The 72,089-nt window shown below is 41.6% G+C and overlaps 1 protein-coding gene across 1 annotated transcript; it reads left to right on the top strand.

The window, feature by feature from the left end:
• Nucleotides 1-11,613: 11,613 nt before the first annotated feature.
• LOC106578369 (RPE-retinal G protein-coupled receptor) lies at nucleotides 11,614-48,029 on the top strand. Its single transcript, XM_014157088.3, has 7 exons — nucleotides 11,614-11,960; nucleotides 12,298-12,454; nucleotides 13,886-14,007; nucleotides 22,211-22,364; nucleotides 31,591-31,708; nucleotides 45,729-45,842; nucleotides 47,788-48,029. The coding sequence occupies exons 1-7, from the start codon at nucleotides 11,882-11,884 to the stop codon at nucleotides 47,929-47,931; spliced, it is 888 nt and encodes a 295-aa protein (XP_014012563.1). The 5' UTR covers nucleotides 11,614-11,881; the 3' UTR covers nucleotides 47,932-48,029.
• The last annotated feature ends 24,060 nt before the right edge of the window (nucleotides 48,030-72,089 follow it).

The raw sequence follows: 72,089 nt of genomic DNA, 5'->3' as shown, positions 1-72,089 counted from the left end.
ATAAGAAAAATTGGATTACCTTTGCTGTTCTTCGTCAGAATGCACTCCCAGGACTTCTACTTCAACACCCAATGTTGTTTTGGTTCCAAATAATCCATAGTTATATCCAAATACCTCCGTTTTGTTCATGCGTTCAAGTCACTATCCGAAGGGTGACGCGCCGGCGCGTTTCGTGACAAAAAAATTCAAAATATTCCATTACCGTACTTCGGAGCATGTCAAACGCTGTTTAAAATCAATTTTTATGCAATTTTTCTCGTAAAATAGCGATAATATTCCAACCGGGAGACGTTGTATCTGTTCAAACACTGAAAGTAAAACATGGAGTCGTCACATGCACACACGTGCCAGTGCCATTGTTCTCAGAAGTACCACTCTCCAAAACCAGTACTGTTTTTCGCCCAGAGACTGCAGAGTTATCATTCAACGTTCTGGCGCCTTCTGAGAGCCAATGAAAGCCTTAGAAAATGTCACGTTACAGCAGAGATCCTGTATTTTCGATAAAGAGGCTACAGAAGGCCAAGAAATGGTCAGACAGGGCACTTCCCATATAGAATCTTCTCAGGTTTTGGCCTGCCATATGAGTTCTGTTATACTCACAGACACCATTCAAACAGTTTTAGAAACTTTAGGGTGTTTTCTATCCAAATAATTATATGCATATTCTAGTTTCAGGGCAGGAGTAATAACCAGATTAAATCTGGTACGTTTTTTATCCGTCCGTGAAAATACTGCCCCCTATCCCTAACAGGTTAAAGTAAAGGAATGGAATTAAGAACATATAAATATAAATATTTGGACTAGCAATGGCGGAGCGGCATAGACTAAAATACAGTAATGCAAAATATGTAAACATTATTAAAGTGACTAGTGTTCCGATTATTAAAGTGGCCAGTGATTTCAAGTCTTTATGCTATTAAGTAAGTTACGCTAAAACAGCTACAGTAAATAGGACTCTAGGGGCCTACAGCTCCATGTCATTTCAATAACTTAGCTTCTCAAAGATGCCCTCTAGTGGTCAAACTAGCATTAATGGCAACAATGGCTGACAGTAAAATATTATGACGTCATGCACTACTAAGGACATCTAGCCAACTTGACACAACTGTGGGCTCAGCATCCCCGTGGAACGCTTTCAAGACCTTGTAGAGTCAATGGCCTGACAAATTGAGACTTTTCTATCAAGTGTGCCTTAAAATTGTACCTTATTCAAGCTCAATGACAAACATTTGAAAATCTAAATTAGCCAGATACAATTTGACATATTTTGGGCAGATACAATTTACAGTCCAGAGACATTTGGCATATGTTTTTATATATATACATGGAAAATATCAAAATGTTAAGTGCCCAACAAAATTGCATAGGTTAAAAATGATCAGTGATATATTTTGACAGAGTCAAATGTTGGAAATACATTTTATTTGTGGGTCAGATATAATTAGAGGAAAATATTGTTGGAAAATATTTTTGTTTTTTCATGAAAAATATGTTTTTCATGACTGCCAAAAAAACCCATGTGCAGATGGCAATTTCTCTGTACACCTAAAGCCAGCCATACTGAGGTCAACAACGGACAGATGGATTTGTGAGCTTGGCTTTAATATTAGAGACAACTAAAAGCTATGCTATAAACAGATCAGTTCATAATAACACAAATCTGTGTCAGACAAGTCATATTAGAGACTCATACATAGCCTAGTTTTTATCACAAATTCCATAGCCTCAGATCTGAATAAACATGCATTAAAACATGTAGTGTATTTATTTTGGTCACAGACCAAAACAGACACCGAAAGCACACATCTAAATCAGTTAATTAAAATACACAATACGTGAAACATTACAGAATCCTAATTGACCTCATTTAGTAATGATGATTTGTGTGGTCATATGCAGCCATTTTTATCTCAATATCAAATCCGTTCTGGGTAAAAATGACGTATCTTACTTTGATTGTTTTCTATTAAAATTGTCAAATTAAAAAAAAATAACTTCTTAGCAAAGAGCAATTTCTCAAGCAAGAATTTTGCTAGGACTGGTCTAACTGGGGACGGGAAAACTTAAAATTAGCTTTTATTGGCAGAGAGGTTTGAAACTCTCTTTCTAATTTATCGCCTGGCGGTGTCACCGGGCAGGCCAAAACTCCATCCCACCAAAACAGGCTTAAATTTCAGGCAGTCTTTTCAAACAGCTCTTACACTAAAAGGGCATTATCATCATTTTCACAATTTCACAGTATTATTCCAACCTCATAGTGTGGAAATAAATATATATAAAACACAGGAAAATCATGTTTTTGGCTGCACTGGGCTTCATGTTTTTAATGACATTTCCCAAGGTTTCCCAATCTGATAATCCAGTTTTGTAGACAAACAATATGACCATTGTTCTCCCCTCTAGCCCTATGGTATGAAAAGCTGCCAATTAGGATGTTGCAATTATAGCATGTTCCACTAAAGAATAGATGGTATAATTTATGGCAAGTTGTGGCTTTTGTATCTCTCACACCTTTGTCAGAAAGCATCTCGTCATCTCGCTCAACTAAGCCTCCTTTTGTATTACGGAACTATAGCAACATTTACAGAGTTGACTTTCCAATTAAATTTGTTTATTCATGAAGTTATGAACATGGATCTCATAACGTTAAATTTTTTTGCAGTTATCTGATTCTCCTGCTTTCTTACAGTCAAATCTAAGAATAGTTAATTGTCTTTCAGTTTCGCAGTGAGGTCAGTGTCTCACTGAGATGAGTGTCTGAAATGTGTATGTGTGTGTGTGTGTGTGTGTGCACATGTCAGTTACCATTTTAAAACGTAAGGGAAAAAATGAATTACTTATTAACTTGTTATGGATAGGGGGCAGTATTTTCACGGCCGGGATAAAAACGTACCCGATTTAATCAGATTATTACTCCTGCCCAGAAACTAGAATATGCATATAATTATTAGCTTTGGATAGAAAACACCCTAAAGTTTCTAAAACTGTTTGAATGGTGTCTGTGAGTATAACAGAACTCATTTGGCAGGCCAAAACCTGAGAAGATTCCAAACAGGAAGCGCCCTCTCTGACCATTTCTTGGCCTTCTTGATCATCTCTATCCAAAACAGGGGATCTCTGCTGTAACGTGACATTTTCTAACGCTCCCATAGGCTCTCAGAAGGCGCCAGAACGTTGAATGATGACTTTGCAGGCCATGGCTAAAAAACAGTAGCGCACTTGGTAAGTGGTCGATCTGAGAACAATGAGACTGGTGCGCGCGTGCATGAAAACAACGACTCCCGGTCGGAATATTATCGCTTTTTTACGAGAAAAATCGCATAAAAATTTATTTTAAACAGCGTTTGACACGCTTCGAAGTACGGTAATGGAATATTTTGAATTTTTTTGTCACGAAACGCGCCGGGCGCGTCACCCTTCGTTACCTTCGGATAGTGTCTTGAACGCACAACAAAACGCCGCTATTTGGATATAACTATGGATTATTTGGAACCAAACCAACATTTGTTATTGAAGTAGAAGTCCTGGGAGTGCATTCTGACAAAGAACAGCAAAGGTAATCCAATTTTTCTTATAGTAAATCTGAGTTTAGTGAGTACCAAACTTGGTGGGTGTCAAAATAGCTAGCCCGTGATGGCGAGCTATCTACTCAGAATATTGCAAAATGTGCTTTCACCGAAAAGCTATTTTAAAATCGGACACCGCGATTGCATAAAGGAGTGCTGTATCTATAATTCTTAAAATAATTGTTATGTTTTTTGTGAACGTTTATCGTGAGTAATTTAGTAAATTCACCGGAAGTGTTCGGTGGGAATGCTAGTTCTGAACGTCACATGCTAATGTAAAAAGCTGGTTTTTGATATAAATATGAACTAGATTGAACAAAACATGCATGTATTGTATAACATAATGTCCTAGGAGTGTCATCTGATGAAGATCATCAAAGGTTAGTGCTGCATTTAGCTGTGGTTTTGTTTTTTGTGACATTATATGCTAGCTTGAAAAATGGGTGTGTGATTATTTCTGGCTGGGTACTCTGCTGACATAATCTAATGTTTTGCTTTCGCTGTAAAGCCTTTTTGAAATCGGACAGTGTGGTTAGATAAAGGAGAGTCTTGTAGAAACTTTAGAGTGTTTTCTATCTAAATCTAATTATATGCATATTCTCATTTCTGGGCAAGAGTAGTAACCAGTTTAAATCGGGAACGTTTTTTATCCGGCCGTGCAAATACTGCCCCCTAGCCCCAACAGGTTAAACATGTGGCCTATTTTAGCTTGCTAGCTAGTCTACTAGCTACGGCTAACACATTGACGCCCTCTGCACCCTAGACCCACTTCAATTTGCTTACCGCCCCAATAGATTTGCACTGTACACTGCCCTATCCCTTCTGGACAAGAGGAATACATATTTAAGAATGCCGTTCATTGACTATAGCTCAGCATTCAACACCATAGTACCCTCCAAGCTCATCATTAAACTTGGGGCCCTGGGTTTGAACCCTGCCCTGTGCAACTGGGTCCTGGACTTCCTGATGGGCCGCCCCCCAGGTGGTGAAGGTAGGAAAGAACACCTCCACTTCGCTGATCCTCAACACAGGGGCCCACAAAGGTGCATTCTCAGCCCCCTCCTCTACTCCCTGTTCACCCATGACTGCGTGGCCACACATGCCTCCAACTCAAACATCAAGTTTGCAGATGACACAATAGTAGTAAGCCTGATTACCAACAATGACGAGTCAGCCTACAGGGAGGAGGTGAGGGCCCTGGGAGTGTGGTGCCAGGTAAATAATCTCCCACTCAATGTCAACAAAACAATAGAGCTGATCATGGACTTCAGGAAACAGCAGAGGGAGCACCCCCCTATCCACATCGACGGGACCGCCTTGGAGTAGGTGGAAAGCTTCAAGTTCCACTCAGCGTACACGTCACTGACAAACTGAAATGGTACACCCACAGAGACGGTGTGGTGAAGAAGGCACAACAGTGCCTCTTCAACCTCAGGAGGCTGAGGAAATTTGGCTTGGAACCTAAATGCCTCACAAACTTTTACAGATGCACAATTGAGAGCATCCTGTTGGGCTGTATCAGCGCTTGGTACGGCAACTGCACCGCCTGCAACCGCAGGGCTCTCCAGAGGGTGGTGCGGTCTGCCCAACACATCACCGGGGACAAACTATCTGCTCTCCAGGACACCTACAGCACACGATGTCACAGGAAGGCCAAAAAGATCATCAAGGACAACAACCACCCGAGCCACTGCCTGTTCACCCCGACCTCCAGAAGGCGAGGTCAGTACAGGTGCATCAAAGCTGGGACCGAGAAACTGAAAAACAGCTTCTATTTCAAGGCCATAAAACTGTTAAGTAGCCATCAGTAGCACCTTAGCGACTGCTACCCTATATACATAGTCTTGAAATCACTGGCCACTTTAGTAATGTAACACTAGTCACTTTAATAATGTTTACCAACAATTACATATTTTGCATTACTCATCTCATATGCATTCCAGGTGACTACGTCATGAAGCTGGATGAGAGAATTCCAAGTGTGCAAAGCTGTCATCAAAGCAAAGGATGGCTACTTTGAAGAATCTCAAAAAATATATCTATTTTGATTTGTTTAACCTCTTAGTGATCCCTTCACGCACCAATCCCTTTAGCAGGATCGATTTGACAACATTCGGTGAAATTGCAGAGCGCCAAATTCAAACTACAGAAATATCAATATTCAACATTCATGAAAATATAAGTGTAATACATCAAAATAAAGCTTAACTTCATGTTAATCCTGCCCTGTGTCAGATTTCAAAAAGGCTTTACGGCAAAAGCACACCATGCGATTATCTGAGGACAGCGCCCCGCATATAAACACATGAAAATCCTTTTTCAACCAGGCAGGTGCAACTCAAAAGTCAGAAATAACGATATAATAAATGCCTTACCTTTGAAGATCTTCTTTTTGCAGTCCCAAATGTCTCAGTGACACAATGAATGGTCGTTTTGTTCAATAAATTCCTTCTTTATATCCCCAAAATGTCAATTTATTTGGTGCGTTTGATTCAGAAATACACAGGTTCCAACTCGCCCAACATGACTACGAAGTATCTAATAAGTTACCTGTAAACTTGGTCCAAACATTTCAAACAACATTCCTAATCCAACCTCAGGTATCCTAAAATGTAAATAATTGATACAATTTAAGACGGAATAATCTGTTTCCGATACAGAAGACAAATAACAATGGGCACGCTCCTGTTCACGCGCAACAAAAGATGGGGGACCTTCAGAGTGACACGTACAAAGAACAGCACTACTTCATTTCTCAAAAGAAAAACATTGACCAATTTCTAAAGACTGTTGTTTTGCCTGCCAAATCAGTTCTGTTATACTCACAGACATTATTCTAACAGTTTTAGAAACTTTAGAGTGTTTTCTGTCCAAATCTACCAACTATATGCATATCCTAGCTTCTGGGCCTGAGTAACAGGCAGTTTACTTTGGGCATGCTTTTCATCCGGACGTCAAAATACTGCCCCCTACACTTTTTTGGTTACTACATGATTCCATATGGGTTATTTCATAGTTTTGATGTCTTCACTATTATTCTACAATGTAGAAAATATAAAAAATTAAGAAAAACCCTTGAATGAGAGGTGTGTCAAAACGTTTGACTGATGTATTCTATTCTACTGTGTCTTAGTCTATGCCGCTCCGACATTGCTCGTCCAAAGATTTATATATTCTTAATTTCATTCCTTTACTTTAGATTTGTGTGTATTGTGTGTATTGATGTGACATTGTTAGATATTACTGCACTGTTGGAGCTAGAAACACAAACATTTCGCTACACCCGGAATAACATCTGCTAAACACATATATGTGACCAATAAAATTTGATTTGATTTGTAGCTGCATTTTCGTTTGTTAAAGCTGTTTTCTATTGACCATTATTTAGATGGATCCATAACAATGAGCTGATGATACCCAATTTTTCCTGGTATAGTGCATTCTCGTCAGGACACTCGTCGACACTGTTCATTATGAGGAGATCACATTGCATATCAAACAATAGGCTACAAGCTTGCTAAATTGTTTGTTGTTAGCAAACCTGCCAATATGACAATATAATTAAAAAATATCAGTTGATGAAAACAGCTGGTCAAGCTAGACATTTCATGTCAGAGAATTTATGTAAAGTGCCACTTGCGCCATGATTACAGTAGGAACCAGAGAACTCCATGTTCATCACTCACCACTCACCACATTAGGTCATCAGATGCTCCAAAAATAAGTATTTCTTTATTGGACCTGCGTTTATCCAATTTCGGTTTGTGTGATTGTTGCTTTTTGTAACTTTGTTGCGAGTACGGTCTACACATGTTGGCACATATTGCGTCATGATTACAGGGTGTCCTGATACCTTTTCCAACTTTCCCCATATATTTTTGAACGGTCCGTTATCTGGTTTTAATGTCCATTCTAGAAACGAGTATTCAACAATGCTGTGGTATAATATTACTTATTCCATCTGTAGCCTAATAAACTGCATGCTTTACCAGGTTGTAGTGGGAGGACCACACACCATATCATCACGTGACTTCAATATGATGGTTATTATATTTTACTCTCTGTTCCAAACGAGCTAGACGGCCAGTTCGCATAGCCTTTAGCCATACCCTTATCCTATTTCTCCTCTGTTCCTCTGGTGATGTGGAGGTTAATCCAGGTCCTGCAGTGCCTGGCTCCACTCCCACTCCCCAGGTGCTCTCATTTGTTGACTTCTGTAACCGTAAAAGCCTTGGTTTCATGCATGTTAATATTAGAAGCCTCCTCCCTAAGTTTGTTTTACTCACTGGTTTAGCACACTCTGCCAACCCGGATGTCTTAGCTGTGTCTGAATCCTGGCTTAGGAAAACCACCAAAAACCCTAAAAATCTCCATCCCTAGCTATAACATTTTCCGCCAAGATAGAACTGCCAAAGGGGGCGGTGTTGCAATCTACTGCAAAGATAGCCTGCAGAGTTCTGTACTACCATCCAAGTCTGTACACAAACAATTCGAGCTTCTACTAAAAATTCACCTTTCCAGAAACAAGTCTCACTGTTGCCGCTTGCTATAGACCACCCTCTGCCCCCAGCTGTGCCCTCGATACCATATGTGAATTGATTGCCCCCATCTATCTTCTGAGCTCGTGCTACTAGGTGAACTAAACTGGGACATGTTTAACACCCCGGCCATCCTACAATCTAAGCTTGATGCCCTCAATCTCACACAAATTGTCAATGAACCTACCAGGTACAACCCCAAATCCGTAAACACGGGCACCCTCATAGATGTCATCCTAACTAACTCGCCCTCCAAATACACTTCCGCAATGAGGCAGTGATCTCAGTGATCACTGCCTCATTGCCTGCATCCGTAATGGGTCTGTGACCAAACGACCACCCCGTCACTGTCAAACACTCCCTAAAACACTTCTGCGAGCAGGCCTTTCTAATCGACCTGGCCGGGGTATCCTGGAATGACATTGACCTCATCCCGTCAGTAGATGATGCCTGGCTATTCTTTAAAAGTGCCTTCCTCACCATCTTAAATAGCATGCCCCACTCAAAAAATGTAGAACTAGGAATAGATATAGTCCTTGGTTAACTCCAGACCTTTCTGCCCTTGACCAGCACAAAAACATCCTGTGGCGTTCTGCATTAGCATCGAATAGCCCCCGTGATATGCAACCTTTCAGGGAAGTTAGGAACAAATATATACAGGCAGTTAGAAAAGCTAAGGCTAGCTTTTTCAAACAGAAATGTGCATCCTGTAGTACTAACTCAAAAAAGTTCTGGGACACTGTAAAGTCCATGGAGAACAAGAGCACCTCCTCCCAGCTGCACACTGCTCGGAGGCTAGGAAACACTGTTACCACCAATAAATCCACTATAATTGAGAATTTCAATAAGCATTTCTCTACGGCTGGCCATGCTTTCCACCTGGCTACCCCTACCCCCGTCAACTGCCCGGCACCCTCCACAGCAACCCGCCAAAGCCCCCACCATTTCTCCTTCACCCAAATCCAGATAGCTGATGTTCTGAAAGAGCTGCAAAATCTGGACCCAAACAAATCAGCCGGGCTAGACAATCTGGACCCTCTCTTCCTAAAATGATCTGCCGAAATTGTTGCAACCCCTGTTCAACCTCTTTCATATCGTCTGAGATTCCCAAAGATTGGAACGCTGCCACAGTCATCCCCCTCTTCAAAGGGGGTGACACTCTAGACCCAAACTGCTGCAGACCTATATCTATCCTACCCTGTCTTTCTAAGGTCTTCGAAAGCCAAGTTAACAAACAGATTACCGAACATTTCGAATCCCACCGTACCTTCTCTGCTATGCAATCTGGTTTCAGAGCTGGTCATGGGTGCACCTCAGCCATGCTCAAGGTCCTAAACGACATCATAACCGCCATCGATAAGAGACATTACTGTGCAGCCATATTCATCGACCTGGCCAAGGCTTTCGACTCTGTCAATCACCACATTCTTATTGGCAGACTCGACAGCCTTGGTTTCTCAAATGATTGCCTCGCCTGGTTCACCAACTACTTCTCTGATAGAGTTCAGTGTGTCAAATCGGAGGGCCTGTTGTCCGGACCTCTGGCAGTCTCTATGGGTGTGCCACTAGGTTCAATTCTCGGGCCGACTCTCTTCTCTGTATACATCAATGATGTTGCTCTTGCTGCTGGTGATTCTCTGATCCACCTCTACGCAGACGACACCATTTTGTATACTTCTGGCCCCTCTTTGGACACTGTTAACTAACCTCCAGACGAGCTTCAATGCCATACAACTCTCCTTCCGTGGCCTCCAACTGCTCTTAAACGCAGGTAAAACTAAATGCATGCTATTCAATTGATCACTGCCCGCACCGGCTCGCCCGTCCAGCATCACTACTCTGGACGGCTCTGACTTGGAATACGTGGACAACTACAAATACCTGGGTGTCTGGTTAGATTGTAAACTTTCCTTCCAGACTCACATTAAGCATCTCCAATCCAAAATTAAATCTAGAATCGGCTTCCTATATCGCAACAAAGCATCCTTCACTCGTGCTGCCAAACACACCCTCGTAAAACTGACCATCCTACCGATCCTCGACTTCGGTGATGTCATCTATAAAATATCCTCCAACACTCTACTCAACAATCTGGATGCAGTCTATCACAGTGCCATCCGTTTTGTCACCAAAGCCCCATACACTACCCACCATTGCGACCTGTACGCTCTCGTTGGTTGGCCCTCGCTTCATACTCATCGACAAACACACTGGCTACAGGTTATCTACAAGTCTCTGCTAGGTAAAGCCCCGCCTTATCTCAGCTCACTGGTCACCATAGCAGCACCCACTCGTAGCATGCGCTCCAGCAGGTATATCTCACTGGTCACCCCCAAAGCCAATTCCTCCGTGGCCGCCTTTCCTTCCAGTTCTCTGCTGCCAATGACTGGAACGAACTGCAAAAATCTCTGAAACTGGAGACTCATATCTCCCTCACTAGCTTTAAGCACCAGCTGTCAGAGCAGCTCACAGATCACTGCACCTGTACATAGCCCATCTGGAAACAGCCCATCTATCTACCTACCTCATCCCCATACTGTATTTATTTATTTATTTATCTTGCTCCTTTGCACCCCAGTATCCCTACTTGCACATTCATCTTCTGCACATCTACCATTCCAGTGTTTAATTGCTATATTGTAATTACTTCGCCACCATGGCCTATTTATTGTCTTAACTTACCTCATTTGCACTCACTGTATATAGACTTTTTGTTTTCTTTTGTTCTATTGTATTATTGACTGTATGTTTTGTTTATTCCATGTGTAACTCTGTGTTGTTGTATGTGTCGAATTGCTACGCTTTATCTTGGCCAGGTCGCAGTTGCAAATGAGAACTTGTTCTCAACTAGCCTACCTGTTTAAATAAAGGTGAAATAAAAAATAAAAAAATAAATATCAATATTTGCCAATAAAGACATTTCCACTGCCATAATACATTTTACAGACACAAAAATATCCCACCATATGGAACAAATAAATTATGATTTTTATACAGTATGACTTTACAAACACAACTGTGGATGGAAACCTGAGTGAGTCTGACCACCAGTCAGAGACCACTATGATGACACACCAAATGTGTTTGACGGATCCTTTTTGTCTTCTTCTAATGCCTCTTAAGGGGAAAGTAATCCAATAGTAACTGAAAGTAATCCGATTATGTTCGGCTAATCCAAAAGTTACGTTATTTTGGACAGGTAACTAGTAACTATAACAGATTACATTTAGAAAGTAACCTACCCAACCCTGCCTAGGTTATACTGTTTATAGGCCTATACATGTTATGTAGCCTATATATCTGTAAAGGGTGCTGTATATTACTGCCATGCAAACACTTCAGTAGCCTACAAAAAGCCTACAAAAAGCATGAATGAATGGATGTATATGGCTGGGTGCTGAACATCTTTCAACAGAGTTGTAACAGAGTTGCACCAAACATGTGCATTTGACATTAAGGTCATCCTTCTCCAGACGGTGGTCTTACACAGACAGAAAGGCTTGTTGTGTAACTAGTAGAGAGCTTTAGAGTAGCGGTGTGTAAATACGTATTAGGGGACAGCGGGTTGTGTTGTTACGTTCATTAAGACATTCTTGTGCGGATTGGGGCAAGAGAGTGAGAGAGCTTTACATAATTGCATGCATGCTTTTTCATGTGAAATGCCCCTTTAAAAGTGGGATCAGTTAGGTTAGAGGCACATTGTAAAGCAAGCGGACAGTGAAGAGTAAGTAGATCTGTGATTTCTGCACTTTACTGGTGTGAAAAATCGCATTGAAGATGGTGTCTTCCTACCCTTTACCGGATGGTTTCTCAGACTTCGATGTATTCTCTTTGGGATCTTGTCTGCTAGTGGAGGGTGAGTGATGGAATTCATCCATAAATGCGGTAGCTATGCTTCAATATGCTATGTTAGACCTGATGCTCCGTGTTCAGGTTTGGTGGCCTGTTCACGCACTCTTTAACAAGGAGTGGTAGCAGTGCAGTTATGTGACCTGATGCAATATGGATGAAATGCTGATTATGTCCAGAAAATTGCATGATATATCCTATAATTTCACATTCAATAGCCTGGAATAACACATTATTATTGTTTAAACAGGCTTCCAAAAGAAAACTTCTCATCATGGAATATGTGCTCTGCCATGCACACTGCCACTGTGTTTATAACCTATTCTGTGTTATGTCCCTTAAAGGTCTTCTGGGATTCTTCCTGAATGCTGTGACAGTCGCTGCTTTCCTCAAAATAAGAGAACTGAGAACCCCCAGCAATTTCCTAGTCTTGAGTTTGGCATTGGCCGATATGGGCATCTCTGCGAACGCAACCATTGCCGCTTTCTCCAGTTTTCTGAGGTGAGTGACATAGCATACTAATCCTCTCCATCACCTTATTCACTTTTTACTCAAACTGACTCATTGTTGCAACGTTTTGCCACTGCAAAATACCATGAATTGAATATGGAATATTATATACTGGGGGTTCTCAATACCATAGCGGACCAACTCAAAGGAGAATATGTGTCTCTCTCTCTCTCTGACATATTCCAATCAATAGCCTAATCAATATCTCTGGTTTTAGAGTAGTAGATTGATAATTCCGGGGCAAAGGCCAACGGGGTAGGGTCATAACAGACCTCCCGGGGACTGTGCTGTGATGCATAAAGGCGGAGGATTTAGAACTCTTTAATCGGGGGGATGAACGATGATGCTCTGGGTTGGCGTCTAGGTGGTTTAGGATTAAAACAGGCACCAGATTCACTTCAAATTCAAATGGTTATTAATAGATGACCATGGCCAATGCAAAATATCATAAACAGACACTGGCCTTCCCTGCAGTCTAGTTCTATGCACTGTAAAGTGTTTGCCATTAATCTGACAGTATCTTACAGGCATCTCGGTGGTGAGTAAAATTCTGTATTTCATATTGCTGTACACCTACTGTAATATAAATACAGTATCAAAGCAAGTACTGTGTAATGACACACAGTACACTACCACAAATTGACTGTACACTTGACCATATTATACTATAAAAAAGTAACTGCTACTGTAATCGGAATGAATTAATTAATGGATGAATGAATGAAATTCATTGAGGGGAGGAGTTTGTATTTCACTGTAATTACAAGTGATTAGTGCAAGCAGGTTGGCTGCTATTATATTACAGTATATGAATTTATATTTCATGTTTTATATCACTTGCACTTCTAGAGGCCTTCTCAAAGGCTTCCAAACTGACAGAGACTGCAGGGTAAAACAGACCAAAAGGACATGACATAATGCTCAACACTTAAAGCTTTGAGACTTGCTGCCATTTCAATCTGTCGACTACACATTTTAAATTGGTGGAGCACTATAACCACATACGAGTTAAATTGGTACAGCATTCTCACTCATGGCTGCAACAAATATAGCTTCTTACAAGGTACGCCTCAAAATATGTTCATGAGCCAGAAACAAACATACCATGCATCCCTTAGTGGTCAAAAGGTTTTTAGGGCTCAAACAATACAATACGGTATGGTACTGCATTCTGTGGGGTGGAATTACAGTACCATTTGAAATATGCCAATTTTCCCACAATGCACCATCATTTACAGCATGCTGCAGTAAAATGTTTTAAAGTTTATTTTTGTTGATAATACTAAAAATGGCCATATAAATGACAGTTTTCTGTTACATTGTGCTCTACCAGTCTATCAATTCACTGTTGAACACAATAAAAAGAATAACAATGTTAAGGCCTAATGTATTGTCTTTCCCCCTCTTTACGCTCTTCTCCAGGTACTGGCCTTATGGCTCTGATGGCTGCCAGACTCACGGCTTCCAGGGTTTCGTGACAGCTCTCGCCAGCATCCACTTCATTGCTGCCATTGCATGGGACAGATACCACCAGTACTGCACAAGTAAGTGGCATGAGTCTCATCGGTCTCTTAGGTCTCATACATCTCCATAGACACACGCACACACAGATACACACACACATCCATCCCCAACAACAAATGCACACTAAACTGGACTAATCTTTGTGTACAGCTGTTCTTGGGGCCTCACAGCATCCTAAAAGGCCATCTGGCCTAAGAGTCTACTGGTCTGTGATGAGGTCACTCATCTACATGGTTATAATGACCTCTCACAAAGACATAATCTGCAGATTACACCCACACTGACACACTTTCTATTGTGTTATGACCTTGTCAAACTATACATTGAGTGTACAAAACATTAAGGACACCTGCTCTTTCCATGACATAGACTGACCAGGTGAATCCAGGTGAAAGCTATGATCCCTTATTGATGTCACTTGTTAAATCCACTTCAATTAGTGTAGATGAAGGGGAGGAGACAGGATAAAGAATGATTTTTAAGTCTTAAGAATATTGAGACGTGGATTGTGTGTGTACCATTCAGAGGGTGAATGGGCAAGACAAAATATTTAAGTGGATTTGAACGGGGTATGGTAGTAGGTGCCAGGTGCACCAGTTTGTATCAAGAACTGCAACGCTGCTGGGTTTTTCACGCTCAACAGATTCCTGTGTGTATCAAGAATGTTCCACCACCCAAAGGACATCACAACTGTGGGAAGCATTGGAGTCAACATGGGCCAGCATCCCTGGGGAACGTTTTTGATATATACAGTTGAAGTCAGAAGTTTACATACACTTAGGTTGGAGTCATTAAAACTTGTTTTTCAACCACTCCACACATTTTTTGTTAACAAACTGTAGTTTTGACAAGTTGGTAAGGACATCTACTTTGTGCATAATTTTTCCAACAACTGTTTACAGACAGATTATTTCACTTATAATTCACTGTATCACAATTCCAGTGGGTCAGAAATGTACATACACTAAGTAGACTGTGCCTTTTAACAGCTTGGAAAATTCCAGAAAATGATGTCATGGCTTTGGAAGCTTCTGATAGGCTAATTGACATCATTTGTCACACCCTGACCATAGAGAGCCCTTGGAGAGCCCTTGGAGAGCCCAGAGCGTGACTATGGGGGTGTTCTAGTCATTCTATTTCTATGTTGGTGAGTTGTATGGTTCCCAATTAGAGGCAGCTGGTAATCGTTGCCTCTAATTGGGGATCATATTTAGGAAGCCCTTTCTCCCACCTGCTTTGTGGGATATTGTTTTGTGTTGTGCATGTTGCAGCACGTAGTTCACTTTGCATTAATGCACGTAGTTTCACTTTGCATTAAATATGTGGAACTCAACTCACGCTGCGCCTTGGTCCGTCTTTCATCACGAGCGTGACATCATTTGAGTCAATTGGAGGTGTACCTGTGGATGAATTTCAAGGCCTACCTTCAAACTCAGTGCCTCTTTGCTTGAAATCATGGGAAAATCAAAAGAAATCAGCCAAGACCTCATAAAAACAATTGTAGACCTCCACAAGTCTGGTTCATTCTTGGGAGAAATTTCCAAATGCCTGAAGGTACCACGCTCATCTGTACAAATAATAGTATGCAAGTATAAACACCATGGGACAACGCAGCCGTCATACCGCTCAGGAAGGAGACGCATTCTGTCTCCTAGAGATGAATGTACTTTGGTGCAAAAAGTGCAAATCAATCCCAGAACAACAGCTTAGGACCTTGTGAAGATGCTGGAGGAAACAGGTACAAAAATATCTATATCCACAGTAAAACAAGTCCTATATCGACATAACCTGAAAGCCCGCTCAGCAAGGAAGAAGCCACTGCTCCAAAACCGCCATAAAAAAGCCAGAATATGGTTTGCAACTGCACATGGGAACAAAGATGAAACAAAAATAGAACTGTTTGGCCATTTTGAACATCGTTAGGTTTGGAGGAAAAAGGGGGAGGATTGCAAGCTGAAGAAAACCATCCCAACCGTGAAGCACGGGGGTGGCGGCATCATGTTGTGGGGGTGCTTTGCTGCAGGAGGGACTGGTGCACTTCACAAAATAGATGGCATCATGAGGGAGGAAAATTATGTGGATATATTGAAGCAACATCTCAAGACATCAGTCAGGAAGTTAAAGCTTGGTCGCAAATGGGTCTTCCAAATGTACAATGACCCCAAGCATACTTCCAAAGTTGTGGTAAAATGGCTTAAGGACAACGAAGTCAATGTATTGGAGTGGCTATCAAAAAGCCCTGACCTCAATCCCATAGAAAATGTGTGGGCAGAACTGAAAAAGTGTGAGCAAGCAAGGAGGCATACACACCTGACTCAGTTACACCAGCTCTGTCAGGAGGAATGGGCCAAAATTCACCCAACTTATTGCGGGAAGCTTATGGAAGGCTAACCGAAACGTTTGATCCAAGTTAAACAATTTAAAGGCAATGCTACCAAATACTAATTGAGTGTATGTAAACTTCTGACCCGCTTGGAATGTGATGAAAGAAATAAAAACTGAAATAAATCACTCTACTATTATTCTGACATTTCACATGCTTAAAATAAAGTGGTGATCCTAACTGACCTAAGACAGGGAATTTTTACTTGGATTAAATGTCAGGAATTGTATATAAAAAAATATTTTAAAAAATATTTTAAATGTATTTGGCTATGGTGTATGTAAACTTCCGATTTCAACTATATATATATATATATATATATATATATTTTTTTTTGAGGCAAAGATGGGGGTCGAGTGATAAATGGCAGATATGTGAGGGCAGAACTAATAAACGGGCTCTGCCCGATCACTAAAATGGCCACCCCGATCAGAACTACAGATCACAAAATGGCCAACTGCCAAAACTACAATTCCCAGAAGCAAGGGGAACCCTCAGAAGGTGGAGCCGACCCACAGATAAAGGGTCAAGAAAAACCAGGAAGAGCGAGAGAGGGCGGGAAGGTTCTATGAACCATAGAGAAAGAGACAATCTACATTGGCTGGATTTACCGTGTATGAGCTGGACTGTTTTGGACTTACCTGTTGGCGTTTAGACCTGGACCTACCGAGAACCAGATTTGTGTACCGAACCCTGCTATCCTTGACCTTACCTGCGGCCTGGGTGGACCAGGACAACGAAACAAACACACAGGTACTGTCATGTTCGAAAGAACTTTCATTCTGGGCTGACTTTGGTGACAGTTTCCCACTTAATTTGTGACAAACGCTCCTAACTTTGAAAAGGTTTGCCACAATCTATCTATCTATCTATCTATCTATCTATCTATCTATCTATCTATCTATCTATCTATCTATCTATCTATCTATCTATCTATCTATCTATCTATCTATCTATCTATCTATCTATCTATCTATCTATCTATCGACAAGGTAGAGAGGGTATAAAAAAATATAGTATACAGAAGACCAAGTCCATATTATAGCAAGGATAGCTCAAATAAGTAAAGAGAAATGACAGTCCATCATTACTTTAAGACATGAAGGTCAGTCAATATTGAAAAGTTCAAGAACTTTGAAAGTTTCTTCAAGTGCAGTTGCAAAAACCATCAAGCGCTATGATTAAACTGGCTCTCATGCGAATTGCCACAGGAATGTAAGACCCAGAGTTACCTCTGCTGCAGAGGATAACAATCTGGACCCTCTCTTTCTAAAACTATCCACCGCCATTATTGCAACCCCTATTACCAGCCTGTTCAACCTCTTTCGTATCGTCCGCGATCCCTAAAGATTGGAAAGCTGCCGCGGTCATCCCCCTCTTCAAAGGGGGTGACACCCTAGACACAAACTGTTACAGACCTATTTCCATCCTGCCCTGCCTTTCTAAAGTCTTTGAAAGCAAAGTTAATAAACAGATCACTGACCATTTCGAATCCCACCGTACCTTCTCCGCTGTGCAATCCGGATTCCGAGCCGGTCACGGGTGCACCTCAGCCATGCTCAAGGTTCTAAACGATATCATAACCACCATCGATAAAAGACAGTACTGTGCAGCCATCTTCATCAACCTGGCCAAGGCTTTCGACTCTGTCAATCACCGTATTCTTATCGGCAGACTCAATAGCCTTGGTTTTTCTGACTGCCTCGCCTGGTTCACCAACTACTTTGCAGACAGAGTTCAATGTGTCAAATCGGAGGGCATGTTGTCCGGACCTCTGGCAGTCTCTATGGGAGTACCACAGGGTTCAATTCTCGGGCCACAGGGTTCATTTCTCGGGCTGACTCTTTTCTCTGTATATATCAATGATGTCGCTCTTGCTGCGGGCGATTCCATGATCCACCTCAATGCAGATGACGCCATTCTGTATACTTCTGGCCCTTCCTTCGACACTGTGCTGACAAACCTCCAAATGAGCTTCAATGCCATACAACACTCCTTCTGTGGCCACCAACTGCTCTTAAACTCTAGTAAAACCAAATGCATGCTTTTCAACCGTTCGCTGCCCGCACCTGCCCCCCCCGGCTAGCATCACCACCCTGGACGGTTCCGACCTAGAATATGTGGACAACTATAAATACCTAGGTGTCTGGTTAGACTGAAAACTCTCCTTCCAGACTCATATTAAACATCTCCAAACCAAAATCAAATCTAGAATTGGATTTCTATTTCGCAACAAAGCCTACTTCACTCACGCCGCCAAACTTACCCTAGTAAAACTGACTATCCTACTGATCCTCGACTTCGGCGATGTCATCTACAAAATAGCTTCCATTACTCTACTCAGCAAACTGGATGCAGTCTATCACAATGCCATCCGTTTTGTTACCAAATCACCTTATACCACCCACCACTGCGACCTGTATGCTTTAGTCGGCTGGCCCTCGCTACATATTCGTCGCCAGACCCACTGGCTCCAGGTCATCTATAAGTCTATGCTAGCTTAAGCTTCGCCTTATCTCAGTTCACTGGTCACGATAACAACACCCACCTGTAGCACACGTTCCAGCAGGTATATCTCACTGATCATCCCCAAAGCCAACACCTCATTTGGCCGCCTTTCCTTCCAGTTCTCTGCTGCCAGTGACTGGAAGGAATTGCAAAAATGGCTGAAGTTGGAGACTTATTTCCCTCACCAACTTTAAACATCAGCTACCTCTGCTGCTAACCGATCGCTGCAGCTATACATAGTCCATCTGTAAATTGCCCACCCAATCTACCTACCTCATCCCCATACTGTTTTTTATTTTATTTACTTTGCTGCTCCTTTGCACACCAGTATTTCTACTTGCACATCATCATATGCTCATTTATCACTCCAGTGTTAATCTGCTAAATTGTAATTATTCGCTCCTATGGCCTATTTATTGCCTACCTCCTCATGCCTGTTGCACACACCGTATATAGACTTTATTTTTTTCTACTGTGTCATTGACTTGTTTATTGTGTTATTGGCTTGTTTATTGTTTACGCCATGTGTAACTCTGTGTTGTTGTCTGTGTCACACTGCTTTGCTTTATCTTGGCCAGGTCGCAGTTGTAAATGAGAACCTGTTCTCAACTAGCCTACCTGGTTAAATAAAGGTGAAATAAAAAACATTTAAAAATAAGTTCATTAGAGTTACCAGCCTCAGAAATTGCAGCCCAATTAAATGATTTACAGAGTTCAAGTAACAGACACGTCTCAACATGAATTGTTCAGAGGAAACTGTGTGAATCAGGCCTTCATGATTGTATTGCTGCAAAGAAACCACTACCAAAGGACACCAATAAGAAGAAGAAACTTGCTTGGGCCAAGAAACACAAGCAATGGACATTAGATCTGTGGAAATTTGTCCTTTGGTCTGGAGTCAAAATTTTTGGTTCCAACTGCCCTGTCTTTGTGAGATGCGGTGTGGGTGAACGGATATATTTCCCTCCATAAAGCATGGAGGAGGTGGTATTACGGTGTGGGGGTGCTTTGCTGGTGACACTGCTATTTTACCAAGAAGGAGAGTGATGGAGTGCTGCATCAGACTACCTGGCCTCCACAACCCCTCGACCTCAACCAAATTAAGATAGTTTGGGATGAGTCGGACCACAGAGTGAAGCAAAAACAGCCAACAAGTGCTCAGCATATGTGAGAACTCCTTCAAGACCGTTGGAAAAGCATTCCAGGTGAAGCTGGTTGAGAGAATGCCAAAGCTGTCATCAAGGCAAAGGGTGGCTATTTGAAGAATCTCACATGTAGAATATAATTTGATTTGTTTAACAGTTTTTTTTGGTTACTACATGATTCCATATGTGTTATTTCATAGTTTTGAATGCACTATATATACACATACACACACTACCATTGAAAAGTTTGGGGTCACTTAGACATTTCCTTGTTTCTGAAAGAAAAGCACATTTTATGTCCAATAAAAAACATAATTGATCAGAAATACAGTGTAGACATTGTTAATGTTGTAAATTACTATTGTAGCTGGAAACTGCTGATTTTTAATGGAATATCTACATGGGCGTACAGAGGCCCATTATCAGCAACCATCACTCCTTTGTTCCAATGGCACGTTGTGTTAGCTAATCTGTCACGAGCGTCGTAAGGAGTGGACCAAAATGCAGCGGGTATATTTATCATCTTCTTATTTATTGAAGGAAAAACACTTAAACAAAACAAACGATGAAAACACTCCCGTTAGTTGCACAGACTATACAGGAAACAACCACCCACAAAACACAAGTGAAACAAACCCCAACTAAATATGGCCTCCAATTAGAGGCAACGACAACCAGCTGACTGAAATTGGAGGTCCTACCAAAATCCCAACACAGAAATAGAAAATGTAGAACATAAACCAAAAAAACCGAACCACACAAAACAAATACCCCCTGCCACGCCCTGACCAAACTACAATAACCAATAACCCCTTTTACTGGTCAGGACGTGACATAATCCAAGTTTATCATTTTAAAAGGCTAATTGATCATTAGAAAACCCTTTTGCAATTATGTTTGCACAGCTGAAAACTGTTGTTTCTGATTAAAGAAGCAACAAACTGGCCTTCTTTAGACTAGTTGAGTATCTGGAGCGTCAGCATTTGTGGGTTTGATTACAGGTTCAAAATGGCCAGAAACAAAGAACATTCTTCTGAAACTCGTCAGTCTACATTTACATCATTTAGCAGACGCTCTTATCCAGAGCAACTTACAAATTGGTCTAGTCTTGTTCTGAGAAATGAAGGCTATTCCATGCGAGGAATTGCCAAGAAACTGAAGATCTCGTACAACGCTGTTTACTACTCCCTTCACAGAACAACGCAAACTGGCTCTAACCAGAATAGAAAGAGGAGTGGGAGGCCCCGGTGCACAACTGAGCAAGAGGACAAGTACATTAAAGTGTCTAGTTTGAGAAACAGACGCCTCACAAGTCCTCAACTGGCAGCGTCATTAAATAGTACCCGCAAAACACCAGTCTCAGTCAACATTGAAGAGGTGACTCCGGGATGCTGGCCTTCTAGTCAGAGTTCCTCTGTCCAGTGTCCTTTTGCCCATCTTAATCTTTTCTTTTTATTGTCCTGTCTGAGATATGCCTTTTTCTTTGCGACTCTCGTGGGGCCTCCCACTCCTCTTTCTATTCTGGTTAGAGACAGTTTTCAACTGTGCTAACATAATTTCAAATGGGTTTTCTAATGATCAATTAGCCTTTTAAAATGATAAACTTGGATTAGCTAACACAACGTGCCATTGGAATGCAGGAGTGATGGTTGCTGATAATGGGCCTCTGTACGCCTAATGTAGATATTCCATAAAAAAAATCTGCCGTTTACAGCTACAATAGTCATTTACAATATTAACAATGTCTATACTGTACATCTAATCAATTTGATGTTATTTTAATGGACAAAAAATGTCCTTTTCTTTCAAAAACAAGGACATTTCTAAGTGACCCCAAACATTTGAATGGTAATGTATTTTTAATCAATTTTAGAGTAAGGCTGTAAAGTAACAAAATATGGAAAAAGTCAAGGGGTATGAATAATTTCTGAATGCACTGTACATATGTCTAGTCCTGGAAAGCCATATGCCTGATGGAATATTTCATTTTTCCATTGGCATGATGGAGAGTAACTGTGTTTGTTTCTAATAGCATAGCACACACTTTTACTCTCCCTCTCCATTTCAATTGGAAATAGAAATTCCCAAAATATAATCTATTCTAATCGTTCCACTTCCATGGCTTCTATAGATTATTGAAATAGTCTATCATAATCATTGTATTTCTATGGTTGTGCTTTTCATCAGGGACAAAGCTACAGTGGAGCAGTGCCATCACTCTGGCTATTTTCATCTGGCTGTTCACCACCTTCTGGTCTGCCATGCCCCTCATCGGCTGGGGAGAGTATGACTACGAACCCCTCAGGACATGCTGTACCCTGGACTACAGCAAAGGAGACAGGTGACAAACACACCCACGTTTCAAGTTTCAGGTTTCAAGTTTTAAATGTCACATGCATAAGAACAGTTAAATGCCTTTCTTGCAATCTCTAAACTCAACTTTGCAGTAATCAATAACAATATAATACTACAAATAACAAGGTAGAACAAAAACACACGAGATATAAAAATAATAAAATTAATAATAACACAAAGTAAGTAAGCATATTATATACATGGTCAGTTCCAGAACCATATTTATAATGTGCAGGGATACTGGAGTGATAGAGGTAGATATGTATAGGGGTAAGGTGACTAGGCATCAGGATATATGTAGAGTAGTAGCAGTGCATATGATGATTGTATGTGAGTGGGTGTGTGTAGATTCAGTACAAGTGTATGAGCAAATTATGTAGTGAGTGTTGAAGTATCAGTGTGCGAAGTGTATAGGGCCCTGTGAGTGTGCATAGAGACAGTGCAAGAGTAAAATACAAAGGTAGACTCAGTCTGTGTAGCCATTTTGTTGGCTACTTCGTTAGCTATGTAGCTGTCTTATGGAATGGGAATAGAAGCTCTTCAGGAGCCTGTTGGTGTCACTCACTCACATGCACACAAACCCATTCTGGTGGGAAGCTGCTATAGACCACCAAGTGCTAACAGTCAGTATCTGGATAACATGTGTGAAATGGTTGGTAGTGTGTGTGAAATCAATAGAGTTATATTTTCTGGGTGATTTTCTGGCTACCCACTCCAGAGAAAGCTTCAAACTGCAACCTGGTTCAGGTTATCATTCAACCAACCAGGGTAGTTACAAACAGCACAGGAATGAAATCATCAACATGTATTGATAACATCTTTATTAATGCTGCAGAAATTTGTTTGAAAGCAGTATTCAAATCCATTGGATGTAGTGATCACAATATAGTGGCCATATCTAGGAAAACCAAAGTTCCAAAGACTGGGCCTAATATAGTGTATAAGAGGTCATATTTCGGGTGGCAGGTAGCCTAGTGGTTAGAGCGTTGGACTTGTAACCGAAAGGTTGCAAGATCAAATCCCTGAGCTGACAAGGTAAAAATCTGTCGTTCTGCCCCTGAACAAGGCAGTTAAACCACTGTTCCTAGGCCGTCATTGAAAATAAGAATTTGTTAAAGTGACTTGCCTAGTTAAATAAAGGTCGTATTTATTTATATATATATAAAATTAGGTTTTGTAGCTATTCCTATGTTTTTGAAAGGCAAACCCCACTCCATTATTCATTGAATCAAATGATTCAATCATTACAAAACCCACTGATATTGCCAAATACGTTAATGATGTTTTCATTGGCCAGATTAGCAAATTTAGGCATGACATGCAAGCAACAAATGCTGACACTTCACATCCAAATATACGGTATCTGACCAATTAATAAAAGACAAACATTGTGTTTTTGAATTCTGTGAAGTATGAAGAGGTAAAAAAATGATTGTTGTCTATCAACAATGACAAGCCACATCTTCGATGGAAAATTACTGACGATAATAGCAGATTATATTGCCACTACTATTTGCCATATCTTCCATTTAAGCCTACTAGAAAGTGTGTGCCCTCAGGCCTGGAGGAAAGAAAAAGTTATTCCCCTACCTAAGGATAGTAAAGTCCCATTTACTGGCTCAAATAGCCGACCAGTGAGTCTGTTACCAACCCTTCGTAAACCTTAGGAAAAAATTGTGTTTGACCAGATACATTGCCATTTTACAGTAACAGACTTTTTGCATGAAGGACATTCAACAAGCACGGCACTTACACAAATGACGGCTGAGAGAAATTGATGATAAAAAGATTGTCGGGTTGTTTTGTTAGACTTAAGTGCGGTTTATGACATTATCGATCATAGTCTACTGCTGGAAAAATGAATGCGTTATGGCTGTACACCAACTGCTATTTTGTGGATAAAGAGTTACCTGTCTAACAGAACACAGAGGGTGTTATTTAATGGAAGCCTCTCCAACAAAATCCAGGTAGATTCAGGAATTCCCCAGGGTAGCTGTCTAGGCCCCTTACTTTTCTCAGTCTTTACTAACGACATGCCACTGGCTTTCAGAATGGGTGGCAAGGAATAAGTTTGTCCTAAATATTTCATAAACTAAAAGCATTGTATTTGGGACAAATCATTCACAAAACCCTAAACCTCAACTAAATACTGTTATGAACAGTCCCTTCTGGATTTATCAACATTTTGTGATTTCTGCAGCCAAAAATGCTTGATTTTGCGGCAGCTTTTCTGAAATTCTGTGATACATTTCACAATGTTTTTTTTATATAAAGCAATAAAAGTCAAATGTGCTCAATTTTAGGATGATTTTAAGCAGAATACATAATATTAAAAGTGCAAAAAGGCAAGTGTTTATGTTTCTGAATAACAATGAGCAACAGCTAAATGTGCATTTTAAAGTGAGGCATGGGGAGGGGCTCTATGCAGGGTTTTCCAGCACAGATAGTCTATGATGTTTTGAGTGTGAGGATTTGGGGCATAAGAGCTTTGCGTGCCCACATAAAGGCCGTAGACAAGGTGAGGGCACAAGCGCCAGTGGGGGAAATCTAGGTCAATGGGCAGGGGGTAATGAGATGCAGACAGCAGAGGCTGGGCCTAGTCATGCCAGGGATGATGGTGTAGATGAGGCTGGGCCTAGTCATGCCAGGGATGATGGTGTAGATGAGGCTGGGCCTAGTCATGCCAGGGATGATGGTGTAGATGAGGCTGGGCCTAGTCATGCCAGGGATGATGGTGTAGATGAGGCTGGGCCTAGTCATGCCAGGGATGATGGTGTAGATGAGGCTGGGCCTAGTCATGCTATGGATGGTGGTGTAGATGATGCTGGGCCTAGTCATGCTATGGAGGGTGGTGTAGATTAGGCTTGGTCTAGTCAGGTTATGCTAGTGGACAAGGAGAGTATAGTGGGGAAGTGTAAGAGACTAGGGGGAGGAGGGGGGTGTCAAGCGTAAAAGGAAAAAGGGTGTGGTCAAAGGCACCATGGAACCTTTTGCCTGGTGCTGGCGGGAAGGCCCTGACCAGAGAGGAAGGGCAGGTGGCCAGGATGGGAGATGGAGATGAGGAGGAAAGTGAGTCTGAGGAAGAGGAGTTATTTTTTTTCAGACTCCTCTTCAATGGGTCCGGAGCTGACAGCCAGTCAAGCAGAGGGTTCAAAGTACATGTTGAGAGAATTGACAAGGTTCCTGAATGAGACCAAGGGGAAAAAAGTTAATCTTGAGGCTTTTTTTCTGATCCGGGAAAGTTTGTAAGATCAGTACAACATGCTATAAAAAATCAGGGGCATGATGTCCTCTCACCCAGGAAACGGTTTAGGTTGAGGAAGTGGGTCACAACAGTGCGTAACGGTCTACCTTCAGAGACTGTTTAGATGTATAGTTTCTTTCTGACACTGGGGCTTTTTGAGCTTTGCTATTGGTCTCTTTCTTTGCTGGCTTTTCTCCCACTTCTTATGGAGACTCTTTGGGTAGGCTCGCTTAATATAAATGGCGCCAGAGATGCGGGAAAGAGTGTTGGGTGAATATGTAAAACAAAAAAAAGTACTGGTGTTGTTTCTGCAGGAGACGCATGGGGGGGATAGGGCCCCTCTGCTTCCTGGGGGTTTGCAGTGGGGTTGTGAAGGGTTTAATGTGTTGGGGGTGTACCTGGGCTTGGAGAGGTGGGTCAGGAAGAACTGGGAGGGGCTGTCACAGGCAGTGGTGTCAAGACTGGCCAGGTGGAGTTGGCTCCTTTCCCAAGTGTCATATAGAAGGAGGGTGCTGATAATCAACAACCTGGTGGCATCTTCACTGTGGCATAAACTGTCTGTCTGCTCGCAGACCTGCAACACAAGCTGGTGGACTTTTTCTGGTCGGGCCTTCACGGGCTGAGGACGGCAGTGTTGTACATGACCGTCCACGAAGGAGGACAGGGCCCAGTGGAACTGGAGAGCAGGGTGGCTGCTTTCTGACTAAAGGCGGCGCATAGACTGCTGTACCATACTGATGTTGACTGGAGGAATCCAGCATGCGCACTGCTGAGGAGAGCTGGCGGATAAGGGTTGGACCGGCAGCTGTTCCTCATGAAGCTGGAGAGGCTGAGAACAGCAGGTCTCTCAGATTTTTTCTCTGCAGTGCTGAGGGCCTGGCAGCTGCTAAGGCCCACACGAGAAGGGGGTGTGGAGCCTGGGGTGTGGGAGGAGCCTATTTTCCACAATCCAGCCATCCCTTTGAGATCGGTTCAGTCGGCCACCCTGCAGAGGCAACTGATGACCTGCGACTGCTGGGAGAGGAGGGGTGGAAAACCCCGGAAGTCCTGGCAAACAAACAGGAATAACGTCTCTTAGGCTGCTGGAGAGATTCCTGGAGAAGGTCCAGGAGGCACTGTCTGAGCCGGTAAGGGGGGGGGGGGGGGTGTTTGAGCGGCCAAAGGGGGAGGGGCCACCAATGTTTCCGCCACTGCAGGTGACGGCAGATACTGGAGACTGGCAAGGGGGTCTGGAGGACTTGTTAGATTTTTACACTCCGAACCTGTGGGAGTTTGAAGGGGTGGGAGGTAAAGCCCTCTACAACCTCTGTGTTAAGGTAAGGAACATTAGGAGCCTAACAGGGGTGAAGGCACATCATTGGCAGGGGGTATGTGGGACGGAGAGTATGGTGGGTTTTAGATGGAGGGGGCTTTACAAGTACCAAAGTGGTCAGGGGACCTCCAGTGGAGGGTTCTTCATGGAACCCTGGCCACTAACAGCTGGTTGGTACAGGTTGAACTGGGAATCAGGCAGGGGTGTCCTTTCCGTGTTATGAAAGAAACTGTGACTCATTTTTCTGTGTGCGCCAGGTAAAGCCCTTGACGGTTGCCTAGGATACGGGGCGCTACAGCGATTAAAATAAAATAAAAATAAAAATAAAAAAAAATAAAAGTGCCCATTTTAAATGGCCTCCTACTCAAACTCAGAAGCTAGGATATGCATATAATTAATACTTGTGGATAGAAAACACCCTAAAGTTTCTAAAACTGTTTGAATGGTGTCTGTGAGTATAACAGAACTCATATGGCAGTCAAAACCCCGAGACAGATCGTAACAGGAAGTGGAATTCTGAATTGCGGACTCAACTTCATCACTTTGCCTATAAATCACACCATGAGCAATGGTTCATTGAGCACTTCCTATTGCTTCCACTACATGTCCCCAGTCTTTACAAAGTGGTTTGAGCCTTCTACTGTGAAAACTGACACAATGAGTCTGTGGAACGTGGTCACATGAGGAGGGCCATCACCATTATGATGCCGGCGCCCCTGGCTACCCTCCCCTTTCGAAACGTTTTGAAAGACAATGCAACCGTCCCCCTTGAATGTTATTGGAGCTCTGGTTGAAAAAGGCCCTAAAGATTTATGTTATACAACGTTTGACATGTTTGAACGAACCTAAATTTAAAAAAAAATGCATTTTGTTGAAAGAGGAGTCCTGCGCACGACGGAGCTTTTGGAGCAGCCTTCAGAACGCGCTAGCAAGAACAAGCTATTGGAACATAAAGGATTAACTTTTTCAAACGAAAATACATTTGTTGTGGACCTGGGATACCTGGAAGTGCCTTCTGATGAAGATAATCAAAGGTAAGGGATTATTGACAATAGTATACAAGAGTAGATTTGATATGCGATTGTTCCAAGATGGCGCTGACCTGTAACGGTAGCCTATTTTTCTGAGTATCGCATCCCCTTTTATCGCAAAGTGTGATTACCCAGTAAAGTTATTTTTAAATCTGGTATTGCAGGTGCTTTCAAGAGATATTCATCTATAAATCTTAGAATAACAATATTACATTTTAAAAATGTTTTCGAATAGTAATTTAGTAAATTGTAGCGCTGTTTCACCGGATGCATTTGAGGGAAAATAGTTAGTCAACGTCACGCGCCAATGTAAAATGCTGTTTTTATATATAAATATGAACTTTATCGAACAAAAGAATGCATGTATTGTGTAACATGATGTCCTAGGAGTGTCATCTGATGAAGATTGTCAAAGGTTAGTGCTGCATTTAGCTGTTTTTTGGTTATTTGTGATGCATGTGGTTGGTCGGAAAATGGCTATGTGGCTACTTTTACGATATACTCCTCTAACATAATCTAATGTTTTGCTTTTGCTGTAAAGCCTTTTTGAAATCGGACAACGTGGTTCGATTCAGGAGAGGTGTATCTATAAAACGATATAACATAGTCCTATATATGAAAAAAATATATATATTACATTTCGTTATGCTAATGGCGATAGGATTTTTCGCATATGGGACGGAGCCCGTCCTGAGGTTAATGCCATTAATGTCTCTGTTGGAATGTCTGTGTGAGAGGTTGGGGGTAGTTTTTAACTGTTGGGATGTTTATAATGGGGTACAGGTATTCGAATAAGGAGAAGGCCAAATGTCTTTTGTTGAATTTTCTGTTTACTCATGCGAAGTTGGCTATTTGGCTAACAAGGAGGAACAGGGTCAAAGGTGGGGGGATAACAGACCCTTTACTATTATTTAATGGGATGGTCTCTGCGCGCCTTCGGGTAGAATTTGAGTTCTATAGAATGATAAAAAGTTTGGAGATGTTTCAGGAGATATGGTGTGTTGGGGGGGCTGTCTGTATAGCTGGGGAAGATGTATTGGACATCTTGTACAGTTGTAAAAGTGGCAAGGTTTTTTGGTTATTGTGATGTGTGGTGTTGTTTTGTATCGTGTGGTAGAGGGAAAGGTGAGTATGGTACATGTATGCAGTACAGGATATATTTGTGTTTTATTTTTAAGGGGGGGGGGGGGAGTTTTTTATGAAATGAGAATGTTTCATTAAAGAAAGACAAAAAGTCTCTCTCTTAAAAAAACAGATTCAAAGCTGATGAATCACTTTCAATTTGAGGATCGATATTCCTTTCTAATAAATTGTCTTCAAAATTCTTGATTGTGATTTTTTTTTTTCTGAAAGGGTTGTAAGGGAGATAAAGAACAGAACACGGAAAAATAGAGTTGTGGTTGATTATTTTTTTTTAAAATCCAGAAAGATTGTGCTTTCGTGATCTGTGTTAAATTTTACAGAGTTCAAAACGGCAATGCTGACAAATTGCACTCTGTGATTTGAGCAGCGCTCTCCATAGTCAGAATGGGGAGAGCAGAATGCAGACCACCCTTCTTAAGCCAAGGTTAGCAGAGTAAAAGTTTGAGTAAAACGCCACTCCAAAAAAAAACGGATAAAAAAATACACCTTATGGAACAGTGGGGATTGTGAAGCAACACAAACATAGGCACAAACAAACGATAACATACACATGGATTTTGTGTTGTAGATATGTGGTAGTAGGGTAGGGGCCTGAGGGAACACACTTAATATGTTGTGAAATCTGTTATGAATGTAGTATAATGTTTTTTTTAAATGCATAACTGCCTTAGTTTTGCTGGACCCCAGGAAAAACACACACACACCTTCACATATTGCAAAAAGACTGACTGATGGACACACACACACACACACACACACCATTGCCAAAACCTTCAGCCCTGCCATGTCTAGCCAAACATCAACCTTAGTACAGTACCTGGTTTTACAGATACATATCAGACATACAGTGCCTTGCAAAAGTATTCATCCCCCTTGGCGTTTTTCCTATTTTGTTGCATTACAACCTGTAATTCAAATGGATTTTTATTTGTATTTCATGTAAGGGACATAGTCCAAATTGGTGAAGTAAAGTGAAAAAAATAACTTGTTTAAAAAAATCTACAAAATAAAAAACGGAAAAGGGGTGCATGCATATGTATTCACCCCCTTTACTATGAAGCCCCTAAATAAGATCTGGTGCAACCAATTACCTCCAGAAGTCACATAATTATTTAAATAAAGTCCACCTGTGTGCAATCTAAGTGTCACATGATCTCAGTATATTTACACCTATTCTGAAAGGCTCTAGAGTCTGCAACACCACTAAGCAAGGGGCACCACCAAGCAAGCGGCACCATGAAGACCAAGGAACTCTCCAAACAGGTCAGGGACAAAGTTGTGGAGAAGTACAGATCAGGGTTGGGTTAAAAAAAAATATCAGAAACTTTGAACATCCCACGGAGCACCATTAAATTCATTATTAAAAAATGGAAAGAATATGGCACCACAAAAACCTGCCAAGAGAGGGCACCCCACCAAAACTCACGGACCAGGCAAGCAGGGCATTAATCAAAGAGGAAACAAAGAGACCCCTGAAGGAGCTGCAAATTTCCACAGCGGAGATTGGAGTATCTGTCCATAGAACCACTTTATGCTGTACACTTCACAGAGCTGGGCTTTACGGAAGAGTGGCCAGAAGAAAAGCCATTGCTTAACGAAAAAAAATAAGCAAACATGTTTGGTGTTTGCCAAAAGACATGTGGGAGACTCCCCAAACATTTAGTCAGATGACACTAAAATTGAGCTTTTTGGCCATCAAGGAAAATGCTATGTCTGGCGCAAACCCAACACCTCTCATCACCTCGAGAGCCCCATCCCCATCGGCAGGACCTGGGAAACTGGTCAGAATTGAGGGAATGATGGATGGCACTAAATACAGGGAAATTCTTGAGGGAAACTTTGTTTTCAGTCTTCCTGAGATTTGAGACTGGGGCGGAGATTCACCTTCCAGCAGGACAATGACCCTAAGCAAACTGCTAAAGCAACACTTGAGTGGTTTAAGGGAAAACATTTAAATGTCTTGGAATGGCCTAGTCAAAGCCCAGACTTCAATCCAATTGAGAATCTGTGGTATGACTTAAAGATTGCCGTACACCAGCGGAACCCATCCAACTTGAAGGAGCTGGCGCAGTTTTGCCTTGAAGAATGAGCAAAAATCACAGTGGCTAGATGTGCCAAGCTTATAGAGACATACCCCAATAATTGCTGCAAAAGGTGGCTCTACAAAGTATTGACTATGGGGTGAATAGTTTTGCACTCAAGTTCAGTTTTTTTGTCTTATTACTTGTTTGTTTCACAATAAAAAAATATTTTGCATCTTCAAAGTGCTAGGCATGTTGTGTAAATCAAATGATACAAATCCCCCCAAAATCTATTTTAATGCCAGGTTGTAAGCCACAAAATAGGAAAAATGCAAAGAGGGGGTTAATACTTTTGCCAGCCACTGTAGAGTATTGTCTCTTTCTGTCTTGTGAAACATTCATCTTTGCTCCCCAGGTGCACTTGTTTCATAACATCATGTGTTCTTTCTTCTTCTAAACAGCAACTATGCATCCTACCTGATCCCCATGGCCATTTTCAACATGGCCATCCAGACCTTTGTTGTCATGTCCTCCTACCAGTCCATCGGCCAAAAATTCAAGAAGACTGGAAACCCCAGGGTAAGAAGCATGTCTGCTATTATTTTCATTCATGGCTAAGCCCTGTTCCAATACTGTATTTTTATTTGTATTTATTATGGATCCCCATGCCAAGGCAGCAGCAACTCTTTTTATTTTTTATTTAACCTTTACTAGGCTATTCAGTTAAGAACAAATTCTTATTTACAATGACGGGCTACCAAAAGGCAAAAGACCTCCTGCGGGGATAGGGCCTGGGATAAATAAAGAAAATATAGGACAAACACGCATCATGACAAGAGAGACAACACAACATAAAGAGAGACCTAAAACAACAACATAGCAAGGCAGCAACCAATGACAACACGGCATGGTAGAAACACATGATAGCAGCACAACTTGGGGCAGCAGCACAACATGGTAGCAGCACAAAACATGGTACAAAAATTATTGGGCTCAGACAACAGCACAAAGGGCAAGAAGGTAGAGACAACAATGCATCCTGCAAAGCAGCCACAACTGTCAGTAAAAGTGTCCATGATTGAGTCTTTGAATGAAGAGATTGAGATAAATCTGTCCAGTTTGAGTATTTGTTGCAGCTCGTTCCCTTCACTATTGACTTTGAGACTGGTGTTTTGCGGGTACTACTTAATGAAGCTGCCAGTTGAGGACTTGTGAGGCGTCTGTTTCTCAAACTAAACACTAATGTACTTGTCCTCTTGCTCAGTTGTGCACCGGGGCCTCCCACTCCTCTTTCTATTCTGGTTAGAGCCAGTTTGCGTTGTTCTGTGAAGGGAGAAGTACACAGCGTTGTACGAGATCTTCAGTTTCCTGGCAATTTCTCGCATGGAATAGCCTTCATTTCTCAGAACAAGAATACTGACGAGTTTCAGAAGAAAGTTGGTTTCTATCCATTTTGAGCCTGAAATCGAACCCACAAATGCTGACGCTCCAGATACTCAACTAGTCTAAAGAAGGCCAGTTTTATTGGTTCTTTAATCACTAACAGATTCTGTGCTACCATAATTGCAAAAGGGTTTTCTAATGATCAATTAGCCCTTTTTTAAAATTATTATATTTTATTTCACCTTTATTTAACCAGGTAGGCTAGTTGAGAACAAGTTCTCATTTACAACTGCAACCTGGCCAAGATAAAGCAAAGCAGTGTGACACAGACAACAACACAGTTACACATGGAATAAACAATTAACAAGTCAATAAACAAGTCAATGACACAGTAGAAAAAAAGAGTCTATATACAGTGTGTGCAAAAGGCATGAGGAGGTAGGCAATAAATAGGCCATAGGAGCGAATAATTATAATTTTGCAGATTAACACTGGAGTGATAAATGAGCAGATGATGTGCAAGTAGAGATACTGGTATGCAAAAGAGTAGAAAAGTAAATAAAACCAGTATGGGGATGAGGTAGGTAGATTGGGTGGGCTATTTACAGATGGACTATGTACAGCTGCAGCGATCGGTTAGCTGCTCAGATAGCTGATGTTTAAAGTTGGTGAGGGAAATAAAAGTCTCCAACTTCAGTGATTTTTGCAATTCGTTCCAGTCACTGGCAGCAGAGAACTGGAAGGAAAGGCGGCCAAATGAGGTGTTGGCTTTAGGGATGATCAGTGAGATATACCTGCTGGAACGTGTGCTACGGGTGGGTGTTGTTATCGTGACCAGTGAACTGAGATAAGGCGAAGCTTTACCTAGCATAGACTTACAGATGACCTAGAGCCAGTGGGTCTGGCGACGAATATGTAGCGAGGGCCAGCCGACTAGAGCGTACAGGTCGCAGTGGTGGGTGGTATAAGGTGATTTGGTAACAAAATGGATGGCACTGTGATAGACTGCATCCAGTTTGCAGAGTAGAGTATTGGAAGCTATTTTGTAGATGACATCGCCGAAGTCGAGGATCGGTAGGATAGTCAGTTTTACTTGGGTAAGTTTGGCGGCGTGAGTGAAGGAGGCTTTGTTGCAAAATAGAAAGCCGATTCTAGATTTGATTTTGGAATGGAGATGTTTAATATGAGTCTGGAAGGAGAGTTTTCAGTCTAGCCAGATACCTAGGTATTTATAGTTGTCCACATATTCTAGGTCGGAACCGTCCAGGGTGGTGATACTAGTCGGGCGGGTGGGTGCGGGCAGCGAACGGTTGAAAAGCATTAATTTGGTTTTAAAATGATCAACTTGGATTAGCTAACAACATGCCATTGGAACACAGGAGTGATGGTTGCTGGTAATGGTTCTCTGTATGCCTATGTAGATATTCCATAAAAAATCTGACGTTTCCAGCTACAATACTAATTTACAACATTAACAATGTCTAAATTGTATTTCTGATCAATTTTATGTTATTTTAATGGACCAAAAAAATTGCTTTTCTTTGAAAAACAAGGACATTTCTAGGTGACCCCAAACTTTTGAACGGTAGTGGACATCCAAGGGCAAGCCGTGCTGCCCTGTTCTGAGCTGATTGCAATTTTCCTGACCACACGACTGAACAGTGGTTCAGGTGCAACAAAACTAGGGCCTGTAGGACCTGCCTTGTTGATAGTGCTGTAAAGAGTAACGTTTCATTATGGACAGACTTCTCCCCATCTTAGCTACTGTTATATCAATATGTTTTTACCATGATCGCTTACAATCCATGGTTACTCCAAGCAGTTTAGTCACCTCAACTTGCTAAATTTCCATATTATTCATTACCAGATTTAGTTGAGGTTTAGGGTTTAGTTAATGATTTTTCCCAATGCTTTTAGTTTTTGATATGTGACTCACCACCTGGATTTGGTCTTATGTAGCAACGTTTGAATTTCAGTTTTTTTTTTACATCGGATAAAAGTAGAGACTCAGAGCTACAAAGTGATATATCATACACTGCATTTGAGGAAACAATGGGAAAGTAATTCTGCTTTGAAAGTGGATCAACTTGTAAACTCACTTTTGAGAACTGTCTTTCAATGTTTTGGTACTGCTATTGGAGAGCCCTTTGTCTACACCCATTCAGCATTGTTCACACCCTCTTAAGCCTTAGCCCACCCATCTCTTTAAGGGTTGATCCGAGCGTTCTGTACTAACTTGCCAGTTTCTCTTAAATGTCTGGAAGTGAGAGAGAGAGAACAGCTCACTGAACATTACTCACCCTAGCAGAGCTGGTTAGGCTGTTATGTTATCCAGAGCGTTGGTGACTTCAACTGTGCAGTCAGATTGTCCGTTTGTAAATGCAGAGCGTTTCGCGTTCAAGGCACACACTGGACGCTCAGGCCAATAAGTAGGGTTGAGCCGAAAGCTCTGACCCCACGATGAGAGTCAAGCACCCAAGCTAACTGGCTAACATTGGCTAGCTACTTCCAGACACATAATGAGAGAACACCCCACTCTGACCATTTTACTCACCCTAGCAGAGCTGGTTAGGCTGTTTTCATGTTATTCATAGCATTGGTGACTTTAACAGTGCTGCTGGCAACAATTGAATTACGCTTTGTTTGCCGACGTTTAGTGACACCGAACATATTCAACGGGTGTTCAGCGTTCAAAAATTAATCAGTTATTCTGCACTCTGGCACACTAAGATTAGTTTTTGTTAAGAAGTGTAGCTAGATAGCTAGCTAGGTAAACAATGAATCCCAACGCATGACAATGTTAGTTAGCGAGTCAACCAGCTAACATTAGCTAACTAGCAGTACACTTGAAATAAATACTTTGTCAAAATTAGAAACGTGTAATATCTGAAAATGTAGCAAGCTACATTATCTTATCCGTGGTCTGAAATCGGAGTAGATAGCCAGAGCAAATTTACCAGCTAGTACATCTAACAGTTGCAGTGACATTGTACTGAAATAGATACTTGCATGGTGGAGTCTTTGTTTATAAGACATGTAGCTAGCTAGCTAAACAATGGACCATAATCACAACTCATGATGTTACTACCCTGCATGAATTTGCAGGTAGCTAACCAACCAATTCTATGGCTATAACTTGTCAAGCAAATGTGTCTGAGATACAAAGATCATACACATAACGTTAGCTAGCGACCCAGCCAGATGACATTAACTAGCTAACAGAACACTTGAAATTAAACCACTCTCTGTCAAAATTAGAAATGTGTAATATCGGAATGTAGTTAGCTAGACTATCTTACTCGTATACATCATGGTTGGATGCGTCTCCTGTCTGATGCCATGCATGGTTGCCCTTAGTTTGAAGATGTAATCCAGACTGGTGCTTTCTCCATCTCCTTAGCTATCATACTCGAATTCCACTGATTTTCAAAACTCGGTCCTCCAGACACATAACATTAGCTCGGTCCTCCCTACACATAACATTAGCTAGTGAGCCAGCCAGCTAACGTTAGCTAGCTAACAGTACGCATTAACTTGACATTAGGTTTATGCAGTTTTACTACGTGATACATTTAAAAAAAACTTGTTAGACATGATTACCTAGACATACTGACCAGCTCCAATAGACAGGTGCGTGCTACATGGCAGACCAATCCAAACTCATCTCTCAGCATGTCCAGCCCACTTATCTCAGCCAATCATGACTAGCGGGAAGGTTGCTTACTTTTTCTGTGGCAAAACCAACTAGGCTCGTAATTTAACCAGGTTACTGAAAAAGTAATTGCCCCCTTACACTCAATAACTGGCATAAAAGTTTGATATTAAGGCACATGAAAGTTCACATGTTCGAGAAGGCATTTCTGCCCAAAAAAAACGCATTGAAAAAAACATTTTTTTACCTTCAAACTGCTCTCCTGCGAAGTCATTACTTGCAACATATGCCTAGTTTCCTGAATCGGGTCACTAATTTAGGACTAACTTATTCCTTGCCACCCATTCTGAAACTAACTGCATCGCTTTGTTAAGTGTAGCAGTCATTTCAATCACTGTATTACCTCCCGAGTGGCGCAGCGGTCTAAGGCACTGCATCTCAGTGCTAGTGGTGTCTTAACTTCTCTAGGGTAGGGGGCAGTATTTTGACGTCCGGATGAAAGGCGTGCCCAAATTAAACTGCCTGCTACTCAAACTCAGAAGGTAGGATATGCATATTATTAGTAGATTTGGATAGGAAACACTCTGAAGCTTCTAAAACTGTTTGAATGATGTCTGTGAGTATAACAGAACTCATATGGCAGGCAAAACCCTGAGAAAAATCCAACCAGGAAGTTGAAAATCTGAGGCTTGAAGTTTTTTTAATTGATTCCCTATTCAAACTACAGTGACTTAGGGGTCATTCTGCAGTTCCTAAGGCTTCCACTAGATGTCAACAGTCTTTAGAACATTGTTACAGGCTTCTACTGTGACCTGGAAGGGAATGACAGTCATTTCAACCAGGTGTCTGGCTGAGTGCCATTAAATCATTCATGCGTGTGGCCGTCAGCATGAGGTGCTTTCTTTTTCCTTTCTGAAGACAAGGATTTGTCCGGTTGGAATATTATCGAAGATGTATGATAAAAACATCCTAAAGATTGACATGTGTCTAAAAACTGTAGTATAACTTTTTGGACTTTTCGTCTCAACAAAATGCGCTAGCATGGCGCATTTGGATAACTCGACTGAACGGGCGAACAAAACAGAGGTATTTGGACATAAATATGGAGTTTAGGGAACAAAACAAACATTTCTTGTGGAAGTGGGAGTCCTGGGAGTGCATTCCGACGAAGATCAGCAAAGGTAAGTGAAGATTTATAATACTGTTTCTGACTTTTTTTTACTCCAGAACTTGGCGGGTAACTGTATAGCTTGCTTTGATGGCTGAGCTCTGTACTCAGAATATTGAAAAATGTGCTTTCGCCGTAAAGCTATTTTGAAATCTGACACAGCGGTTGCATTAAGGAGAAGTGTATCTATAATTCTTTCAATAACTGTTGTAAAGTTTATCAACGTTTATGATGAGTATTTTTGTCAATTGATGTGCTCATTCACCGGAAATTTTGGAGTCTATACATTTTCTGAACATCACGCGCCAATGTAAAATGGGGTTTTTGGATATAAATATGAACTTGATCGAGCAAAACCTACATGTATTGTGTAACATGAAGTCCTATGAGTGCCATCTGATGAAGATCATCAAAGGTTAGTGATTCATTTTAGCTGTATTTCTGGTTTTTGTGACACCTCTCCTTGCTTGGAAAATGGATGTGTGACTTTTCTTGTTTACATGCTGTCCTAACACAATCTAATATTATGCTTTCGCCGTAAAGCCTTTTTGAAATCGGACAATGTGGTTGGATTAATCAGAATCTTATCTTAAAAATGGGATATAATAGCAGTATGTTTGAGAAATTTGAATTATGAGATTTTTGTCGTTTTTGAATTTGGCGCCCTGCTATTTCACTGGCTGTTGAATAGTGTGTCCCACAGGTGGGACGGTCACGTCCCACATACCCCAGAGAGGTTTTAACAGACCCTGGTTTGATTCCAGGCTGTATCACAACCGGCCATGATTAGGAGTTCCATAGGGCGGCACACAATTGGCCCGGTGTCGTTAGGGTTTGGCCGGGGTAGGCTGTCATTGTAAATAAGAATTTATTTAGTTAATTAATCTTGAGCGTCTCGTCCCGCAAGCGGGATCAACATCCAGCGAAGAACTCCTAGCGACATTAGCATAACGAAATTTAATATATATTTTTTTCAAATATAGGCCTGTCTCATATCGTTTTATAGATACACCTCTCCTGAATCGACCCACGTCGTCCGATTTCAAAAAGGTTTTACAGGAAAAGCAAAACATTAGATTATGTTAGAGGAGTACATGGTAAAAGTAGCAACATAGCAATTTTCCGACCAACCACATGCATCACAAATAACCAAAAAACAGCTAAATGCAGCACTAACCTTTTACAAACTTCATCAGATGACACACCTAGGACATCATGTTACACAATGCATGCATTCTTTTGTTCAATAAAGTTCATATTTATATATAAAAACAGCAGTTTACATCGGCACCTGACGTTGACTAACTATTTTCCCTCAAATGCATCCCGGGAAACAGTGCTACAATTTACTAAATTACTATTCGAAAACATTTTTAAAATGTAATATTGTCATTCTAAGATTTATAGATGAATATCTCTTGAAAGCACCTGTCATACCAGATTTAAAAATAACTTTACTGGGTAATCACACTTTGCGATAAAAGGGGATGCGATACTCAGAAAATTAGCTGGTAAACCAAGCTCGGCGCCATCTTAGAACAATCGCATATCACATCTAATCTTGTATACTATTGTCAATAATCCCTTACCTTTAGTTGTCTTCATCAGAAAGCACTTCCAGGTGCTGCATACATTTTTTAGTCATTTGGCAGACGCTCTTATCCAGAGCAACTTACAGTAGTGAATGCATACATTTCATACAATTTCATTTTTTTTTTTCTGTGCTGGCCCCCCGTGGGAATCGAACCCACAACCCTGGCGTTGCAAACACCATGCTCTACCAACTGAGCTACAGGGAAGGCATACTGGACCCTATTCCAACTAAACTACTGAAAGAGCTGCTTCCTGTGCTTGGCCCTCCTATGTTGAACATAATAAACGGCTCTCTATCCACCGGATGTGTACCAAGCTCACTAAAAGTGGCAGTAATAAAGCCTCTCTTGAAAAAGCCGAATCTTGATCCAGAAATTATAAAAAACTTTCGGCCTATATCGAATCTTCCATTCATCTAAATTTTTTTTAGAAAAAGCTGTTGCACAGCAACTCACTGCCTTCCTGAAGACAAACAATGTATACGAAACGCTTCAGTCTGGTTTTAGACCCCATCATAGCACTGAGACTGCACTTGTGAAGGTGGTAAATGACCTTTTAATGACGTCAGACCGAGGCTCTGCATCTGTCCTCGTGCTCCTAGATCTTAGTGCCGCTTTTGATACCATCGATCACCACATTCTTTTGGAGAGATTGGAAACCCAAATTGGTCTACATGGACAAGTTCTGGCCTGGTTTAGATCTTATCTGTCGGAAAGATATCAGTTTGTCTCTGTGAATGGTTTGTCCTCTGACAAATCAATTGTAAATTTCGGTGTTCCTCAAGGTTCCGTTTTAGGACCACTATTGTTTTCACTATATATTTTACCTCTTGGGGATGTCATTCGAAAACATAATGTTGAATTTCACTGCTATGCGGACGACACACAGCTGTACATTTCAATGAAACATGGTGAAGCCCCAAAATTGCCCTCGCTAGAAGCCTGTGTTTCAGACATAAAGAAGTGGATGGCTGCAAACTTTCTACTTTTAAACTCGGACAAAACAGAGATGCTTGTTCTAGGTCCCAAGAAACAAAGAGATCTTCTGTTGAATCTGACAATTAATCTGGATGGTCGTACAGTCGTCTCAAATAAAACTGTGAAGGACCTCGGCGTTACTCTGGACCCTGATCTCTCTTTTGAAGAACATATCAAGACTGTTTCAAGGACAGCTTTTTTCCATCTACGTAACATTGCAAAAATCAGAAACTTTCTGTCCAAAAATGACGCAGAAAAATGAATCCATGCTTTTGTTACTTCTAGGCTGGACTACTGCAATGCTCTACTTTCCGGCTACCCGGATAAAGCACTAAACAAACTTCAGTTAGTGCTAAATACGGCTGCTAGAATCCTGACTAGAACCAAAAAATGTGTTCATATTACTCCAGTGCTAGCCTCCCTACACTGGCTTCCTGTTAAGGCAAGGGCTGATTTCAAGGTTTTACTGCTAACCTACAAAGCATTACATGGGCTTGCTCCTACCTATCTTTCCAATTTGGTCCTGCCGTACATACCTACACGTACGCTACGGTCACAAGACGCAGGCCTCCTAATTGTCCCTAGAATTTCTAAGCAAACGGCTGGAGGTAGGGCTTTCTCCTATAGAGCTCCATTTTTATGGAATGGTCTGCCTACCAATGTGAGAGACGCAGACTCAGTCTCAACCTTTAAGTCTTTACTGAAGACTTATCTCTTCAGTAGGTCCTATGATTAAGTATAGTCTGGCCCAGGAGTGTGAAGGTGAACGGAAAGGCTGGAGCAACGAACCGCCCTTGCTGTCTCTGCCTTGCCGGTTCCCCTCTTTCCACTGGGATTCTCTGCCTCTAACCCTTTTACAGGGGCTGAGTCACTGGCTTACTGGTGTTCTTCCATGCCGTCCATGGGAGGGGTGCGTCACTTGAGTGGGTTGAGTCACTGACGTGGTCTTCCTGTCTGGGTTGGCGCCCCCCCTTGGGTTGTGCCATGGCGGAGATCGTTGTGGGCTATACTCGGCCTTGTCTTAGGACGGTAAATTGGTGGTTGGAGACATCCCTCTAGTGGTGTGGGGGCTGTGCTTTGGCAAAGTGGGTGGGGTTATATCCTGCCTGTTTGGCCCTGTCCGGGGGTATCATCGGATGGGGCCACAGTGTCTTCTGATCCCTCCTGTCTCAGCCTCCAGTATTGATGCTGCAGTAGTTTATGTGTCGGGGGGCTAGGGTCAGTCTGTTACATCTGGAGTATTTCTCTTGTCTTATCCGGTGTCCTGTGTGAATTTAAATATGCTCTCTCTAATTCTCTCTTTTTCTCTTTCTGTCTTTCTCTCGGAGGACCTGAGCCCTAGGACCATGCCTCAGGACTACCTGGTATGATGACTCCTTGCTGTCCCCAGTCCACCTGGCCGTGCTGCTGCTCCAGTTTCAACTGTTCTGCCTGCGGCTAAGGAAGCCTGACCTGTTCACCGGATGTGCTTGTTGCACCCTCGACAACTACTATGATTATTATTATTTGACCATGCTGGTCATTTATGAACATTTTAACATCTTGACCATGTTCTGTTATAATATCCACCCTGCACAGCCAGAAGAGGACTGGCCAACCCTCATAGCCTGGTTCCTCTCTAGGTTTCTTCCTAGGTTTTTGGCCTTTCTAGGGAGTTTTTCCTAGGGAGTTTTTCCTAGCCACCGTGCTTCTTTCACATGCATTGCTTGCTGTTTGGGGTTTTAGGCTGGGTTTCTGTACAGCACTTTGAGATATCAGCTGATGTACGAAGGGCTATATAAATAAATTTGATTTGATATGATTTGAAGGCTGTATCCAAATGCTCCATCGGGCGCAGGACAGCAATTTCGAAAAATAACTTTTTTCCCCCATTTAGGTTCGTTCAAACATGTCAAACGTTGTATAACATACATCTTCAGGGCCTGTTTCAACAACAGAGCCAATAAGATTCAAGGGGGACGATTGAATTGTGTTTCAAAACGTTTCGAAAGGAGGGGGTAGACAGGGCTGCCGACGTCACAATGGTGATGGCCCTCCTACTGTGACCAATTTCCACAGCGTCTCATTCATTCAGTTTCGACAGTAGAAGGCTCAAAACACTTTGTAAAGACTGGGGACATCTAGTGGAAGCAATTGAAAGTGCTCAATGAACGATAGCTCACGGTGTGATTAATAGGCAAAGATGTGAAGTTGAGTCCACAATTCAGAATTCCACTTCCTGTTTCAATCGGTCTTGACTGCCTTATGACTTCTGTTATACGCACAGACACCATTCAAACAGTTTTAGAAACTTTAGCGTGTTTTCTATCCACTGGTATTAATTATATGCATATCCTAGCTTCTGAGTTTGATTAGTAGGCCGTTGAAAATGGGCACACATTTTTTTCAAAATGCGCTCTGGCGCCCCCTATCCTAGGGTGAGCCCAAAAGGTTAAATAAAAAATGTGTATAGTGTTGAGTCATCCGCATACATAGACACACTGGCTTTACACAAAGCTAGTGATATGTTGTTAGTAAAGATTTTAACCTGTTAGGGCTAGGGGGCAGTATTGACACGGCTGGATAAAAAACGTACCCGATTTAATTTGGTTACTACTCCTGCCCAGTAACTAGAATATGCATATACTTATTACATATGGATAGAAAACACCCTAAATTTTCTAAAACTGTTTGAATGGTGTCTGTGAGTATAACAGAACTCAAATGGCAGGTCAAAACCTGAGAGATTCCTTTACAGGAAGTGGCCTGTCTGACCATTTATTGGCTTTCTTTGACATCTCTTTCCAAAACTTAGGATCTCTGCGGTAACGTGACACTTCCCACGGCTCCAATAGGCTCTCAGAGCCCGGGAAAAACCTGAATGTCGTCATTCCAGCCCCAGGCTGAAACACATTATCGCCTTTCTCAAGTGGCCAATCAAGGGACTGTGGGCTTAGGCGCGTGCACTGGCCGCCCCCGTCTTTCTGTTTTTTTCCTCTGTTTACCGAAAAGACATAACAATTATTTTAAGAATTATAGATACAGAACTCCTCTATGCACTCGATATGTCCGATTTTAAAATAGCTTTTTGGTGAAAGCACATTTTGCAATATTCTAAGTACATAGCCCAGCCATCACAGGCTAGCTATTTAGACACCCGGCAAGTTTAGCCTTCACCAAAATCAGATTTACTATAACAAAAATGTTATTACCTTTGTTGTCTTCGTCAGAATGCACTCCCAGGACTTCTACTTCAATAAAAAATGTTGGTTTGGTCCCAAATAATCCATTGTTATATCCAAATAGCGGCGTTTTGTTCGTGCGTTCAAGACACTATCCCAAGTGTAAATCAGGGTCGCGAGCATGGCGCAATTCGTGACAAAAAAATTCTAAATATTCCATTACCGTACTTCGAAGCATGTCAACCGCTGTTTAAAATCAATTTTTATGCAATTTATCTCGTAAAAAAGCGATAATATTCCGACCGGGAATCTCCTTTTCGGTAAACAGAGGAAAAAACACAAAGACGGGGGAGGCCAGTGCACGCGCCTAAGCCCACAGTCCCTTGATCGGCCACTTGAGAAAGGCGATAATGTGTTTCAGCCTGGGGCTGGAATGACGACATTCAGCTTTTTCCCGGGCTCTGAGAGCCTATTGGAGCCGTGGGAAGTGTCACGTTACCGCAGAGATCCTTTTTAATGGAATGAGATGTCAAAGAAAGACAATAAATGGTCAGACAGGCCACTTCCTGTAAAGGAATCTCTCAGGTTTTGACCTGCCATTTGAGTTCTGTTATACTCACAGACACCATTCAAACAGTTTTAGAAACTTTGGAGTGTTTTCTATCCAAAGCCAATAATTATATGCATATTCTAGTTACTGGGCAGGAGTAGTAACCAGATTAAATCGGGTACGTTTTTTATCCAGCCGTGTCAATACTGCCCCCTAGCCCTAACAGGTTAACGAGAGTCTTGTCTTTAAATAGCTGCAAAATAGTCATATGTTTGAGAAATTGAAGTAATAGGATTTTTCAGGTATTTGAAAATCGCGCCACTGGATTACACTGGCTGTTGCGTAGGTGGGACGAATTTGTCCCGCCTAGCCCAGAGAGGTTAGAAAGTAAGGGGCCTAGACAGCTTCCCTGGGGAATTCCACCTGGATTATGTTGGAGAGGCTTCCATTAAAGAACACCCTCTGTCAACATGCCCAATCCCTATAGTGCCAATGTTAATCTATTTAGTTTTTTTGCCCTGTAACGTGTAGAGCATCAAGGCCCCCGGGAGAAGGGATTAGGTGAGTTGGTTTGAAATGCAACCACTGTGCCGTAAAGGAAGCCACTGTACTGTTAAATAAACACAGTAGACTACACTACTATACATACGTCCCGCGGGACTGGAGCGACTGAATCAGGTTGCCTCTTCCTCTATATGTTGCATAAGCCATTTACTCATGGTGCTGTAGCTAGGTCTAAGACCGCGCTAGTCGGAGCATAAAGGTGACTATGCTGCAGGAAAGCGTGAGCTTTTCTCACTAAGGCAGCACTGTTACTGTTATGTAACCTTCAAATAGCATCACTCACACAGACATGCTCTCTCTGTGTCTCTCTCTCACACACACACACACACATCCAATACCTGAAATCCACGCATCACCTCATCATTATTTTTGAAAAACAAAGCCCCCTCTCCGCTCAGACGCCCCTGACAAACAGTGTTGGGTTTCTACTAGAAATGTCTACAAAACTGTAAACTATGTTATTAACATTCCTTTATGGATACGAAGGCTGTACACATGGCAATCCAGTCTTTGTGTCATGTGTACTCAAAAAGAACACATACACAAACAAACCTGTTACCCAAGTATATTGCAGTATGAATATGAAACTTGGGATTACTCAATGGTCAGTGAACAACGTTTCCCTGTGTACCTGTTTTGGTGCATGATGTCTTTGTTTACGAGCTGAACTCGGAATGTAGTTCATCATGAAATTATGGTAAGCTAGATATTGTGTTTCTATCCCAGCCGTTATCCCATGCTTGTGACCAGACCATCACATGCATGTAAGCCCCATGATCCGAGATTGTTTTTTTTCTTTTTTTGTTCTCTTCATGGCTGAACAGTAACAATTCCTTCTTTCTCTCCCTCACCATCTCTCTGCTCTCTCTTTCTCCCTTTGCATGTTTTGGAATGTTTTTTTATTCTGTACAGGCTGTCTTCTTTTCATTCTGTCTGTTAGGTTAGTATTGTGGAGTAACTACAATGTTGTTGATCCAACCTGTATCTTTGTAGCGACTGGGTGTATTGATACACCATACAAAGTGTAATTAACTTCACCATGATCAAAGGGATATTCAATGTCTGCTTTTTTTTAACCCAACCATCAATAGGTGCCCTTTGTGAGGCATTGGAAAACCTCACTGGTTTTTGTAGTTGAATCTGTGTTTGAAATTCACTGCTCCACTGAGGGAACTTATAGATAAATCTATGTGTGTGGTACAGAGATGAAGTAGTCATAAAACATTATGTTAACACTATTGCACACAGAGAGTCCATGCAATTTATTATGTTACTTGTTAAGCAAATTTTTACTCATGAACTTATTTAGGCTTGCTATAACAAAGTGGTTGAATACGTATTGATTAAAGACTTTTCAACTTTTCATTTTAAATACATTTGTAAACATTTCCCCTTTGATATTATGGGGTATTGTGTGTAGGCCAGTGACAAAAAAAATCAATTTAATCCATTTTAAATTCAGGCTGTAACACAACAAAATGTTGAAAAAGTCAAGGGGTGTGAATACTTTCTGAAGGCACTGTAAGTAATATACTGTCAATCTCTCTACAGTTTAACACTGCCACTCCCCTGAAGACATTTTTGTTCAGCTGGGGACCATATGGAGTCCTGGCCTTCTACGCTGCTGTTGAGAATGCCAACTTGGTCTCTCCCAAAATTAGGATGGTAAGGACAACACACACACATACGCGTGCGCACACGCACTGCATCTAATCTGACAGTAAACTTCATATAGATTTCTCAAGGTCATATGACTTTGTGTATGCCGACGGTCTTTTACTCCATTTACCAAATATACTAACTCCCTACAGCAAATGCAATACTCAGGGTTTGTGTAATATAGTAGTTATTAATCGCACTGCTTGATTATATACAGTGCATTCAGAAATTATTCAGACCCCTTGACACATTGTCACGTTAGTCTTATTTAACTTATTTTTCCCCCCTCAATCTACACACAATTCCCCATAATGACAAAGCAAAAATAGGTTTTTAGAAATGTTTGCAAATGTATTAAAAATTTAACTGAAATATCACATTTACATAAGTATTCAGACCCTTTACTCAGTACTTAGTTGAAGCACCTTTGGCAGCGATTACAGCCCGAGTCTTCTTGGGTATGAAGCTACAAGCTTGGCACACCTGTATTTGGGGAGTTTCTCCCATTCTTCTCTGCAGGTTGGATGGGGAGCATCACTGCACAGCTATTTAAGTCTCTCCAGAGATGTTTGATCGGGTTCAAGTCAGGGCTCTGGCTGGGCCACTCAAGGACATTCAGAGACTTGTTCCGAAGCCACTCCTGTGTTGTCTTGGCTGTGTGTTTAGGGTTGTTGTCCTGTTGGAAGGTGAAACGTTGCCCCAGTCTGAGGTCCTGAGCGCTCTGGAGTAGGTTTTCATCAAGGATCTCTCTGTACATTGCTCTGTTAATCTTTCCCTCAATCCTGACTAGTCTCCCAGTCCATGCCGCTGAAAAACATTCCCACCGCACCGTAGGGATGGTGCCAGGTTTCCTCCAGATGTGACGCTTAGGATTCAGGCCAAAGAGTTCAATCTTGGATTCATCAGACTAGAAAATCTTGTTTCTCATGGTCTGAGCATTTTTAGGTGCCTTTTGGCAAACTCCAAGTGGGCTATCATGTGCCTTTTACTGAGGAGTGGCTTCCGTCCATAAAATTATGCAGAGATGGTTGTCCTTCTGGAAGGTTCTCCCATCTCCAAAGAAGAACTCTGGATCTCTGTCAGTGACCATTGGGTTCTTGGTCACCTCCCTGACCAAGGCCCTTTTCCCCTGATTGCTCTAGGAAGAGTCTTGGTGGTTCCAAACTTCTTCCATTTAAGAATGATGGAGGCCACTGTGTTCTTGGGGACCTTCACTGCTGGAGAAATGTTTTGGTACCGTTCCTTAGATTTGTGCTTCGACACAATCCTGTCTCGGCGATCTCCAGACAATTCCTTCAACCTCATGGCTTGGTTTTTGCTCTGACATGCACTGCCATCTGTGGTACCTTATATAGACAGGTGTGTGCCTTTCCAAATCATGTCCAATCAATTGAATTTACCACAGGTGGACTCCAATCGAGTTATAGAAGGATAATCAGTGGAAACAGGATGCACCTGAGCTCAATTTCGAGTCTCATAGCAAAGGGTCTAAATACTTATGTAAATAAGGTGTTTCTGTTTTTGATTTGTAATAAATGTTCAAACAATTAAAAAACCTGTTTTCGCATTGTGATTGAGGTACTGTGTGTAGATTAATGAGGATTTGTTAAATGTTTTATTCGTTTTAGAATAAAGCTGTAACGTAACAAAATGTGGAAAAATTCAAGGGGTCTGAATACTTTCCAAATGCACTGTAACTCATGGTCCTTTGGTTCCCAAAGCAATGTGCATTTAACACATACTTGTATAGTGTATTGCCCATTCAGGAATCAAACTCACAACTCTGGTGTGCCAAATGTCATTCTCCAACCAAATGAGTCATTCAACCCTCTATGTATATCTGTATTTTAACAAACTTGTTGTACAGTTCTTTGACACAAATGTACATTTTTTTTCTTCTTGAGCTTGTACTGAGACATTGCAATTGTTCTGTTTGGTCTTCTGTTTGCAGTTGGCTCCTATTCTGGCAAAGACCTCTCCCACCTTCAACGTTTTCGTGTACGCCCTGGGCAATGAGAACTACAGAGGAGGCATCTGGCAGTTCCTCACTGGGGAAAAGACTGAAGTGCCTCAAATTGAGAACAAGTTCAAATAAACTAAGCATGTGATAATCACACACAAACTGTCCTCTTGGTTTTACAAAAGGTACGAATGTTGTTGTAGATTCATTAAAGTCACTGGACCTGGACTTCAGTGTGTGTGTGTGTGTGTGTCAGGTATGGGTAAATGGTTATAAAGGAGTTGGGTGCAGGAGAGCAGATATGGTGTAGCCAACGGAGCCTTTTATTTTGGCGAACCAAAAACACAAGGCAAAGTGAACACGAAGTAACAATACGGGTTAACATAACCCAGCGCAACAGACTAACATGCGCAATACATGAAACAGAATAAACAATACCACACAAAGGCATGAGGGAAACAGAGGGTTAAATGCACAACACAGAATGAGGGAAATGAGAACCAGGTGTGTGGGAAAACAAGACAAGACAAATTAAAAATGGATCGGCGATGGCTAGAAAACCTGCGACGCCGACCGCCAAGCACTGCCCGAACAAGGAGAGGCATCGACTTCGGCAGAAGTCGTGACAGTGTGTGTGTGTGAGTGAGACATTTTAGTCTGGGGTTAACATGGAGTGTTGTGTTTGTTCTGGCATTGGGATATATTTATGTTCACTCTAGTTTAGGATGGGCAGTAGACACACGCCAAGCCAGACTGGTGAAAAACTATATTAGTAGATATTGATATTATAAATTATGACATTTAATTATGAATTCCTGTCCAGCTCAAATAGCCTATAACAGATTTTCTCTAAATGGACTAAAATATAGATCTATTTTTAAGACTTCTTTAGTCTACAGGTATAATGCTTCATCACTTTATGATGTCTTGTTATCATCTACAGACAATTCCTTCGACCTCATGGTTTGCTTTTTGCTCTGACATGCACTGTCAACTGTGGGACCTTATTTAGACAGGTGTGTGCCTTTCCAAATCATGTCCAATCAATTGAATTTACCACATGTAGACTCCAATTGAGTTGTAGAAGGATAATCAGTGGAAACAGGATGCACCTGAGCTCAATTTCGAGTCTCATAGCAAAGGGACTAAATACTTATGTAAATAAGGTATTAATTTCTGTTTTAGATTTGTAATAAATGTTCAAACATTAAAAAAACCTGTTTTCGCATTGTGATTATGAGGTATTGTGTGAAGATTAATGAGGATTTTTTACATGTTTTATTCATTTTAGAATAAAGCTGTAACATAACAAAATGTGGAAAAATTCAAGGGATCTGAATACATTCCAAATAACTCATGGTCCTTTGGTTCCCAAAGCAATGTGCATTTAATATTATGAGATGCTAATATAATGGGTCATACATGTGTATAACCTCTCTGGGCCAGTGGGACGTTAGCGTCCCACTCTAGTCAACAGCCAGTGGAATCGCGTGGCGCGAAATACAAATACCTCAAAAATGCTATAACTTCAATTTCTCAAACATATGACTATTTTACACCACTTGAAAGATAAGACTCTCATTAATCCAACCACATTGTCCGATTTCAAAAAGGCTTTACAGTGAAAGCAAAACATTAGATTATGTCAGGAGAGTACCCTGCCAAAAATAATCACACAGCCATTTTCAAAGCAAGCATATATGAGACAAAAACCAAAATCACAGCTAAATGCAGCACTAACCTTTGATGATCTTCATCAGATGACACTCCTAGGACATTATGTCATAAAATACATGCATGTTTTGTTCAATCAAGTTCATATTTATATCAAAAACCAGCTTTTTACATTAGCATGTGATGTTCAGAACTAGCATACCCACCGAAAACTTCCGGTGAATTTACAAAATTACTCATGATAAACGTTGACAAAATACATAACAATTATTTTAAGAATTATAGATACAGAACTCCTTTATGCAAACGCTATGTCAGATTTTAAAATAGCTTTTCGGCGAAAGCACATTTTGCAATATTCTGAGTACATAGCTCGGCCATCACAGGCTAGCTAATTTGACACCCACCAAGTTTGGGGCAACCTAAACTCAGAATTACTATTAGAAAAATTGGTTTACGTTTGCTGTTCTTCATCAGAATGCACTACCAGGACTTCTACTTCAACAACAAATGTTGTTTTGGTTCCAAATAATCCATAGTTATATCCAAATACCTCCGTTTTGTTCGTGCGTTCAGGTCACTATCCAAAGGGTAACGCGCGAGCGCATTTCGTGACAACATTTTTTCAAATATTCCATTACTGTACTTAGAAGCATGTCAAACGCTGTTTAAAATCAATTTTTATGTTATTTTTCTCGTAAAATAGTGATAATATTCCAACCGGACAACGTTGTATTCATTCAAAGACTGAAAGAAAAAAATGGAGAAGTCTCGTGAATGCGCATCTCAGTCTCACTGTCCCCAGGCAAGCCACTTACAAAGTCTGCTGCTGTACTTTGCCCAGAGACAGGAGACACGTCATTTCGCTTTCTGAACGCTTTAGAGAGCCAATGAAAGCCTTAGAAAGTGTCACATAACAGCACGGATGCTGTAATGTTGATAGAGATGCAACAGAAGGACAACAAATTGTCAGACAGGGCACTTCCTGCATGGAATCTTCTTAGGTTTTGGCCTGCCATATGAGTTCTATTATACTCACAGACACCATTCAAACAGTTTTAGAAACTTTAGAGTATTTTCTATCCAAATCTACTAATTATATGCATATTCTTGTTTCTGGGCAAGAGTAGTAACCAGTTTAAATTGGGTACGTTTTTTTATCCGGCCGTGAAAATACTGCCCCCTAGCCCCAACAGGATAACACCTGTTGCTCTAACAATTCATTATAACCACATCAAAATGCATCCTACTTGCAGGCTTTAGGCAAAGTGTTCCCAATATTTTCACTCATCAAACATGATACTACTTTGCATTCCTTTGAAGCTGGATAAGTTAATGTAAAGAGTAGAAATCCCCTGATAGAAATACTTTATAGCTCTAGTACCAGTAGAAGCCATAATGTCATACAGAGATTGGGCATTCCAATCTTGCTTTGTAGGTTATTACAGGCAAAGGTCCTGGTTGAGCTACCAAGCAGAATTAGTAGAGCAGCAACACTCTGCAATCCTACCAAAAAGGGTGTTTTTCATGAAAACACATCCCTCCGGCCACCCTGAGATTATAAGAAAGAAAGAAATGTATTGTGCATGCTCTTCTCTCCTCCAGGCTCAGTTTCAAAGGCAGTAATGTAAAATGTTATCCTATTTCACATAGAAGTATTCTTTTTTGTTAGCACATCATTCATGTTAGAAAGTAAACTACTAAAATTGATTTTCATTGTTGACAGGTGATACATGGTCGGACAGGTTATTACTGGTCAGTAAACTGGAAAGTACTGGAAAGTAAACAATCGCCTTCATTATGATGCACCAAATGTGACATTAGACATTGCACGTCATTGATTAAGGTGATGTTACTAAGGTAAAGTTCCTTGACAATAATTGATTCTAATTTAAGAGCACAAGGTAGTGTTTGAGACCCGTTCATTCCATCCAACTCTTCGATTTTTATGTATGATTCAGTTTACGTGGAGAGAACAGTTTAGCAACCAGCATCGGTTAACATCTGTTTCCTTTTCAACATTATTACCACAATACTTCGTACGTACCTTGTCTGATGGTTGATGCTCAGAAAAGAAAGAATGTATACAATACTTTCATAGGAGAGTATGGGAGATAAGATAGATACAATAAAGAATAACAATGACAAGGTAGTAAGATATAAAGTGACCCCATTGATACAGTGGTAACACTTTACTTAAAGCCTGCTTTATAACATGTATGAATGAGGCTTTCTAATGTCTTATAAAGGTTATATCTCTATATCAACCTTTCAACTGAATAAAAATGGGTGTTATCTAGTCAAGATTATTATGAGATGATAACAAGACATAAGGGATCATACATGTTTATGAAAAGTCTTACAATGTATTATAACTACATTATAATGCACCATACCTCCAGGCTGATAGGGTACCATAGGTCAGACAGAGAGAGAGGCAGTTACCATAGCAGATGATAATCAATGACAATGATGATAATCAAACATAAAATCCTTTTGTTATTATAGCAATGTGTAAGCATCTATACATAGAAACCACATGAGCTGTTCAACTATCTAAAATGCAAAGTGAAAACGGTCCTTCTTACCATTCCCGTCCTTGATTGACAATCATCTATACAATGTCACGTGTGTTATCAGTGACATCATAATAGCACAGTCATTTGGTCCTTCACAAACTGACCTTTCCAAATCAATCATGTAATCTTAATACGATTTAAGTGCTGTTACATGCTGTTTTCTAATACGATTGCAACTTCTTAGAATTCCAAAACATAAACAGCAACAGTTATAGTAGCTGTATTTTTGTGTTTTGTGGGGAGGTAAAACTCCCTGTTACGTACAATTCAGTCAAATACTTGCATCAGGGTGTTTATAGCCTAGTGGTTAGAGCGTTGGGCCAGAAACCGAAAGATTGCTGGAAGGTAAAAATCTTTCATTCTGCCCCTGAACAAGGCAGTTTACCCACTGTTCCCCAGTAGGCCATCATTGTAAATATGAATTTGTTCATAACTGACTTGCCTAGTTAAATAAAGGTTAAATATCAATATATAGAATCACATTGGTGTAAAGAAAGAGTAATTGCCATCAAACATAGTCCATTTAAATTATTGAATGAATCAACTATAAAAATCATAGTTCTAAGAAATATTTAAGACATATTAGGTATGTGTGCATTGAAATTTTAAACCCCACAGTCTAATCAGTGAAAGGTGCAAGTGACTTGTGAACACCCGTCAGCTTTGTGGATGTCTCTGATCGAAAGTTGCTCATATTTTGAAACAGCTTCATATAAATTATTATTAATGTATTATTGATACTTTTCAGTAGACTTCCCCACATGCTTCCCCAAGTGCTTTTTGTGACAAATCACTATTCTGTCAAAACATATTCTGCGAGTTCTATTAAAAAACGAAAATAGGTTACTATTTGCATCAGCTTTTTGAATATTTCCAACATGAGGTATTCTTATGTATAATACACTTAACTTTTGTTGTTCCACAAACAACAATATACTAATTCCAGCATTAAAAAAATGGCTTATATCCAACTTGTTTTTTATCAATTACAAAACTGTTATTTCTCATTAGATCTACTTATAGTTTTTGACCAGTTATTTTCAGTGATAATGACGTAATGTTAAAAAAAGCCATTTGAACCCACATTATAACGTGCAGGCTTAAATCATCACAGAAAGGGAAACAAATGGCATCAGCCTAGTCTCTAGGTAGTGTCGGGACCAAGGAGATGTCCCACTTTATTCTAGCTGCGCTTGCCGGTTCATGTAGTCTGACACATTCAAGTTTCTCCCTAAGGATAACATGGGTTTACAGGTTATAATCTAACTCTGCTTCTGTGCAGGCAATTTTCGAAATTCCGTTTAGCACATGTTCATGGTCACCTGTACCTCTACAGATATCAACATGAAAAGATTTGATGGTCCCCTTCATATCCTACAGGGGAAGTATGAACTTTACCATCAAATTGGGCTGAATTCCAGAAATGTGCAGGCTTAAATCATCACAGAAAGGGAAACAAATGGCATCAACCTAGTCTCTAGGCAGTGTCGTGATCAAGGAGATGTCCCACTTGACCGTAGCTCGCTCGTGCTGTCCGCAGCGACCGTGCAAATAGTAGGCCCTGAATGAAGCCTGACTAGAAGTGATTTAATGATGCTTTGGACATATTGCGGCCTCTGGGTCACACAGAGACACGCCATTTTCGATGGGCTCATCGGGGCGAGGTTGGGGTGGACAAGCCACAAAGATATTCAAGCTGCACGCGCCGGTTCATGTAGTCTGACACATCCGTGTTTCTCCCGAAGCATAACATGGGTTTGCAGGTTATGCTCTAACTCTGATTCTGTGCAGGCAATTTTCAAAATTCCTTTTAGCACATGTTCAGGGTCACCTGTACCTCTACAGATAACATGAAAAGATTGAATGGTCCTCTTCATATCCTAAAAGGGATATATTGACTTTGCCATCAAATTGGGCTGAAATCCAGAAAATGTGCAGGCTTAAATCATCACAGAAAGGGAAACAAATGACATCAACCTAGACACTAGGCCATGTCGATATCAAGGAGATGCCCCACTTGACTGTAGCTTGCTCGGTATGACTGAAGCGATCGTGCAAATTGTAGGCAAAGAATGAATCCTGACTTGTAGTGGTTTAATGATGCTTTAGATATATTCAGGCCTCTAGGTCACATAGAGATACGCCATTTTCGATGGGCTCATTGGTGGGAGGTTGGGGTGGATAAGCCACAGAGATATTCTAGCTGCGCGTGCCGATTCATGTAGTCTGACACATCCGAGTTTCTCTCTAAGGATAACATGGGTGGGTTTACAGGTTATGCTCTAACTGTAACGGTTGTCGTCGGGAATGGAGGACCAAAATGCAGCAGGAATGTGGATGCTCATCTTGTTATTTATTTTTAAATAAAAAGAACACCAAAATAACAAAACGAAAAAAACGCACGAACAACAAAACAGTCTTGTCAGGCTCACACAGGCAAAACAAGAAACAATCTCCCACAACACTACACCAACAAATTACCCATATAAAATATTCTCAATCAGAGGCAACGAGAAAGCACCTGCCTCCAATTGAGAGTCCAACCCCCCTACACATAGAAATACCACAACCCAGAAAGAACATAGAAATACAAAACATAGAACATAGACCAAAACCCGGAAATAATAAATCAAACACCCTACTACATAAATCACCACCCCGAACCACATAAACAAAATACCCTCTGCCACGTCCTGACCAAACTACAATAACAAATAACCCTTATACTGGTAAGGATGGGACAGTACCCCCCCCCCCCCCCAAAGGTGCAGACCCCGGATGCACCTCATAAATAAATAAATAAAAAACAACAACAACAAAAAATCCCCCTAAACTAAAGGGAGGGAAGGGAGGGTGGCTGCCGTCACCGACGGCACTTGTGCTACACCCCCCCCCCCCTCCCCAACCCACCTATACAGGAGGTGGTTCTGGCTCCGGCCTACTATCCTCCAGAATGCAGACAGACTTGCTCAGTTTTGGGCCGTAGGCAGACTCCCATCGTTCCGGATCGTAGGCAGACCTCTTCCATTCCACACTGTAGGCAGACTCATTTGATACACAGTTAATCATATTTAGTTCCGGATCGTCAACAGACTTACTCAGTTCCGGGTTGCTGATAGACTCCCTTGGTTCCGGGTCATAGGCAGACTCACCCGGTTCCGGGTCGCAGGCAGACTCCCTCGGTTCCGGGTCGCAGGCAGACTCCCTCGGTTCCGGGTCGCAGGCAGACTCCCTCGGTTCCGGACTAGACACTGGTGCCGGATACTCTGGACTGCACACTGGTGCCCGGATTCTCTGGACTGCACACTGGTGCCCGGATACTCTGGACTGCACACTGGTGCCCGGATACTCTGGACTGCACACTGGTGCCCGGATACTCTGGACTGCACACTGGTGCCCGGATACTCTGGACTGCACACTGGTGCCCGGATACTCTGGACTGCACACTGGTGCCCGGATACTCTGGACTGCACACTATTGCCCGGATACTCTGGACTGCACACTATTGCCGAACTCTTGAGGCTGGGCTGACGCACTGGAAGCCTGATGCATGGTACTGGTACTGGATGTGCCAGTCTGGGGACACGCACCTCAGGGCTAGTGCGGGAACAGGCCGAGTCGGACTGGGTTGACGCACTAGAAGCCTGATGCGTGGTGCTGGTACTGGAGGTATCAGCCTGGGGACACGCACCTCAGGGCTAGTGCGGGGAGCGGGAACAGGCCGAGTCGGACTAGGTTGACACACTGGAAGCCTGATGCGTGGTGCTGGTACTGGTGGTATCAGCCTGGGAACACGCACCTCAGGGCTAGTGCGGGGAGCGGGAACAGGCCGAGTCGGACAGGGCTGACGCACTGGACCGTAGAGGCGTACTGGCGGTCTCGAGCGCAGAACTGGCATCGCTCTTACTGGCTGGATGCCCACTTCCCCCTGGCAAATGCGGGGCGCTGGTACTGCGCATACCGGCCTAAAAATACTTGGCCTCGCCACAGTACCCATTACCCCTGAAGCACGGGACCTGTCCAGTCACTGGTTGCCCAGAAAAGGTACGGGGATTTGGCCTGGGGCTCAATCCTCGCCCAGCCAAACTACCCGTGTGACCCCCCAAAAACATTTTTTGGGGCTGCCTCTCGGGCTTAAACGCCAGTCGTGTTCCCCTGTAGCGTTCCCTGTCTTCGCTCCACTTCCTCCATGGACCTTCTCCGGCCATAATCTCCTCCCATGTCCACTTCTCACGATCGTCCCTCCATTGCTCCTTCCTCTGCTGCTTGGTCCTTATTTGGTGGGAGATTCTGTAACAGTTGTTGTCGGGAATGGAGGACCAAAACGCAGCAGGAATGTGGATGCTCATCTTGTTATTTATTTTAAAATAAAGAGAACACCAAAAATAACAAAACGAAAAAACCGCACGAACAACAAAACAGTCTTGTCATGCTCACACAGGCAAAACAAGAAACAATCTCCCACAACACTACACCAAACAATTACCCATATATAGGATTCTCAATCAGAGGCAACAAGAAAGCACCTGCCTCCAACTGAGAGTCCAACCCCCCATTAATCTACACATAGAAATACCACAACCCAGAAAGAACATAGAAATACAAAACATAGAACATAGACCAAAACCCGGAAATAATAAATCAAACACCCTACTACATAAATCCCCACCCCGAACCACATAAACAAAATACCCTCTGCCACGTCCTGACCAAACTACAATAACAAATAACCCTTATACTGGTCAGGACGTGACACTAACTGTGCTTCTGTGCAGGCAATTTTCTAAATTCCTTTTGCCACGTGTTCAGGGTCACCTGTACCTCTACAAAATAATAACTTGAAAAGATTGAATGCTCCCATTCATATCCTAAAGGGGAAGTATGAACTTTGCCATCAAATAGGGCTGAAATCCAGTCATGTGCAGGTGTAAATCATCACAGAAATGGAAACAAATGGCATCATGCTAGTTTCTAGGGCGTGCCGAGTTCAAGGAGATGCCCCACTTGACCATAGCTCGCTCGGTCTTACCGCAGCGACCATGCAAATAGTAGGCCCGGAATGAAGCCTTACTAGTAGGGATTTAATGTTGCTTTTGACATAATGAGGCCTCTGGGTCACACAGAGACACGCCTTTTTCGAAATGCTCATCGGGAGGAGGTTGGGGTAGATAAGCCACAGAGTTATTCTAGCTGCGCGTGCCGGTACATATAGTCTGAAACATTCGAGTTTCTCCCTGAGGATAAGATGGGTTTACAGGTTATGCTCTAACTCTGCTTTTGTGCAGGCAATTTTTAAATTTCCTTTTGCCATGTGTTCAGGGTCACCTGTACCTCTACAAATATCAGCATGAAACGATTGAATGGTCCCCTTCAGATCCTAAAGGGGAAGTATGAACTTTACCATAAAATAGGGCTGGAATTCAGAAATTTGCAGGCTTAAATCATCACAGAAAGGGTGAAAAAAAATCTACCTAGTCACTACGCCGTGCCGAGTTCAAGGAGATGCCCCACTTGACCGTAGCATTGCAGCGACCGTGCAAATATTAGGCCCAGAACGAAGCCTGACTAGTAGTGAATTAATTGTGTGTTGGACATATTGCGGCCTCTGGGTCACACAGAGACACGCCGTTTTCGATGGGCTCATCAGGGGGAGGTTGGGGTGGATAAGCCACAGACTTATTCTAGCTGTGCGCGCCTGTCAAGCAGTCTGACACATCCGAGATTCTCCCTAAGGATAACATGGGTTTACAGGTTATGCTCTTACTCTGCTTCAGTGCAGGCAATTTTCAAAATTCCTTTTAGCACATGTTCAGTGTCACCTGTACCTCTACAAATATCAACATGAAAAGATTGAATGGTCCCCTTCATATCCTAAAGGGTGTTAGGTCACGTCAATTCGAATCTGGTATCGGAACAAAATAGTCAGCACATAGTAACTTCTGATTTCTTTGTACTTTAATTAATGCAAACACTTGAAGGGTAAATAGGTGGTTCATATATACGGGCTCCCTGTAACACCTCGCAGGGCAAAACAGAGAACTGAGTTACACATCCTTTGCTTCTCATTAAATACTCTGACAGAGATAGTTCCCGCTCACTGCTGGCCTGTCAGAGGGAGGATGAGCGTGGTTTAAACTTACTCATCCTATCGTTGGCGTGCAGGTTGGTCCCAACCTCGAGACGCCTCCTGTTGCCGGGCGTAGTTATTATCTTTGGCAGTCGATTTATCTTGTGACTGCACAATGCACAGTTCTCTAAAACCCCGACACCCCTCTGCATATACATTTCACCCATATCCTGCCCTTATCTTTTAACAAGCTCTTCTCAGGTTTTGGCCTGCCATATGAGTTCTGTTATACTCACAGACACCATTCAAACAGTTTTAGAAACTTTAGGGTGTTTTCTATCCAAATCAAACAATTATATGCATATTCTAGTTTCTGGGCAGGAGTAATAACCAGATTAAATCGGGTGTGTTTTTTATCCGGATGTGAAAATACTGCCCCCTATCCCAAACAGGTTAATGCAACCGCTGTGTCAGATTTCAAAATAGCTTTACGGCGAAAGCACATTGTTCAATATTCTGAGTACAGAGCTCAGCCATCAAAGCAAGCTATACAGTTACCCGCCAAGTTCTGGAGTCAACAAAACTCAGAAATAGTGTTATAAATCTTCACTTACCATTGCTGATCTTCATCGGAATGCACTCCCAGGACTCCCACTTCCACAATAAATGTTTGTTTTGTTTGATAAACTCCATATTTATGTCCAAATACCTCTGTTTTGTTCGCGCGTTCAGATCACTATTCCAAAAAGGCACAATGCGCGAGTGCAAAACACAAGTCGAAAAGTCAAAAAGTTCCATTACCATTTGTAGAAACATGTCAAACGATGTTTACAATCAATCCTTTGGGTCTTTTTATCATAAATATTCGATAATATTCCAACCGGACAATAGCGTATTCATTACAGAGGAAAAAGGAACAGCGCGCCTGCGTGAATGCGCAGTAAACAACTCATTGTCATCAGGCAGTCCACTTGTTGAGTCAGCTCTTATTCTCTCCCCAGTAACAGTAGAAGCATGAAACAAGGTTCTAAAGACTGTTTACATCTAGTGGAAGCCTTAGGAAGTGCAAAATTAACCCTAAGTCACTTTATAGGCAATCACTTGAAAAACTACAAACCTCAGATTTCCACACTTCTTGGTTGGATTTTTCTCAGGTTTTTGCCTGCCATATGAGTTCTGTTATACTCACAGACATCATTCAAACAGTTTTAGAAACTTCAGAGTGGTTTCTATCCAAATCCCCTAATAATATGCATATCCTACTTTCTGAGCCTGAGTAGCAGGCAGTTTACTACGTGCACGCCTTTCATCCGGACGTCAAAATACTGCCCCCTACCGTAGAGAAGTTAACACTTTTTTGGTTACTACATTATTTCATAATGTATGTCTTCCCTATTATTCTACAATGTAGAAAATAGTAAAAATAAAGAAAAACCTTGGAATGAGTAGGTGTGTCCAAACCTTTGACTGGTAGTACATTCAGAAAATATTCAGACCCCTTCACTTTTTCCACATTTTCTTACATTACAGCCTTATTCTAAAATGTATTCAATTGTTTTCCCCCCTCAACCTACACACAACACCCCATAATGACAAAGTGAAAAGAGGTTTTATTTTGTTTTTGCAAATGTATTAAAAATAAGTAACATCTTATTCACATAAGTATGCAGACCTTTTGCTTCAAAACTGAGCTCATGTGTATCGTGTTTCCATTGATCATCCTTGAGATGTTTCTACAACTTGAATGGAGTCCACCTGCGGTAAATTCAATTGATTGGACATGATTTGGAAAGGCACACACCTGTCTATGTTAGAGCAAAAACCAAGCCATGAGGTCGAAGGAATTGTCCGTAGAGCTCAGTGACAAGATTGTGTCCAGGCACAGATCTGGGGAAGGATACCAAAACATTTCTGCAGCAATGAAGGTCCCCAAGAACACAGTGGCCTCCATCATTCTTAAATGGAAGAAGTTTAGAACATCCAAGACTTCCTAGAGCTGGCCGCCAGGCCAAACTGAGAAATCAGGGGAGAAGGTCCTTGGTTAGAGAGGTGACCAAGAACCCGATGGTAACTCTGACAGAGCTCCAGAGTTCCTCTGTGGAGATGGGAGAACCTTTCAGAAGGACAACCATCTCTGCAGCACTCCTCCAATCAGGCCTTTATGGTAGAGTGGCCAGAAAGAAGCCACTGCTCAGTAAAAGGCACATGACAGCCTGCTTGGAGTTGCCAAAAGGCACCTAAAAGACTCTCAGACCATGAGAAACAAGATCCTCTGGTCTGATGAAACCAAGATTGAACTCTTTGATCACGTCTGGGCGAAACCTGGTACCATCCCCACGGTGAAGCATAGTGGAGGCAGCATCATGTGGTGGCAATGTTTTTCAGCGACAAGGACTGGGAGACTAGTCAGGATCGAGGGAAAGATGAACGGAGAAAGTACAGAGATCCTTGATGAAAACCTGCTCAGGACCTCAGACTGGGCGAAGGTTCCTCTTCCAACAGGAAAACGATCCCAAGCACACAGCCAAGACGACACAGGAGTGACCCAGCCAGAGCCCGGACTTGAATCCAATCTAACATCTCTGGAGATCTGAAAATAGCTGTGCAGCGTCGCTCCCAATCCAACCTGACAGAGCTTGAGAGGAACTGCAGAGAAGAATGGGAGAAAGTCCCCACATACAGGTGTGCCAAGTTTGTAGTGTCATACCCAAGAAGACTCTAAGCTGTAATCACTGCCAAAGGTGCTTTGATAAAGTACTGCGTAAAGTGATTGAATACTTACTGTATGTAAATGTGATGTTTCCGGGCGGTTTTTGCAAACATTTCTAAACACCTGTTTTTGATTTGTCATTATGGGGTAATGTGTGTAAATTGATGTCAAAAAAACAATTTCATACATTTTAGAATAAGGCTGTAATGTAACAACGTGGGAAAAGTCAAGGGGTCTGATTACATTGCGAATGCACTATATATATTTTTTTGGGGGGTGTATAATTGTTGTATTTTAAAAGGCGCATTTGAAAAAGAGACCTGTCTTCCCTGTTAAAATAAAGGTTAAATAAAACAAATACCAGACAAGGGCCATTTCGTGTGGTGAGCCTTGGCCTATTTTTCTCCCTATTGATAAATTGTCGGCTATTTATTGACATAATCATTCCACATAAACCAATGGATGACAGAGAATAAGATGGGGGGTGGGGAGAGAGAGAACGAACACAAAACAAGACATGTATTTGATTAGACACCAATGTTTCTTGACACATTTATTAGGGATCCAAATTTGCTGCTGCCAAGCTACTCTTCCTGACGTCCAAACACATTAAGGCACTCACATCACACATAGAGATAAAACAGTACATCATATAACATTACTACTACACAACTACAATACAAAATGTATAATACCACCATACAAAAATATTACAATGTACGAGTGTGTGTGCATATTAATGATTGTACCTGTATGTGTGTGTGTGTGTGTGTGTGTGTGTGTGTGTGTGTGTGTGTGTGTGTGTGTGTGTGTGTGTGTGTGTGTGTGTGTGTGTCTCTTCACAGTACCCCCTGTTCCATAAGGTGTACACATCACTGACGATCTGAAATGGTCATCCCACACAGAAAGTGTGGAGAAGAAGGCGCAACAGCGCTTCTTCAACCTCAGGAGGCTGAAGAAATTTGGCTTTGCCCCTAAAACCCTCAAACTTTTACAGATGCAAAATTGAGAGCATCCTGTCGGGCTGTATCACCGCTTGGTACGGCAACTGCACCGCCCGCCCGGCAACTGCACAGGGCTCTTGTCAGTTTACAGCGATTTTTGAAAAAAATTAGTGCCCATTTTAAACGGCCTCCTACTCAAACTCAGAAGCTAGGATATGCATATAATTAATACTTGTGGATAGAAAACACCCTAAAGTTTCTAAAACTGTTTGAATGGTGTCTGTGAGTATAACAGAACTCATATGGCAGTCAAAACTGACAGAATGAGAGGCTGTGGAAAGTGGTCACATGAGGAGGGCCATCACCATTACCACGCCGGCGCCCCTGGCTACCCTCCCCTTTCGAACCGTTTAGAAAGACAATGCAATCGTCCCCCTTGAATCTTATTGGAGCTATGGTTGAAAAAGGCCCTAAAGATTTATGTTATACAACGTTTGACATGTTTGAACGAACCTAAATAAAAAAAAAGATGTATTTTATTGAAAGAGGAGTCCCGCGGCCGACGGAGCTTTTGGAGCAGCCTTCAGAACGCGCTAACAAGAACAAGCTATTGGGACGTAAAGGATTCACTTTTTCGAACGAAAATACATTTGTTGTGGACCTGGGATGCCTGGAAGTGCTTTCTGATGAAGATAATCAAAGGTAAGGGATTATTGACAATAGTATACAAGAGTAGATTTGATATGCGATTGTTCCAAGATGGCGCTGACCTGTAACGGTAGCCTATTTTTCTGAGTATCGCATCCCCTTTTATTGCAAAGTGTGATTACCCAGTAAAGTTATTTTTAAATCTGGCATTACAGGTGCTTTCAAGAGATATTCATCTATAAATCTTAGAATGACAATATTACATTTAAAAAATGTTTTCGAATAGTAATTTAGTAAATTGTAGTGCTGTTTCACCGGATGCATTTGAGGGAAAATAGTTAGTCAACGTCACGCGCCAATGTAAAATGCTGTTTTTATATATAAATATGAACTTTATCGAACAAAAGAATGCATGTATTGTGTAACATGATGTCCTAGGAGTGTCATCTGATGAAGATTGTCAAAGGTTAGTGCTGCATTTAGCTGTTTTTTGGTTATTTGTGATGCATGTGGTTGGTCGGAAAATGGCTATGTGGCTACTTTTACGATATACTCCTCTAACATAATCTAATGTTTTGCTTTTGCTGTAAAGCCTTTTGAAATCGGACAACGTGGTTCGATTCAGGAGTGGTGTATCTATAAAACGATATAACATAGTCCTATATTTGAAAAAAACAATTTTTTAAATATTGTTATGCTAATGACGATAGGATTTTTCGCTGGATGTCCGTCCCGCTTACGGAACGGAGCCCGACCAGGGGTTAATAATGTTTAACCTCTCTAGGGTAGGTGGCACCAAATCGTCCCACCTACGCAACAGCCAGTCTAATCCCGTGGCGCGATATTCAAATACCTTAGAACTGCTATTACTTCAATTTCTCAAACATATGACTATTTTACACCATTTTAAGGACAAGACTCTCCTTTATCTAACCACACTGTCCGATTTCAAAAAGGCTTTACAATGAAAGCAAAACATTAGATTATGTCAGCAGAGTACCCAGCCAGAAATAATCAGACACCCATTTTTCAAGCTAGCATATAATGTCACAAACCACAGCTAAACCCAAACCACAGCTAAATGTAGCACTAACCTTTGATGATCTTCATCAGATGACAACCCTAGGACATTATGTTATACAATACATGCATGTTTTGTTCAATCAAGTTCATATTTATATCAAAAAACAGCTTTTTACATTAGCATGTGACGTTCAGAACTAGCATACCCCCCGCAAACTTCCGGGGAATTTACTAACAATTTACTAAATTACTCACGATAAACGTTCACAAAAAGCATAACAATTATTTTAAGAATTATAGATACAGAACTCCTCTATGCACTCGATATGTCCGATTTTAAAATAGCTTTTTGGTGAAAGCACATTTTGCAATATTCTAAGTACATAGCCCAGCCATCACGGGCTAGCTATTTAGACACCCAGCAAGTTTAGCCTTCACCAAAATCAGATTTACTATTACAAAAGTTTGATTACCTTTGATGTTCTTCGTCAGAATGCACTCCCAGGACTTCTATTTCAATAACAAATGTTGGTTTGGTCCCAAATAATCCATCGTTATATCCAAACAGCGGCGTTTTGTTCGTGCGTTCAATAAACTATCCGAAATGGTAAATCAGGGTTATGAGCATGGCACATTTCGTGACAAGAAATGTCTAAATATTCCATTACCGTACTTCGAAGCATGTCAACCACTGTTTAAAATCAATTTTTATGCAATTTATCTCGTAAAAAAGCGATAATATTCCGACCGGGAATCTGCGTTTCGGTAAATAGAGGAAAAAACAGAAAGACGGGGGTGACCAGTGCACGCGCCTAAGCCCACTGTCCCCTGATCGGCCACTCTACAAAGGCGATAATGTGTTTCAGCCTGGGGCTGGAATGACGACATTCAGCTTTTTCCCGGGCTCTGAGAGCCTATGGGAGCCGTGGGAAGTGTCACGTTACCGCAGAGATCCTTTGTTTTGGAAAGAGATGTCAAAGAAAGCCAATAAATGGTCAGACAGGCCACTTCCTGTAAAGGAATCTCTCAGGTTTTTGCCTGCCATATGAGTTCTGTTATACTCACAGACACCATTCAAACAGTTTTAGAAACTTTAGGGTGTTTTCTATCCATATCTAATAAGTATATGCATATTCTAGTTACTGGGTAGGAGTAGTAACCAGATTAAATCGGGTACGTTTTTTATCCGGCCGTGTAAATACTGCCCCCTAGCCCTAAGAGGTTAAATAATGTTTACATACTGCTTTATTCATCTCATATGTATACACTGTATTCTATTCTACTGTATTTTAGTCAATGCCACTCTGACATTGCTCGAGCTAATATTTATATTTCTTAATTCCATTCTTTTACTTTCAGATGTGTGTATTGTTGTGAACTGTTAGATACTACTGCACTGTTGGAGCTATGAACACAAGCATTTCGCTACACCCGCAATAACATCTGCTAAATGTGTATGTGACCAATTCAATATGTCAACCTCTCCTCCACTTTGAGCCATGAGAGATTAACCTGTTGGGGCTAGGGGGCAGTATTTGCACGGCCGGATAAAAAACGTACCCGATTTAATCTGGTTACTACTCCTGCCCAGTAACTAGAATATGCATATAATTATTGGCTTTGGATAGAAAACACCCTAAAGTTTCTAAAACTGTTTGATTGGTGTCTGTGAGTATAACAGAACTCATTTGGCAGGCCAAAACCTGAGAAGATTCCTTACAGGAAGTGGCCTGTCTGACAATTTCTTGCCCTCCTTGATCATCTCTAACAAATACAGGGGATCTCTGGCATGACGTGACACTTCCTACGGCTCCCATGGGCTCTCAGAAGGCGGGAAAAAGCTGAACGATGTAATTCCATCCCCAGGCTGAAACACATTAGCGCGTTTGGCAAGTGCTCTATCAGAGGGCCATTAGACTGAGGCTTGTGCATGAGGGGATAGCATGCTTTTACTTTCACTCTCTTTGTAATAAAAAACGATTTCCCGGTCGGAATATTATCGCTTTTTTTACGAGAAAAATGGCATAAAAATTGATTTTAAACAGCGGTTGACATGCTTCGAAGTACGGTAATGGAATATTTAGAATTCTTTTGTCGCGAAATGCACCATGCTCGTCACCCTTATTTACCCTTTCGGATAGTGTCTTGAACACACAAACAAAACGCCGCTATTTGGATATAACAATGGATTATTTGGGACCAAACCAACATTTGTTATTGAAGTAGAAGTCCTGGGAGTGCATTCTGACAAAGAACAGCAAAGGTAATAACATTTTTCTTATAGTAAATCTGACTTTGGTGAGTGCTAAACTTGCTGGGTGTCTAAATAGCTAGCCCTGTGATGACAGGCTATCTACTGAGAATATTGCAAAATGTGCTTTCACCGAAAAGCTATTTTAAAATCGGACATATCGAGTGCATAGAGGAGTTCTGTATCTATAATTCTTAAAATAATTGTTATGTTTTTTGTGAACGTTTATCGTGAGTAATTTAGTAAATTCACCGGCAGTGTTCGGTGGGAATGCTAGTCACATGCTAGTCACATGCTAATGTAAAAAGCTGGTTTTTGATATAAATATGAACTTGATTGAACAAAACATGCATGTATTGTATAACATAATGTCCTTGGGTTGTCGTCTGATGAAGATCATCAAAGGTTAGTGCTGCATTTAGCTGTGGTTTGGGTTTATGTGACATTATATGCTAGCTTGAAAAATGGGTGTCTGATTATTTCTGGCTGGGTACTCTGCTGACATAATCTAATGTTTTGCTTTCGTTGTAAAGCCTTTTTGAAATCGGACAGTGTGGTTAGATTAACGAGAGTCTTGTCTTTAAAATGGTGTTAAATAGTCATATGTTGAAGTTGAAGTTTTTGCATTTTTGAGGTATTTGAATATCGCGCCACGGGATTACACTGGCTGTTTGCGTCCCACCTAGCCCATAGAGGTTAACATATATATTATTGTTAGCTCTCCATGTACATTTAAGAGCCAGCTGTGGTGCCCTGTTCTGAGCCAATTGTACTTTTCCAAAGTCCCTCTTTGTGGCACCTGACCACACAACTGAACAGCAGTCCAGGTGCAACCAAAATAGGGCCTGTAGATCCTGCCTTGTTGATAGTGTTATTAAGAAAGCAGGGCAGCGCTTTATTATGGACAGACTTCTCCCCATCTTAACTACTGTTGTATCAACATGTTTTGACCATAACCGTTTACAATCCAGGGTTACTCCAAGCAGTTTAGTCATCTCAACTTGCTCAATTCTCACGATTCAATACAATATTTAGTTGAGGTATAGGGTTTAGTGAATGATTTGTCCCAAATAGTGGTTTTAGTTTTGGAAATATTTAGGACTAACTTATTCCTTGCCACCCATTCTGAAATTAACTGCGGCTCTTGGTTATGTGTTGCAGTCATTTCAGTCGCTGTAATAGCGAAGTGTATAGCCCTTGGGCTGTGCCGTGGCGGAGATCTTTGTGGGCAATACTCGGCCTTGTCCCGGGATGGTATGTTGGTGGTTGGAGATATCCCTCCAGTGGTGTGGAGGCTGTGCTTTGGCAAAGTGGGTGGGGTTATGTCCTTCCTGTTTGGCCCTGTCCGGGGGTTTCATCGGATGGGGCCACAGTGTCTCCTGACCCCTCCTGTCTCAGCCTCCAGTATTTATGCTGCAATAGTTTATGTGTCGGGGGGCTAGGGTCAGTCTGTCACATCTGGAGTATTTCTCTTCTCTTTTCCGGTGTCCTGTGTGAATTGAAATATGCTCTCTCTAATTCTCTCTTTCTCTTTCTTTCTTTCTTTCTTTCTTTCTTTCTTTCTTTCTTTCTTTCTTTCTTTCTTTCTTTCTTTCTTTCTTTCTTTCTTTCTTTCTTTCTTTCTCTCAGAGGACCTGAGCCCTAGGACCATGCCTCAGGACTACCTGGCTTGATGACTCCTTGCTGTCCCCAGTTCACCTGGCCATGCTGCTGCTCCAGTTCCAACTGTTCTGCCTGCAGCTATGGAACCCTGACCTGTTCACCAGACGTGCTACCTGTCCCAGACCTGCTGTTTTCAACTCTCTAGAGACAGCAGGAGCGGTAGAGATACACTCAAAGATCGGCTATGAAAAAGCCAACTGACACTTACTCTTGTGTTACTGACTTGTTGCACCCTCGACAACTACTATGATTATTATTATTTGACAATGCTGGTCATTTCTGAACATTTGAACATCTAGGCCATGTGCTGTTATAATCTCCACCCGGCACAGCCAGAAGAGGACTGGCCACCCCTCATAGCCTGGTTCCTCTCTAGGTTTCTTCCTAGGTTTTGGCCTTTCTAGGGAGTTTTTCCTAGCCACCGTGCTTCTACACCTGCATTGCTTGCTGTTTGGGGTTTTAGGCTGGGTTTCTGTACAGCACTTTGAGATATCAGCTGATGTAAGAAGGGCTATATAAATACATTTGATTTGATTTGAGTCATCCGCATACATCGACACTCTGGCTTTACTCAAAGCCAGTGGCATGTCATTAGTAAAGATTGAAAAGGTAAGGGCCTAGACAGCTACCGTGGGGTATTCCTGATTCTACCTGGACTATGTTGGAGAGGCTTCCATTAATGAACACCCTATGTGTTCTGTTTGTTATACAGGTAACTCTTTATCCATAATATAGCAAGGGTGTAAAGCCTTAACACATTCGTTTTTCCAGCAGTCTAACAAGTCTAACAAAACAGACCCCACAATCTTTTTATCATCAATTTCTCTCAGACAATCACCAGTCATTCGTGTTCAATGTCCTTCCCTATAAGCGTGCTGAAAATCTGTCAATTTGTTTTCTGTAAAATAGCATTGTGTCTGGTCAAACACAATTTTTCCCAAAAGTTTACTTAGGGTTGGTAACAGGCTGTCAGGTTGGCTATTTAAGCCAGTAAAGGGGGCTTTACTCTTCTTGAGTAGAGGAATGACTTTTGCTTCCTTCCAGGCCTGTGTCACGATCACTGTCTTCAAACTCCCTGTCATAAATGAGCCAAGGCGCAGCGTGCATGTAATTCCACATCTTTAATGGAAGTGAAACCTTTCACAAAAACCAGGTAAACAGAAATAAAACGTGACGCAACTGTGGCACACACAAACACTCACAGAAAATAATAATTACCCACAAACACAGGTGGGAAATCAGCTGCCTAAGTATGATCCCCAATCAGAGACAACGATAAACAGCTGCCTCTGATTGGGAACCATACTAGGCCAACAAAGAAATAGAAACACAGATATGCCCACCCAAGTCACACCCTGACCTAACCAAATAGAGAATATAACAGACTCTCTAAGGTCAGAGTGTGAGCCTGAGGGCACGCACTTTCGAATAGGCTTAGACTGAAGATATACCAAATAGGAGTGGCAATATTGCCTGTTATTAAACTCAGTAATTTTCCATCCAAGTTGTCAGACCCTGGTGGTTTGTCATTGTTGATAGACAACAATAATCTTTTCAAATCTTCCACACTCCCTTTTCTAAATTACAATGCTTGTCTTTCATAGTTTGATCAGTTATACTTGGATGCGCAGTGTTGCTGGCGTGTCATGCCTAAGCTTGCTAATCCTGCCAATTAAAAAATCATTAAAGCAGTTGGCAATATCAGTGGGTTTTGTGATGAATGAGCCACCTGATTCAATGAATGATGGCGCTAAGTTTGCCTTCTTGCCCAACATTTTATTTAGGGTGCTCCAAAGCTTTTTACTATCATTCTTTATATAATTTTATAGTATAGCTTCTTCTTATTATTCAGTTTAGTCACGTGATTTCTCAATTTGCAAGTACGTTTGCCAATCGGTTGTGCAGCCAGACTTACTTATCAATATATTTATATATTCTTATTCCATTAATTTACTTTGATTTGTGTGTATTAGGTATTTGTTGTGGAATTGTTAGATATTACTTGTTAGATATTGCTGCACTGTTGGAACTAGAAGCACAAGCATTTTGCTACACTTGCAATAACATATGCTAACTACGTGTATGTGACCAATAAATTTGATTTGATTTGACTTATTTGCCATTCCTTTTGCCTCATCCCTCTCAACCATATTTTTTTAAATCCAAGGGGATTTAACATTTTTTTTTTGTAATTTTCTTAATGGGTGCATGCTTATTAGTAACTGGAACAAGCAATTTCATAACTGCAGCATCTGGTTGCTCCTCATTACACACCACAGAGTAGCAAATATTATTTACATCATCAACATAGGAATCACTACAAAACGTATTGTATGACATCTTATACACTATATTAGGCCCAGCATTTGGAACTACTACTGGAACTACTATTATTACAATTCCACCCAGAAATATAAATATAAAATATAAATATAAATATACCAAATGAGTTTCTATAATGATTTCTCAATTAATTTATTTCAATTCCTCTCCTGTATGGAGTCAGTTGAAAGGGTATTGACCCCAAAATCACCAAATAAAGGTAGACCATAATGTGCATGGGGTCACTTATGAAGAATATCTCTGAATGGAACATGTTTATTGGAACATACCAAATAATTATGGTAGCCTATGGGGCTAATCTGTTTCTAATCTGTTTCTATCTCATTGCAGGAGTGCCTGCTCTGTTCACGGCCTGTCTCCATGTGGCCAAGGTTACTGGCTTGCTGCTTGTTTAGCTGTTTGAAATTGCCTGTGATCACAGTGGTGAGCCTTTGTCTCGTTCACACAAGGGCAGGATTTAACAGTGATGCCCCACCACCCAGTGCTCTCGATCTCAGTGTACAGATGAACCACACACAGGGACAAAGATTCCAGGCGGCCACTACCCTCACCTATTACTACCCTCCACACGCACAAACACCCTTAAGCTCTCTTGCACTGTCTATTATGCAAGGCACATGTATTTAAGGATATTGGAAAAGGATATAAACTAAAACAGTATTAATTCAAAAATCTATAATGCTGACGTTCACACTGGGTCTTTGGTCTTTTACAATGGAAATAGGAAACCAATGGAAATGTTGGTTTGTTCTTTGGAATAGGAGGTTGGATAGATAGAAGACTAAAAGAGTGAACATGTATAGTCACACATTAATAATGCCATATCCTAAAGCAGTAGTTCCCAAACTGTAATCCCCCCTCCCCCCCAACAAAAATCGGTATTTTTAAGGAACTCAGTTCGGCTTTAAACTTACTCTTGAAAGTTATAATAGTAGAATTCACAGGGTGCAATTTTGTCATCTGTACATCATCAGTTCCTCTTGTCATGTTGGTCATTGCATACCTTAGAGAGCTATTTATAAAAAAAAGTTTGGCTACCCCTGTCCTAAAGCAATGCAGTCATGCTTTGTGTAAAAAAGCAAATAATTCTGGACTGTAGCAGCAGCATGTGCTGCTGAGCATGAGAAACAAATCTGGGACTTAAGTGTTACACAACAAAATAAAAGTGATAGCCATCTGGCAGCTTACCTCCCCTAGCTTTTATCTACATGTCGAGTGAATGACGTACATGGGCTTTGGGATGTATTTTTAGACAGGATAGAGTGGGACTGGGACGAGACGCTTACCGTCACAGACACAACATTGGAGCCGCCAGAGAGTTTTCGGGAATTCTGGAATTGTAGTAATCGGAGGAGAACTTGGGAGCATTGTCGTTGGTGTTGAGGAGATTAATGATGATGTCCGCCGTGGCTCCGAATCTTACTGGTGTGTCAATCTCCATGGCAAGAAGCTGAGAGATTAAAATGATACAAAAGAAGCGTTGAAGAAAGAGTGGTTAGTCACATAAATATGGCATTCCCTTATTAATTTATACTTCAAAACAGTGGTAACAGTTTATATAAAGGGGTATACATAAGGCATTGATAACACTTTTATTAAACCAGTCATGACACTTTAATGAATGTTGCAGGATCATTCATACCACATTGATTACACATTTATTCAACATAATTCATAAGGGGTGTGTCATGTCGTGTGTGTAGGTGGCAGGGAAGTCAGGTGCAGGAGAATCGAACTTGGTATAAATGGAGTAGTTTAATAATGTAAAACAAAAACTCCAAAAACAAAGTACATAATAAAATAAACGTGGGTACAAGAATCCGTTGCGCACCAATCCATAAATCACGAGAATACCAACAAACAATCTCTGACAAGGACATGAGGGAAACAGAGGGTTAAATACACAACATGTAATGAATGGGATTGGAACCAGGTGTGTAGGAAGACAAGACAAAACCAATGGAAAATAAAAAATGGATCAATGATGGCTAGAAGACCGGTGACGTCGACCGCCGAGCACCGCCCGAACAACGAGAGGCATCGACTTCGGCACCAGCCACACGTCGACACTGGCCTCGGGGACGACCCGGAGGACGAGGCGCAGGGCGATCCGGATGGAGACGGTGGAACTCTCGCAGCAGGGAAGGATCTAACACGTCCTCCACCGGAACCCAGCATCTCTCCACCGGACCGTACCCCTCCCAGTCCACGAGGTACGATGTCTCGAATCCAGGATGGATCGAAGGAGTACGCAGGGGCATCCTCGATGTCCAGAGGGGGCAGAGGAACCTCCCGCACCTCAGCCTCCTGGAGCGGGCTAGCCACCACCGGCCTAAGGAGAGACACATGGAACGAGGGGTTAATGCGGTAATCAGGGGGAAGCTGTAACCTA

Source organism: Salmo salar, chromosome 19 (genome assembly GCF_965601325.2).
Source record: "Salmo salar chromosome 19, fSalSal1, whole genome shotgun sequence".
NCBI classification, from domain to species: Eukaryota; Metazoa; Chordata; class Actinopteri; order Salmoniformes; family Salmonidae; genus Salmo; species Salmo salar.
This window is presented reverse-complemented; position numbering and strand designations above follow the sequence as displayed.

Excerpts from the sequence above, each read along its gene's own strand:
- LOC106578369 (XM_014157088.3), top strand. The coding sequence starts at position 11,882 with ATGGTGTCTTCCTACCCTTTACCGGATGGTTTCTCAGACTTCGATGTA. Across the intron at positions 12,455-13,885 it reads GCTTTCTCCAGTTTTCTGAG|GTACTGGCCTTATGGCTCTG; the intron begins GTGAGTGACATA and ends GCTCTTCTCCAG. Across the intron at positions 22,365-31,590 it reads GACTACAGCAAAGGAGACAG|CAACTATGCATCCTACCTGA; the intron begins GTGACAAACACA and ends TCTTCTAAACAG.